Source organism: Phragmites australis, chromosome 4 (genome assembly GCF_958298935.1).
Source record: "Phragmites australis chromosome 4, lpPhrAust1.1, whole genome shotgun sequence".
NCBI classification, from domain to species: Eukaryota; Viridiplantae; Streptophyta; class Magnoliopsida; order Poales; family Poaceae; genus Phragmites; species Phragmites australis.
The window spans coordinates 39647353-39719441 of record NC_084924.1 but is presented as its reverse complement, the minus strand read 5'-3'; the positions used below and the strand labels follow the sequence as shown (position 1 = coordinate 39719441).

Genomic DNA, 72089 nt, shown 5'->3' with positions numbered 1-72089 from the left:
AGCTTAGTGGACAACTTGTGTGCTTTATATTTACGGTTCATGCCCAAGTGGTGAACCAGATGAAGATGATAAAAAGAGAGAAATCTTCTATACTTGCTGCATGGGAAGCAATCAAGTAAATTTAATCAAACTTTCGAAAGACCAAGTGAAGATCAAAATGGAAGTGAGTATGATCATCGTTATCAAGGGAAGAGGAGTTAATGACGAGCCTTAAAGAGCTATGAGAAACATCAGGGTTTGGATGATGTATTCATTAAGTTCGACAGGTTGCTCAAGGCAAAGATATAACTAGAATATATTTTTCTAGTTTTACCGGTCTCAAGGAGTTTGGTAGAAGACCGGGTTATAGGGTCGATAGCCGTCCTATCAAGAGGGACTACTGAAAGCGTCATTTGATCGTTGTGTCGAGTGCTCAAACCATGTGCTTAGTGCGGGATGGATTTGTATTGAGAGTTCGCTTTAGGAGTTCAGGGTCTCTAAAAGGTGTTTTAGATTAAACCATTTGTACTGTTGGCTCTAGTGGCGAAAATTGGTTGTAGCTAAGTCTTAGTGGTGTTTGACATGTTCCATGTGGTTTCTAGTTTAATCTTGAGGGATTAAGCTTTGGAAAATTGGAGGAAGTGTTTGAATTGGTCTTTGAGTGTTCCTAGCTTTGATACAATGTGTTTGAGATCATAAATTTAGTAGGGTTGTATAGTCCTCTGAATAAACTTTCCTTAGAGTCCAAAATCTCTGAAATCGAACTTCGGGATCAAAAGTTATTGTTGTTTTCGGAGTGTCAACTCTGCTGAGATCGAAAGTTCCGATGTGTAAAATCGAAAATTCCGATGTCAGTCAGAAATTATGATGTTTTAGAAATCTGGTGCTCTCGGATTTGGAGTTAACTTTTAATCGAAAGTTCCAATTTGGGGGATCGGAAGTTTCAATGTGTGCTGAAAATTGGCTGTAATCGCTAGTTTTCACCTGTTGGGATTCATGGGATCGGAAGTTCCGATTTGTGTAGTCTAAGTCCAATGGCTAGTTTTTCAGAGTAGGATATTTATACCCCTTAGCCTCATTTCTTGGGGTGGTTGTTTGATTGACTTTGTGATGCATGTGTGAGGTGTTTTTAACTTGATGTTCCACCTTTGAGTGGTCCCCTTCCCTATCTATCAAGATTTGGTGAGAATCAACTATTTATGGCTTAGTGAATAGAGGGAGAGAGGTGTGAAGGGTGTGGTGCTTTGGTGGCCTACGATTATCGCATTAGTTGTGTGTGTTGAGTACTCGACGTTGATCGTGCACGAGTTTGGGAGTTTGTTACTTTTGAAAATCACCGTCTCCTAGACAGCTTGGTGGTGGATTGCAGGCAATCTCGTTAAGTAAAAATCATGAGGAGGCCAAAAAGTGGTTGTGGAACTCACCATCTCCGGAGAGTAGGAAGAGTTGGATATAGTGGAGGCAAGGAATGCATGTGTGCAACCTCATGAAGAAAAAAGTTGAAAAAGACCCTACTCAAGTGTGATCGAGCTTTCTCTACGAAGACGTAGGATATCGGTGGATATTCGAATTTCAGTAACAAATTATTTATCTCCGTGCTTACTTACTCTTGTCCATTAATTTGATATTCATGCTTGTATGCTTATTTATGTGTGTATAGAGTTAATTTCATGATTCTAAAATCTGTTGTTTTGAACTGAACGGGACTTTCAGGTTTTTTAATCGGAACGTCTGATAAACAGTAAAATCAAAACTTTCGATGACCAGTAAGTTTATATTAGAGTTATCTTGCTAGATTTGGATAATCTTTGTCACACCTTAGGATTGTAAGATTCACATTTCTTTAGGTGATTGTGCACTAATTAAGTCTAGCATATTTAAGTTTTTTACTTGCGAAAAATTTATTAATTTATTTCCGCTGTAAGTTTAGGTCAAACAGTAAAAGAAGCGAATTTTTGTTAAAGCACATATTCACCCCTCTAGACGACATCATTATCATTTCAGGCTGGCCATCATGATAGTCACTAGGTGCATATAGCACCATTTGATACCAACAAGGCTTGTCGCACAGATGTCAAGCATGAATTAAATAAATATTCCGACCACTGGGTGACAATGGCTTGGCGCACGGTGGTGGGCCTCATCACCCGAACGGCGGGTGAGACTTAGATAAATCTCTCGCTTGTTAGGTAACAGGAATTGTGCATATATAAGGCCAAAAAACGGTCGTAAATGTCATTTTAATTCAAAAAAAAAGAAGCAAAGGGAGGAGATGGAAGAGGGTTCTGACGCATCATTTTTACGGTAAGTTTTTTAAATTATGTTAGTTTTTATTAAACCTGATAGGTTAGATATATGATCTAGGATTAGATTAGATATAGATTTGGGGTAGAGATGTAGTCATAGTAGTAATATGTAAATTAACACATTGGTAAGATAGCCATCTGACCTAGGATTAGATGAGTAGCATGGTGTTTAGTGTAGATCTAAAATAGAATTAGTTACATATTATGGTAGTTTTGTTGCCATAGTGTTGATGTGAAAATTAGATCTAAATTGGTAGATTTTTAAATTATCCAATGTTCTTGTGTCAATATAGATGAATATTTTTGTGGACAAACATAATGGTAGATGCTATATCTTTTTTTTGGGCAAGTATGCAAGACAAGTTAGTGTTTCAAATTTTCTATGGAGAAGGGGAGATTGTAGTGTTCAGAACAGGTTGATTTGTGTGGGTTCCAGTTAGTGTAAGGTTTTATGGGAGTTGATTTTGCTTAACACGACATTGACTTGAAGGAGGTATATGGAATTTTCAGCTGAAAGAGGGTGGCCTCTTATATTGCTCGCTCAAGCATACAATAGGGAGCTGGTTGATGTTGTGCAAGATGAAGTTGGCCCTAGCATTGTGTGTGTGAACGAAGAAAGAGTGATAGATGGGGGAGATGAAGAGTTGGGTGGGCAGAACCCAACACCGATGAAACCGATGAGTATGGTGGAGGAATAGGAGCAGTTTGAATACATAGTAAAATAGATGGAGAGTGAGGACAATTGGGTCATGCGTGGTTTCTAGGGATTGTTGCTTGTTGCAATTATTGAAGGGATTTTGCATGGTACATGCATTGATTGCCAAAAGGCGGTATCTGTGACTATGACTGACAATAAGTTGCTATATTCAACATTGTTGATAAAATACATGGCTGCCCAAATAAAGAGGGCACAGATGCACCATGCACAACCGATGGGCACAACATAGCACTGTTTCAAAATTCTATGTAAAGACAAAGGCCATCAAGATGGCAACCGTGAGAGGACAATGCATGAGTGTATGAAGCTAAAGCTCCTTCACAAGTTGTGCTCCCATATTATAGTTGCTTATTCACTGAATGTTTTAGTACCTTGTCAATACGTGCCACAGTATTTCATGAAGGAAGTCATTATGAGCATATGGAATGCCAAGCTTTATGGGTTTGCTTTAATTGGCACATTCACAAATGAACTTGGTCCTGACTATCATTGGGGTTCAGATATGGAGAAATTGAAGGAGAAGCATGGACGCCACAAGACTCGATGGATTCAAAATGACATGAATAAGTCAGAAGCTAGACGTCAAGAGAAAAGGTGCACCAAGCATGATGGTACCGGGCACACTTACAAGTATTGCCAACAAAATCAAGGCAACGATGTTGCTGAGGTAGAGCCTTCATGTGATGCAATAGATGGACGACATCCTAGTGCTCATCATGCAGCGCAGGTTAGTGTTGCTCATTGAATACTTCTGTCGTATTTTGAGGCCTAATCTTTAGCTGTACGTTAGCAACAATATGTTTTCATTACTTATTTTGTCAATATGTTTTAGCATTAATTAACCATTGTAATAGAATGACCTAGCCCAACAAATCTTCGTCGAGTTGGGATGCCCCTTGCAGCACATTAGGCAGGGCATTCAGTTCAAAACGACTAAGGTTAGGCTCACAATGAAAATGATCTACGACATAGTCATAGAGATCATGAATGTCACCTCCTGCTGCACAGGTACTGACATGGTCCCTCCCAGTCCACACAGTGGACTAAGTGGGCTTCTGTAAACCATTACACCTCCGGTGGTCCAGCTACAACTTTTCACATTCTACAGCAGCTTCTCCACGCCCTTCATATACGAGTGGTAATGATATCTGAATACTTTTTTACACTCAATATCTAACAATTGTTGCTAACAACTTTAACTCTTCATAATAGGCACACAAATAGGCGCATGGACATGTTAGACAAATATTGTTTGATCATCGGCATTGATGCCACAAATGGCTGCAAGTAAGTTTGCAACAATGAATTAGTTCAATATTGATGCAAGCAACATGTGGCTCATAAAACTTGATCTATATTAATGCAACTCTTGTGGTGACGAACATCGACGACGACTAGGAGGTTGCATTTGCGCACCCTGGTCGGTTCGGATAACACGAGCCTACCTTTGATGTGAACGCCTTCTAGTCACAACACCAGACATGCTCGATGTGTTCCAATTAGGCAGCACACCTCCAATACCGATGTAATAGTCTCAGGAGGCGTACACAACCCCTGCTCCTCCATCCCAGCTTAGCCGGAATGTTAGTGCTAGGAGCAGTAGGCAGGGTTGCCCCAAAATGAGAGAGGCATTAGGCTAGATTTTCCGTCAATTTGGTCTTTGATGTGTATATATAACTATCACATTGTGTTACTACTTCTATAATATTTTTCTTACCTGCGTAGTAACCATCATCACCATGCACCACCTTTCTTTCCTTTGTCGTATAGGATAGACTTGCATCAGGCATATATAGGATGTACTAAAACTCAGGGTGTAGCCTTTTCAGATCGATATTACAACTCATGGTTAGAGACTTATTCTATTATGATATATCCTTTGTAGTTAATGAGACAACCTAATGTGAGATATCTAAGCTTCATTTGAATCTTTTAAAAAAGAAACATGCAGAGAGATGGTCTCGCCTGGTGGTGGGCCTAGCCTTTGGGCGATAGGTTCAAGTTGCCCAAATGTGGCGTAGCTTTTTCCACATTGGCTCCATCTTGGTTGAATGCATGCCACTTAGCATATCTAGGACCTTATCGTCCAACAATTAGCCAACATGTAAAAATTGATCGTGGTTGGATGATAGACAGCAGTCTTGTAAATTTTCAAATGAGTGTCTATTTTTTTTGTCTTTTTAATAAAAAAAATATTTTAAAAAATCTGCACAATGGTGGATCGTACGAATGAGCATACCGTGCCAACTGATTGTTCGTAGGCTTCACAACCAACATCTGAAATCTTTTGTGATCTTCCTAAATAGCCTATTACTGAATCTTTACAATAGTAATAACAATAGCAGTATCAATCACCGATCATGTGAAGAACGGATTTTTCAACCGTCATGCTACCTAATACCAACATCCAGTAAGAATAGAATGCTAGGCTGCTAGTAATGACTCAATAGATAGGCATGATTTATTTCCATGCCCGCCGAACAATACGGCCCATGCCTCTATCTTTGCTTCAAACAGGATTTTATTCCATTACTTCCTGCACCGATCAATTGAGCAGATCATATTGGCTACTACCATTTCGGTGACATTTACCGACAGAATCTGATACGCAAACCAAAGATGCACTCAACCCTCTTGTGAAAACCCATTGCTATATGGATGGTGGCACAAAGTGAAAAATAGATAAAGATAATATAAAATAAGTGACGGGTCATGATATGACTAATCACTGGTAATAATAGTTATATGTTATAGTTGTGATCCATCACTAATGATAAATTATTAGGAACGGATCACTAATGATTAATTTATCAATGACGGATCACCATAACCAGTCATTAGTAACGGTTTAAATTATGATTTATCACTAATGAATAACTCATTAATAACAGGTCGTCCTAGACAGTTATTAGTGATGAGTCAAATTATAATACGTAATTAATAACGGTATTCACAAATACTTGACTCGGTATATAATGCTATATGATATTATAATTAAACATATACACATATACATATTCCCGAGGTTATATATACACACAATATTTATGGTTATTTTTTTAGATATACATGATCGTTATGTAATTCTATGTGGTGTAAAAGTGCACGTACTTCTGGTTTATGTCATATGTGTATATATAAATAGTGGTACAAACATATACTTATATATAAGTATATGTATATATATATATAATACAGACTTGAGAATATATATATGATACTATTTTTTTAATTTTATTTTTTCTCATATCAACAACACTAGAATAGAAATCATTATACATTTCTTCTCAAGTTCGATGTAAGGGTGACATATATGGACATGAACGCGTATTCCAAAAATAATACAAAAATTTCAGAGGATAAGAACTCAATCTTCCAAACCGTTTTTGATCTCGAAAAATTTGCCAAACTCGATAAAGTTAGGAAAAACGGATGTAATTTTTTCTGTAGATGTAAGTAAAGAAAAAAAGGTCAAAAATAGAAATCCATATGTAAACGTTATACCTATTTTATTAAAGGTTATTCCGAATCATCTATTAAATTATAATTCAACCCAAAAAACAGTTATAAATAACATATCATAAATATAACCCATCACTGATAACCTTCAACAAAAATATTAAAAAGATAAAATATCCAATTTTCTTCAAAAAGTACACAAAAGTGAGATGATAAAAGGTAATATACACGAGCGAGGTCATGGATTTGATTTATATAAAACGCAGAGTTAAAAAACAGTGTGAAACATGACATATAACACATGACATATAACAGTGTAAAATATTTTTTTAGCTTTTTTAATTAAAAAACATTCATTAATCATAAATAATATATCATAACTATGATCCATCACTTATAAAATTACAAATGATAAATTATAATTATAACCCATCATTTATAACCTTCATTAGTGATCCACTGACATTATTGATGATAAACTTTTATCCATCATTTATAACTAATCATTCATAACGTATTTAGGATGACGGATCCTGATACAGGATACGTAACCTATAATGATTATTATCCGTCACTTGTGAGTGACTTTCTTTTCATGTAGTGTGGAGCATTATAATGATGACGGAGGTGTTTGACTAGTACATTGCACAACACATAGTCTGCATGCTTAGTACATAACGAGTCTATTTCCTTGAGAACTGAATTTGAAATGTCAGAACTGGAAATCCACAGTGACAGTTCAGAAGCAGGCGAGAACTCAAAGGTGGAGCTTATCCTCTCAGCCATGTGTTCCTGTAGGACGAGTTATCACGCAGCGAAGCATCATGTGGTTTGTATTCCATCAAATAGCTGTGTGGTAGCTTGAGATGCCTCTTAATTGAATCCCTCAATGTCATCACAGCCTGCACGGCACAAGAACACGAGTGAGTGACAAGGTCTGAACACGGTATATATTGAATCCATGGAGCATCAATTGCTGTCACAAACTTGATGGTCCGATGCGTTCCGATTCCAAACACTTAGAATGTCTTCGTTGAAACGGACACTGAGCACCACACCACAAACATCATCGCTATACTCGAGTTGGTCTCCCACTAGCACCAGCACCTGGAAATACAAATACAATAGGTTAACATAATTAAAATTCAATAGTCATACAATTGTGCGACCAGTTCAATCCAGAACGCACATTTTGGACAATCAGGCATCATCCTACAAGTGTTGGAAAGAATCCAAAAGACTACAACTGGATGATGGTGACTGCAAAGACTGAATGGAAAAAACATCTCTCCCTCAATACTGTACAAGGACACATTTGTTGTAATTTGTACATGGCAATGCTGGTGGTGTGCATGAATACACATTATGCATCATTGCAACCTTGAAAGAATGATCCTTTTAACAGAGTGAAATCTCACTAATGGTGACTTTTGCGAGGTAGTAAAGAAAAGTAAATTTGAACAATACAAACAGATAGAGACAGGAAACAATCCACTGAAGATAAATGGCCTTATTGGTTAAAAGTTATCATGTTTGGATAAACCTAAAAAACAGTTCTGTGTGTTCCCTAATGGGAATGTGCACAACAATGGCATTAAAAGGTGGATCACTGGACAAAACAGTGGACAAACAACATGGGAAATGCAATGCGAACGAACAAAGACAAGCAGAGCACTGCACAAATGAGAACCAACGACGAAGTACCAAAAAATTGATTCCATGTTCTAGTCTTGCACAATGAGATTATTGTAGCTTGGGTATAATATATCACTATTTTACTTTTCGCCTCATATGTTTCTGATGTCTCTGGTATGCACCTTTATGTGAAGCTTTGAACACTGATTTCATGGCTTCAAGGTGGAGAATTGTAGCCAAACAGCCTATCACACTAATCGAGAACAAATCTACTTATCTTCTTAATTGTACCGTTTCTTAGAAATATGCAATAGCTTCCAGATTGTGGTGTGTTTCGTTGAGGTTTTTCTTTTGTGCATTTATGCTCGTTGGATTTGAATTTAACAGTAGCAAGAGAATGAGCTGATGTGATGCTCTCTTGTACCTTGTTTTGCACTCGACTTTAATGTAGAGATAAGATATGGTTGCCTTGTATCAGCTGCATGTCCACTCTTGATGCAAATATGCCATGCCTGTTGTCATTATACATGCTACTCTTATTTTTCTATGCTGACTAGATTTGTGGACATCAAATGGTTTCCATGTTGTGGCCTTCTGGGACAGACTGAGGTCATTTGTTTTAGATAGGAAGATGTGTCACTTCTGCTATTACTATTACAAATGTTAAATGAAACAAAAAGGCTATAGCTAGATTTCTTGTATTTTTCTTCCTTATCCACTGATCCGTGCCTACTGTATTTCAAATACTCCTGTTCTCGTCTCCAATCCACCTTTAACTGATTTCTTCCACTGCTCTGTTGCAACCAGGTAGCTCTAATGTTAATTTTTTGGTACTTCGTCATTGGTTCTCATTTGTGCAGTGCTCTGCTTTTCTTTGTTCGTTCGCATTGCATTTCCCATGTTGTTTGTCCACTGTTCTGTCCAGTGATCCACCTTTTAATGCCATTGTCGTGCACATTCCCATTAGGGAACACACAGAACTGTTTTTTAGGTTTATCCAAACATGATAACTTTTAACCAATAAGGCCATTTATCTTCAGTGGCTTGTTTCCTGTCTCTATCTATTTGTATTGTTCAAATTATTTTTCTTTTACTACCACACAAAAGTCATGCAATCAACTTGGTTATCCAGCAAGTTCCTTATGTTTCTCTTAAGATTTTTTTTTCCAATAAAATTGGCACAATAGAAACACAGAAAACATCTGCACAACAGAATTATGAGAAACAAACATGTGAATAACTACGGATAGCATAGCTACTAATCTTATTCCTTCCACATTTTCATTTTCTACACACCTTCCATCCATTTTGTACAAGCAATGCATAAAATTTACTTGTGATATGCATGCCAGATGTCACTTGCAATATTTACTTTCACAAAAAATGGTAGAAAAATTATTTGCAATGCTAAATAACAATATACCCCAAATAGAAGTTCGGTGGTAGCTTCACTCAAAGTGGATATGTAATACCAATTAAATGAAAAGAGCATGAACAATAACAAGCATAATCAAGAAATTGGCTCGGTAGAACTATAATATAAACTACAGCATATGTCTTGCATGCTGCAAGCATACGGCCCACCCATTATGTATAGAAAAGCAGACAACTGAAACTGCATAACATTTTCAAAGGCTACTGACTCATTTCAGGATTAGTATCAAATCTGTTATATGCTGAAACGCTAGTTTCATAGCATGAAAGCATATCATAAACATGACAAATATTACCATCGGGCTTGCGTTGGTAATTACCAGAAATATGCTCTCTATTTAGAGCATGTTTGGTTTGAAGACTGTCCACCATGAGGTCAATTGTTCACACCATGATTAAAACATGATCCTATCAACCCTATATATCATTTTCTATTGGCATCGCATTCATGAAGGATGGGATGGACCAATGCATTTCATTATACAAACCAGAGAGGAGGGGAAGTTTTAGGGTTAGGACTGGATGATATGTTGGATGATGAGATAATCAAACCACCCAATCCTAACTCCGAAAAACTTTTCGTCTTGTTTGTCTTAGGGGATAGAATAGGTTGTGCATTCCATCACCGAAATTCCATTCGGCCGCATGCCAAATGAAGATTGGTCATGCCATAAAATATCATTGGATGGTACTATGAATCTATGATGGATGGACCCTCAATAAATGAGGTCGTTCCACAGATCAAATAGACCTATGTGACTATGTACATGATATATCCCTTCATGGGGGCTCAGGCAATTGACACCCTATTTAGGGGGTTAACCAACACATTATCAAACCTAGAATTGCATGATCTCCTGAAAATACAAATACATAAACGGTACAGGTTTACTCACCAGATCCTCCCAGAAACGGCCAGAAACAGCCTTCTTGAAACGTATTATCCACTTGCCACCATTCTGATTAGCAGGATCCTGCCCAATCAAAAATCATTAACCAATAGAAACACAGACAGACATAACACTACTCTAAACACACGGATGACAAACTAAACCACGTTAAGAGGAATACCTCCCAAAGGGGCCGGATGCCCTCCCTGAAGAGATGCAGGTCAGTGGGGCTCGGCAGGGAGGACGGGCGCGCAAGGTGGCAGTAGCAAACCCAGAACGACTCCACCTGCAAGCATCCGAACGGCAGCAGCAATCAGCTTCACTGAAATAAGGTATTCCCTACAAAAACTAGACCATCGGAGAGACATACAGTGCTGAAATCAACGATCTTCTTGATGTTGTCCTCGTAAGACTGCGACCTCGCCCCAGGCGTCCGGCGCGTGAACCAGAGCACGAGCTTGCGCTGCAGACACATAGCAAAAAAAAAAAAAAAAAATCACAAGTCGCATCCACTTCTACGATCCCAACTACCAATCTGACTACCACGCGCATCGGGGGTGCAAAGCCTGCACCAAAACCCCCTTTTATTCGAATGGGGAGCTGGGGATGAACGATAGGGGTGCAAACGGGATGGCTTGACTGAGGCGCGCGCTAGATCTAGCGGCGGCGGGTCTTACCCTGAGGGGGTGGAGTCCGGCCTTTAGCTCGCGGTTACGGCGCTCGCTCTCCTCCGAATCCGCCTCGTCCTCCACGGTGGCGGCGGCGGTGGGCGCGTCGTCCTTCCGCACGTGCGGTAGCTGCTGCTCCTCCTGCTCTGCCTCCTTCCTATCCGCCGCCGGTTCCATGGCGCGCCCTACTACGGCGATTTGGTCGGCTGGGCGTAGTGCTTGTCAGAACTCAGAACTCGAAGCAGGAAGGGTCGAGACTCGAGAGAAAGAGAGACGCGGAATGAAAAAGGAGTTTGTGGGTTTTCGCCTTTCGGCCTTTTGGGCCTTCCGGATGAGCCGTGTGAGAAGGGCGCTTGCGCTCCCTGTGACCACTAAAAGGCCTTTTTGCGTGGCCATTTAAAAGGTCTTTTTTTATAGGCATTTAACAGGTCTTGATTCTTGAACAAGTAGCAAAATATTATATCGATAAATGGTATACAATATTTTCTGACCTATGACGTTGAAACATCAGCCAATAATTTCTTTTTGAAGAATATAAGCTAGGAGAGTTAGGTAAGTTTCTAACAATTGAGGCTCCCTGCATGCGGGTTCTTTCCCAAGAAACCTAAGCCCTATCCCTATACAACCCAAAGCTCTGATTAAATGAATGGAAACTTTTAGCTCAACTTTGAACTCGAATATACTCCCTCTCATTATAAATATACTTCCTCTGTTTACAAATACTTGTCACTGAGCTTTACTATATTAATTTTGATCATGCGCTTTTTTCTAAAAAAAAGATTTGTAGATACTTAAAACTTTATATTATTAGATTTATCATAAAATAAACTTTATTAGTATTATATATTTTTTTAAGTATCTATAATTTAAAAAACGCACGATCAAACTTGCTACAGTAAAACAGTGACAAGTATATGTAAATGGAGGAAATAAGTTGTTTAGGACATTGATATGGTTTTCAATATGATATTTTGACTATTGATTTCTAACAAAATATGCTATTTAAAAAAAACAAATTATGTATTATGAAATTACTTTTAATCTATATAATTTCTTATATATATTAATGATCAAAATTTAAAAACTTTGACCAACATAGATTCTAAAATGAACTATATTTGCAATCAGAGTGAGTATAAGAAAATTCAACTCGGAATTGCAAATCTCAACTCAAAAAACTTATGTATATCCGGGATTCCTGAGCTATAAACTAAAACCCAAACTTTGAAACAATAAATTCAACTTTAAACTCACACGTACGAGAATCATGGACTTCATTTCACGGTCATCTGAGTATCTCCAACCATTTCATGACAATGTTGCCACATCGAACATTAAATGGGCGATAGGGTGAGGGAGAATTGAGATAACTATGGCAGGGGTGGTGATCGTTGAGATGGAGGAAGAAGGTGTGCTAGTCAGTTGCGAGATAGGGGGGGAGAAAGAAATGTCGAATTTTGTGATGCTTTGCTTGGTATGCGAATTTGCACACAACGAAAGCTTCGACAACTTAACTAAACCTACCCAATGATTTTGGTTGCCAACAATACAATTCGACTATATTTATAATTAATGTAGCTATTCGGTTTACGACAAGCCGTACTCTTTTATCAACACAGAGGATACAAAAATGTAATTTTCTAACAAACACAAGCCTTTGTGCCCCAAATTGCTATGGCTGTGATGTTTCGAAGTGTCATTCCTGTATAAGTTGACTACAATGAATTTACTGTGCGGTGCCTTGAAACTTCAAGCAACCTGGGCAGTGACGGAGCAGCAGAGCCACAATTTTCGGGAGAGCCCAAACTTCTCTTCTCTTTTTTTTCTCCTTTTCTAAAATTATAAGAGGGTTTATGAGACTCTCAAATATTTTTGAGGTTAGAGGGGCTCCTAGCGCCCGTTGAATCCACCCCTGAATATGAGAACCGACTTTTAATCGGATACGGAGTAAGACTATACCCATCATGATTTAAATCATGTATATTTACATGTACACGAATAATTTCATTGGTAGATATGTGATAGGGAATACACTTGTATGTGTGAGTTTGGTATGCACACCCGTGAATGTAATTGAAAAAAAAAATTAGCGACATATTTCAGCTCATCACTTATTATTCTCTAGAGAAACTCTACACGACTAGTGCGAGGATAAGTAGGCAAAGATTTATTGTTGCACCAAAAAGTTGGATGCTGTCGGAGTGTGAACTCCTCTAGCGGGGATCCGGAGGGACCCCTTTGAGATTCGGGTGGGGGATGATTCTGAATCCATTTTGCGGGTGAAATAAATAGGCGTAAATGCGATGCAGGTGGAATGGAATGATCGGATGCAGGAAGTAGTAAATGTTCAGGAGGTTTTTAGACAAGTTCGGGCCGCACTGAGCGTAACACCCTACTCCTATGTGTATGCTATAAATGCTCCGAGAATATCTCTCAGAGGTTCTGCTGGGTTACAAGAATGTTTGTCTAATCTAGAGCTTCGTGCTCCTTGTTCTTCGGCTGGTTTAAGCTTCTGTGCTTGTCGAGAGTTCGAGCTGGTCCGAACCGGTCCTCTTCTCCAGGGAGCCCGCCCCACCTTAAATACCCACCGGGGCGGTAGCGTGCCCAAAAAGGGATGGCGCGAGTTCCAAGACGTCATGGAAAGCAACCATCATGGGCTGTTGCGCAAGGTGACGAGGAGGGTTGAAAACGCGCCCCGTCCGGTCTTGTTCGTCATCATGCCGTTCTTCAACGGGCACCGCGGGGAGGGCCCACCGGCAGCCACCGAGCAGCCCGGTGTGCCTGCCCGGTCAGAGCAGGCTTGACACAGCAGGGCGGCAGGCGGGGCGCCTTGGCTTCGCGATGTTATCCCGAGACGCGCTGGATGTCCCGCGATGGGATCCGTGCATTAAATATCCCCACGCCTCCCTGCCAGACCGTGGCAGGGACTGGCAGTGAGCGTGGGGGGAGCAGTTGGAAGTGACAGGCCACGCACCATCTTAAATGCAGTATCGGGCCTCTCACTAGCTGACACCTCACTGCTGGACCTCTGTGGGGGCCACCGACGAAGGACTTCTTAGACCCTCGGGGAACCGAGTGCTCAGGGGGCCACAGTTCGTTGCCCCGAGCACTCTCTCCCGGATATGCCCTTTCTTGATCCTCGAGGAACCAAGTGCTCGGGGGGCCACTGTTCATGGCCCCGAGCACTCTCTCCCGGAACTGACTATTCGGGTTCTCGGGGAACTAAGTCCTCAGGGGTCACTGTTCACAGCCTCGAGCACTCTCTCCTGGAACTGACTTCCCTTGGGTCCTCGGGGGACTCGGGTGCTTTGGGGCCACTGTTCGCAGCCCTGAGCACCCTCTTCCCGGTACTTGGCTTTTCATGTTGTTGGGGGACTTGAGTGCTCGGGGGCCACTGTTCGCAGCCTCGAGCACTCTCTTCCCGGTACTTGGTCTTCTCGGGTCATCGGGGAACTCGGGCACTCGAGGACCACTGTTCGTGGCTCCGAGCACCCTCTCTTGGGACTTAGTCTTCTCGCACCTCAAGAAGATAACCCCCGCGGGAGGACGCCACATGGCAACCTGCCGATCTGACCTCGGGACTCGGGGACTCTTGGTCCTGTGTCACCGACAGATGCCTTAGGATGTATTTAGTTGGATGAGAGATGGATATTTATATATTTTTTAATATATGGTTGAGAGACAGATGGACGGATCATCCAATTTTGAGGAATATTCTTCAGAGATATTGAATAAATTGAGCAATATTTTTTATTTGATGAGGTCATCCACCTTATCTAACTATGGTCATTAGTAAAATAATAATTAGTGATAATTAGCATGTTGTATTGCTAATTAGTTTATTATTATGAGATTATAGTTGATAAGTGTTAGTGTACTTATTAGTGTACTATTGGTATATCAATTAGAATATAATTAGTAATAACTAGCATATTTTATTATTAATTAGTAATTATTATGACAAGATGAGCATGATAAGTGTTAATACATGTTGGTTAGTGTATAGTTAACTATTATTATATAAATTTAAGATATATAATTTAGTTAATTATTATCATTATATTCACTCATCTCTCTAAATAAATATAAAAATAGATCATCCTATCCACTGACCAAACAGAAATAGATAGTCACATCCTAAAAACATAGATAGCCATAACCCCATAAACTAAACACGCCCTTAAATGTTTTAGTGGCTAGATAGCAAACCTTATACCCTTATTCAATTGGTTTAATTTTGTGCAGAAATTCCAGGGCAGAAAAACACTGGTTGATATTCTTCTTTCCCGCTCCAAATACCTCTCATTCCTGGAATTTGCGGAATTTTTACATTTTGACCCTTTAAAACATATTTTATAAATAGATCTCTTCACAAAAATTCTAAAAATAGATTCTTTTACACGGCACTATAACATTTCATGTCGTAGTTGAATAGCACGACACCGTGACAACTGGTATTGTGGTAGCAGCCACGTATGATCTTTTATATTGGATTTACAAGATTATATATGACAGCTAGCACAACACCAATTATCATAATGTCATGCTATTTAAGAATAGCGCTAATAGTCATGATGTTATAGAAAAGATTCATTTTTAGATATTGTTTCCATAGTTCCATAAATAGAAAAGTTTTTAAAAAGGATCCGAATCAAAAAAATTCCACACCAAATTCTCAGTTCCCAAGCCGATTGAAACGGTGTAGGAGGGAACAAGGAAAATAAAAGAAAAGAAAACTACAGTTCACTTCACGTATGTCCACCACCTCAACCACACTATAGGGTTGTTTGGTTAGCAACAAAGATAATCCAGCTAAATTTTGACCGTATCTAAAAATTTAACATCTATTTAATTTAAAGTTAAAATTTAGTTATATCCTAAAAAAATTAGGCGGATAAATTTTTTCTATAGTATTTGTAAGCAAATATCGAACAATCAAATTATCCGTTAAAATTTTTGACCGACTGTATTTTAGCTTAATCTCAAATCAAACATCATTTTAACTATCAAAATTTAACACTGCACACTAATTTTACCTCTAACCAAATTTTAATTTAGTTTGTTAGTACAAAAACCAAACTTGGCACCCGAAGCCCGCATTCACCTCGCCAAACTTTCCCCTCTTCCTCCGCTCTTCGCCCCCACCCCTCCACACCACCTTGCCGCAAATGCCCCAGTAGGCTCCAAACAAAGTTCGGCACCCGAACCTCTAGCAAGCTCTGCTCTCCTATTTCCCCCACTTCTAGCAAGCTCGGCTGCCGGCCAAACTTTCCCCTCTTCCTCCGCTCTTCGCCCCACCCCTCCACACCAACCTTGCCGCAAATGCCCCAGTAGGCTCCAAAAATCCAAAACCATCCGTCCTCTCACCCACCCATCCAGCCCAGGGCGGTGGCCATGACGACCCGATCCAACGGCGACAACCACGGCAACGGCCACCACAACGCGGGGTCCTGGTACCCACAGCGCCGCCCGCACTACGGGTACGGTGGCGGGTCCGCCTCCTTCCGCGGCTGCTGCTGCTGCCTCTTCCTGCTGCTCACTTTCCTGGCGCTCCTCGCCCTGGCGGTCGCCCTCGTCGTCGTGCTTGTGGTGAAGCCCCGCAAGCCCCAGTTCGACCTCAACCAGGTGTCCGTGCAGTACCTCCTCGTCGCCCCGCCGACGTCCCCCTCGGCCTCCCCGGCAGGCGTGCCCCCCGCGGCCCCCGGCGCCGCCTACCTGTCGCTCAACATCACGCTGCTCTTCACCGCCGTGAACCCCAACAAGGTGGGCATCCGGTACGGCGCGACGGCGTTCGACGTCATGTACCACGGGGTGCCGCTCGGGGTGGCGGCAGTGCCCGGGTTCGAGCAGCCGGAGCACAGCACCCGGCTGCTCCAGACCCGCGTCATCGTCGACCGCTTCAACGTGCTCCAGGCCGACGCCCAGGACCTCGTGCGCGACGCTGCGATCTACGACCGCGTCGACCTCCGCATCACCGGCGACGTCGGCGCCAAGATCCTCGTGCTCGGCTTCTCCTCCCCCAAGGTCCAGGTACGTAATTGCCACGGCAACCCGCAACCGCCCGCTGAACCAACAACTCTTGCTCGCTTCCGCCGCAAGCGTTTGATTCGTGATGTGATGTGCGAACGACTTCAGGTGTCGGTGGATTGCGCGATCGCCATCAGTCCGAGGAGCCAGTCGCTCAAATACAAGCAGTGCGGCGTCGACGGGCTCAGCGTGTAGGTAAGTTACCAAGCCGCCGCCGCCGCCGCAGCAGCAGCAGCGGCAGCGGCGGCGGAAGCTGTAGCTGTAGCTGTAATCCAATGGAGGTAGATGAAGTGGATGGGATCTGTTCGTCGATTCTAATCTCGGGTCTTGATTTCCTTCCTGTACGTGGGGGGGGGGGGTAAATTTTGAGCCCTCACCTTACAGGAGGCCGCTGGTTTTTGTGAATTACCACTGGTTGCAATTAGTGGCATACTATTACCACGGTTGTCTGTATTCATCAATCACCATTGCTTAGGAGCTAAGGGAAGTGGATCGAAAAAGCTGGGAGCGAGCTGAACGAGCGAGAGGAAGCTGATCGCTTTTCTCTGCTCCCCTCCCTTGTCCGTGCCCTTGATTGTTTCGTGTTTCCATGGGTTTGGGAGTTGGTGGGAGTGCGCTGCCCGACGCACACAGCCATGCCCTTGTCTGTTTAATCTGGCTCACTTCAGCCAGCAGTGGAGTCGGGGCATAGGATGGGGAAGCAAATTTTTTAAGTTTATGTACGTGCCATTCACTCTTGATCTAAAGGAGTTAGGCCGTGGCCACTGGCCCGTGTGCGTGGGTGTTGGTTTCTCACTTCCATGGTGGTGGTGGGGTCAAACCGTCGAAGTTTTACACTTGCGTCGATGATGGGGGCGAAACGGAATTTGGCATTGTAAACGAGGACCCGGCGTGGAAGAACCTTTGGATTTCCAATGTAACGTGCGGCGTGACCCGTGTCGTCTACACATCTTCTGTGCACGTTGGATAGTTGGTGTATAGAAGTGAGCTACTGACTGCAAATCTCGGTTCGCACATGGCAATCTTTTTTTTTTGTTGAGTTTACAGGATACTTTCTGTCATCAGTGTCTTGGTTGATTCCCATGCTATGCCGCATAGTTGTACAAAATTTATTCTGGACTTGAATTCATTTTTTCCTTTTAAGCTTCTGGAGTTGAATTCGACTATGCACGGCTGTTAATTTGCCGAATTCAAATACGGTTAAAGATGTTCACTGGATCCGGGTATGAGTTTTCGATTTTTCATAGGTTTATAGTTTCTTCACCGGTAAAGTCTTCGTATCTTGAAGGAAATCTCGTCAGTCATTCCGATTCGGATAGAGCACTTGCTTCTACTACTTTTTTTCTTCACAACTTTAGCTTGCTAGTTAGTTGATGCGGACTTATCACCCACTTTGGCTTCAGAGACTAATACGTTTTACCATTAAATAGCTAGATTGAAGCTCACTTTGCTTGAGTAAACCAAGTCAAGTCGCTGAATTTCTAATCCGTTGATTGCGGCCAAGTGCGATCTTAAGCTGGTACAACGCACCAACCCGTCGTGATCATGGATGTATCCATTGGACCAGCTTTGCGTTCCTTGCGTTTGAGTTGCTTTGACGTTTACTTTCATTTTGGTGTATAGCGACCATCGTTCTTGAATCTTGACCAAACAAGGACTCACGTGTGGCTACTAGCCTCGCCGTTTCCTACGTCGCTGGACCGGACGCGCGTTTAATCGTTGCCTTGGTGTAGTGGATTTTTCTGATTCGTTTGTCACTGCAAAAATGTCCGTTCCTCATTTTTTTTAAGGGTACGATGAGGTCGCACACTATATATACCTCATACATATATACATATGTGCATGTCCATATATATGGTTTTTTAAAAATACAACGAGGACGCACACTACTAGGATGAGATTGAAAGGTACGAAAACTCTAGTGCGTCGAGCTTACAACGCATATGTAAATTACCAAAAAAACATGTATACCTATATAACCTAACCTAACCTAGATTAATTTTAAACCCTAGAACTAATAAAGAAATCCCCGTGAGCACCCACGTCGAACTTTGCTCGAACGCTGGCGCGGGTGCACTCCGGCGCCTTCGCCATCCGAGCTGTTGCTAATATGCGCAAAAACCTAATTTCAGATTTTATACAAAGGCATATTTCACGATCTAAAACATTTGACCATACTTCTAACCCTAGCAGCAAGCAAAAGTACCAAAAATCCATTAGTTTCATCAAGAACTCACAATCGGGTTGATGAAGGGATGAAGTTGATGATGTGTCGATTTGCTGCCGTGCAGATCGAAAATGAAGCAGTGCAGAGCGGTCGTGTAGGTGCGCTACCCAGAAACCTTATTGCCGTCCTTTGTGCGGGCTTCACGACGGCAGAGACTCGGAGATACCGCTCACCCTCCAACCTTGTGCACGGCAAGGAGAAGGGCCGGCGAGATCCGGCAGCACAGCACACAGGACAGTGATCTGGATCGGTGGAGAAGAAAATGTGGAGCAGAGAGATCTATTCCGAAAAACCTAGACGTCTCCAGGATTTAAAGGGAAATGGTTGCCCTCTTGGAGCCGTTTTCTCTCATAAAATTCCCACAATTGCAGCCTCCATAACTGACCAATAACCCTCAGAGTTAAGGCATTGATCGCGATTAAAACAGCTGATTATGGCATTGATCACAATTAAAAAAAAGAGAGAGCAGCAAAAGGGCTTGCAATTTTGTGCTGTCACGCCACGTAAGTCACAAGTCACGCGGATATTCACGCGAAAATACGCGAATACGCGCACGCGCGTGCGTGTGAATATAGCAAAGTATACTCTCTCTTTCTCATCTTCTCTATTTCAAAGAGGCCAAAGAATTCAAGTATTTAAGTTGATCTATATCCCTTTGCTTGATAATACAGGACTAAACCTTCTTGCTTTGCATTCTCATAAATGTGCTTTAAATGGACCACATTCCAACACGAGCTAGTAGCGCTCGGTCTCGTCCGTTCCGCACTTGGTACTCGGAACTTGGAAGTTGGAACTGGGGAATGAGGGCAAAGAAGAGCGGAGAATCACATACTGCAGTCGTACAGAGGTCGAGGCAAGCAGAGACATTTTTGGGGAATCGATTGGTGCAACTGCAAGAGATGGTACCGGTGGTTCACATGAAAACTTTTGTCGCCTGTTGTTTGTGCACAGAGATTTTATTGCTTCTCTTGCGTGCAGAGAATCCAATATCTTCTGGCATCCCTCTGCACATGAGACCGGAGGAGGACCGGAGGAGCATCGAAATACTTGGAAAAAGATACTGAAGTCTCCCGGTTTGATCCCCCGTAGGCTGTAAGCCATTTTTTAGCAGGAACCCATCCGGAATTTTGCACTGTTCGCTTCCACTCTCAGAGCACATGACATGCTGATTGCTGACTAGCTTGGCTTGTTTTCTCCGATGTTGCATAGCTGGGCAACTACTCACCACCGGTCACCACTCCCGACTCATTTCAGCGGGCTTCTACATTCCATCCTAAAACATTATCATGATCACCGCTTGATGTTTTCCCATTCTACATTGGCGCATCTATGTCACATCCATTTTTATTTTATTGTACAAAGTATGACAAAATTAGGTTTATAATTTTTGTGCATTTCAATATTTATCTATGAATTTATCAATGTTTAACATATTTAATTAATTATAGAGAAAACAGTAGTACTTTTGTGTATACATATAGTTTTAACTTGTAGATGAAAGTAATACTAACCTAAAACAATTCATATTTTTTTGAGTTTTAGATATTTTTCTTTGCATTTTAGATTTTTTTAATCAATTTATCAACATAACTAATATTCATTTCGATATTTTCCTAGAATTTCCTGAAAAATGAAAATTACATATATATATATATATACATATACATATGTACATATACACGTGTACATATACATATACATAAACATACATACGCATATACATATATGTATACATAACTAATACCATGGACTTACTACTACAGTACACTACAGTAGCAGAGGGCCTGAGAGTCCGATAGTATATTTACTTGATCCGTAGATTCAGCACAATTTAATTTAATTAATTAATTTAATTAAGTACGGATCGTTTTACGTCCATTCTTAAAAATAAGGCTAATCTGTGTCCATCGGGTATTTTGCTTAAAAAAAAATGAGCTACAGGGGACGAATCGAAACCTCGGACGACTTGTATTAGAGTTTGTGCGATTTTGCCTAATCCTCACGCGCACGTAGATGCATTCTGTGCCTTTTCTACCTGCTTTAGGCAGTTTCCGCTATTGGTCTTTGTATGACCGAGATAGCTGATTGATTAGGGGTGAATAGATATCTTATAATTTTTTTTAAATAAATTGTTTATTTTTTTATTCACTCAACACTAATAAAAACGTATAAACAGAAATATAAGTTTTTGAGAGATAAAATGAGAAAGAGAGAATATGAACTATATGCTCTATTCAGGAGAATTTTATGTATCTTTGTACATAAAAGCTTGAAACTTGAATGAACAATTAAGCAAAACGAACAGTCACCAAAGCAATTTTCTAAGTTGATATTTTAAAGGCAATAACATAAGACCATCTCAAATACATGAGTATATTAACGTTTATGCCTCTAGCGATAAGAAGAACAGTTTCCTAAGGTTGAAAAATTGCAGATCAAAAATAAAAATGAAAATCAACAAAAAAATCACAACCGAAAAAAGAAAAACTTGCAAATTTGCAAAGTAACCAATAGAAATAGCCTAGAAGGAGAAGAATTCAAGCAATGTAAAAACATAAACTTCATTACTCAAAGAGGTCAGTCCTGTTTTAAGAAGATTATAAAGATTTTTCTCTCAAAACTCTTATATATTACATAGGCTAAGGACTCATCTTTCTCTCCTCTAAAATTCTAACACTAGGCTCTCAAATGGGTAACACAAGAGGCTCAAGTGACTGGTTTAAACTCTCACATAGTTTTATCCCTATATTTATAGATATAGAAAACTCGACCCCTAAGTTTTCTAGTTTGTTACCAAAATACTTCTCTCTTGTAGTATACTCCTACCTCTCACCGATGGCATTTTGGTCCATTTCTTGCTCCGTCCACTGAACGATTGCGATACCTTTATGATTTAGCTTCGCCTCGATGCAAGCTTCGCAATGGTGCCACATACTCCTCCAATCCTCCCATTGTTTTGAGGTTCAACCGTGAAACCGTATCCACGCTTCTCAAAACTTGACTCGTCACTTGCTTACATCTTAAGCAAACACTCTGATATCGACACGTGTACGTAGTCTTATGATCCTGATTACCAGCAAGTTTCTCCCGCTCCTGACCCCTTGGGCCGTCTTATCACTTGCACCGGTATCCCTTTCGCTTAATTTTGCCAACACGCTGTTTTCATCTTCTGTTTTATGCTTTGCTTGACCCCACATGTACATCAAGGATCACCTTTGACTTCTCTCGGCCTCTTTGATCCTCTAGCACTAAGTACCCGCTTAGCCCCGATCACCCGCCGTTAACCGCCAAGTTGCATTCGTCACCTAGACACTATGAGACAATATTTTTCCAACTCTAACTCTAGTTAGTCCATAATCAAAATGCTCAAACCAAGCTCAAGCAATCCAAAACTCGATAAACAAATTGACAACCTTGTTAATCACTGATCATATATCAATCAAGACACATTTTAACTTGTTTCCCAATCTCTCCCTTAATGAGTGCATTAAAAACACCTTAAAGCACAAAAATTTTGGTTTGAAGAAGATAGACTCATCCAAGTGACAAAAACTTAATAAAGAGCAAAAATATGTCACTTTGAATAAGAAAAGTTGCATAAGTCTTAAGAGAGGCAAAGACAATCCAAAAACCTTAAAAAAGCAATAACAACTCATAAACATAAAATCAAATGTTCCCTCTTGATGAATGCACATTTTTCATTTATGTAAGATATTTCTTTGATTTGGTGCAAAATGTTAATTTCTCCCCTTTTTTCATTCATTTCTCCCCCTTTGGCAATGCAAACATCAAGGGCAAAACATTATGCAATATATAAATATACAATCCTAATGAGTTTTCACAAGTATAACATAAAGTATTTACAAAAGGTAAAAACATCAAAGGGCTATAGACAGTAGAAGATGAAGCTCACAAATGCACAAAGGCTAAAAAAAAAATAGTGACACAACAACATAAAATTGTATAAGCTAAATCCGAAAAATTAGTTGTCACATTTAATTTTACATAGCCGAATCATGTTTAAGGCGACCACCATATAAACATTCACTCGTATAACACAAGCATTAAGAACTAGCCAACTTTAATATAAAACTAAGCAAACAAGCATTCATGATGGTAGGCTTTGTAAACGCTCACATATGAAATCTAGACTTAGTTAGATCAAGTAATTTAAAACAAAATTCAGTAATTATGCATATTTCTTTTATTTTTATTGTCAAGTTGTCTCTTATCAAAGCAAAGTGTCATACAACTAGGTATGGCAAATACCTTGGGGTTTCTAAACAACCGTATTAGATCACATTTTATCATAAGATACTTGATCTTACAAGATTATTCACATTTTCACAAAAAATCAAGTTTTTACATGATCAAGTCAAGTAGTGTTTTTACGATACAAGAAACATATGTTCCCCTAAGGTTCTATCATGAGTTAAACATTTGACAAAGACAAAACATATTGCAATGTTCCCCAATTCACCGACTTGAACCAACAAGCCTAGAGCAAGATATTCATAAAACTAGCCTTAACACAAGTATTGACTAAGTCAAAGAAATTGCGAATATGGTGATCAAGAATGTAGCATTTCATAGTCTATATGATTCATAAAATTATCAAATTTCATCCAAAAAAAGCTAGCTTGCTTAAAATATTTCATGTCGAAGTATCAAGAGAAGCCTAAGATTAAAAGCTTGCTCTGTACAACTACTCAACTTAGTCCAAATTCAAGTCTAGCAATCGAAAATGCTAAAGACATACAAGTCAAAGTTCAACTATTATGATTATCTTACATGATGTGATGCAATGCAAATGCAACACAAGTAAAATATAGTATATACAAAGGCAATTCTCTTTCACACAATGCTATAGAGATAGTACACACCAAGCTCTTCCCTCAAATAAGCAAATCTAGTAGCATCTAGAGGCTTGGTGAAGTTGTCGGCTAGTTGATGTTGGTATCAATGTATTTCAAGTCTATATCCCCTTCTCATTGTGGTCTTTCGTAAAGGGAATCTCACATCTATGTGTTTAGTTCTGGAGTGCTGGACTGGATTATTGGTTAAGCTTACGGCACTGGTGTTGTCACACAAAAGTGGCACACTCCTAAAATATAACCAGAAGTCCCTCAAGGTAGCAACTGTTCATAAAATCTTTGAGCAACAGCTAACAACAGCAACATATCTAGCTTCAGCAGTAGACTGCACAATGCTAGACTGCTTGCAAAAAGACCCACACATAAGAGAAGTATCTAAGAAATACATGTGACGGAAATACTATTCTTATCAATTCTATACCCAACAAATTCTGCATCGAAAAAACCTCGAAGAGAAAGTGAAGAGGAAGCAAACAACTAGAGTCCATAGTCGAGAGTGTGCTTGAGGTACCTCAAAATGCGTTTCACTGCTTGGCGGTGAGACATCCTCGGTGAACCTTGGAAGCACGCGCAGAGGTAGATGGAGAAGTAGATGTCCGATCTTTTTACCATCAGGTACAGAAGGGAGCCAATCATGCTCATGAACTCTCCGTAGTCCATCGCTTCATCACCTTCATTCGAATCAAGTACAATCGAGGTAGCCATCAGTATTGCTAAGGACTTCGCGTTGCTCATGTCAAACTTCTTGAGCAACTCCTTAGTGTACTTCATCTAGTAGACGGATGTACCCTACTTGCATTGCTTGATTTGAAGTTCAAGGAAGAAGTTGAGTTCACACATCATCGTCATCTCAAACTCCTTGCTTATAGTTTCTGCAAACTTGGCAATAAGTGTATGAGAAGAGCCACAAAAAATGATATTATCCATGTAAATCTGAACAAGTAGGAAATCTTTGCCATGTCTAAGAGTGAATAAAATTTTATCAGTTGATCCTATGACATACTCATGCTCCAATAAGAAAAGCCTAAGCTTATCATACCGATCCCTAGGTGCTTGCTTAAGCCTATACAATTTTTTTTTTCTGAAGCTTGGATACTGTATGTAAGTATTTTGTGTGTTCAAAGTCTAGGGGTTGCTTGACATAGACATCTTCCTGTACGAAACCATTTAGAAATGTACTCTTGACATCTATTTGCTACAACTTGAAACCCTGGGATGACGCAAAAGAAAGAAGGGTCCTAATAGTTTCTAGCCTAGCTACCGGTGTAAAGCTCTCTCCAAAGTATATCCCCTCTATTTGAGTGAAACCCTGAATCCTCTGCACACTTCTCAAAGTTTGACTCGCCACTTGCTTACACCTTAAGAAAGCGCTCTGATGTCAACATGTGTACTCTGTCTTACGATCCTAACCGCCGGTAAGTCTCTCCGCTCCCGCTCCCGCTCCTGATCCCTCAGACCTTCTTGTCACTTACACTGACATTTCTTTCGCTTGACTTTATCAACACACCATCTACATCATTTGTTTCATGCTTTGCTTGACCTCCATGTGTACAACTAAGATCACCATTGACTCCACCCGGCATCCTTGATCATCCGGCACTAATCACGGAGTGAAAAACTGCTATTGACTAGTAGGAATACGACTTGTATAGGCAAGCAAAGTAGAACCCATTTAGCCCCAATTAACTGTTGCCGACCGCCAAGTTGTATATGTCACTTATACACCATAAGACAAGTAGATGTGATGAATCGTCTAAATAATATTCTAATTAATCACTAGAAGGATCATTATTCATAATCACAACCTTGATGATTAACCAGAATATCATCCCGGTAGTCCCGGCACGTGTTTTGTGCTCAAGATTGAAACACATGTCTTTCCAACATATACATCATAACAAAGCTTAAAAAAGAGTGAGTAATTAATATTATATTACAAGTCTTTAGCCATGCAATCATTTACCCCAATTTACAACAAAAGACAACAACATCTACGCATCGGAAATATAAACCTATACAACAAAAGAGAGTGGAGTCACATGCCCTTCGGCTCCATCCCAAAAGCAGAACCTCCGAGAGTAGGATGAACTACTCTTGCCCATCACCCTGAACGGCAGACACCAAGTAGCCAAACACCGGCTCTTCCTCACCAGCAACACCTTAAAATGCTGGCATGAGTACGAAGATATTCGCAAGACTTAAACCATAAAGAGCACATATACATAGCTCGACTCTAAGGATTATACATTGAGCCATTAACAAGGAAAAGCCATATGGTTAAGTTAAACATAAGCGGTAAGCAACCTAGACACATAGATGTGAACAATTAACTTAACTAACAACAATATAACTCTACCATATCATAACCAACTGAATATAAATAACTAGAACCATTATGAACATACATGTAACAAAGAACAACTCAACTATCTCCCACATATCCAACCATCAACCACAAGCGAAAACTCTACGATCGATGCAGATGGACAGAAGCATGCTCATGACCAAGAGCGCGGTATTTCGAAATATTTTTATACCCTGCAAGGGATACTCCTGGACCCACACGACTTGAGGATCATACGACTTGTATAACCACACAGATCCATACAAGGGAGTACTCATGTCAATATTTCCTAATAAGCTCCAACCATTTAGATCATGCATCGCTCGGCGCTGAGGTACTAGAACTACTCCTGAAGCAAACTAGCACCTCTTACAAGCCCACCCGCTCATACTGTCGATATTCACTCCCAAATGATCACAGCTACAGAGGTATTCGGCTCGCCTTACCATTAGATCGGCATTTGGTGAGTAAAGTAAGTGCTAAAGCCGATTACACCGACAATCGGTGCTTAAACGACGAAAGCGATCTACGATGTTCGGGTTCTTCTCCCGGCCTGCCCCCAGTACTTTCCTCCGTAGCAGATAACATCCCTAGCATTGTCCACATCTCGTCTCATACTCACCACTCATCCAACCATCATCAACACATATCCAACATCATGATCATTACGAAAGTAAATAACACATATGTTCGCGAACGATAAAATAATTTACCGCTCGACTTCTACCGAATGACCTATGCATTGCTAAGCATTTCGATTTAACTTGTAATCTAGATACTAACAACATACTCTAGACGACATACTCAAGACGACAAGGAAAGGATGAACAACAATTCAAGGTATAAGTAATGCATTCAACATAGGATCTACCCACTTGTACTCGATTTTGACTTGACACAAGCAAACATACATAAGCATAGCTCATCAATTTTAGACTTCATTCAATTGAACAAATGTGCAATATGCTTAGTTGCTTGCCTTGCTGCTCTTGGGTTTGCCTGACACTCCCCGCACAGAATTCGCAGAAATGCAGGAGCTCGCTGCCGCCTTCACTCACACCCGCATCGCGCTTCAGTTCTTCGTTCACTAAAGAAGAACGCATGCAATGATGAATATGAATGAAGTGCAAATATGTATGCCACAAAAATACATATGATGAAATGCCATAAAATTATGCCTTATAATGTATGAATTTTTTTTTATAGATAGAACAAGTCATAAGAAGACTAGCAAAATTGGTTTCACCCATTTTGGGCTTGCAATGAATTAACAGTGAATTAATAAAGCTTTAACCTAATTAATAAATCTAAGAAATTTAATTAATTATTTAATGGCTGAGGACATTTTCAATAGGTAGGTTTTATGAAACCAACAAAATTGGTTTTATAATTTTTGGAGCTATAGAGAATTTATTATGAATTTTACAAGTTTCAGCCAATAATAAACTGTGCTGAAAACGGTTCTGCTGAGTTAGCCGCGGTCAGACCGCCGGGAGTGACGGTCAGATTGCCGGAAATCGCGATTAGACCACCGACATGCATAGAGATTTGGGTTCTGACGGTCAGATCGGCCCAAGGGGCTATCGGATCCCTGGAACAACGGTCAGATAGCTGGAAAGCGCGGTCAGACCGCTGGGAGCGGCCGTGGGCACTAGGTGAGTTCACCGGCGACGATTCCGGTGGCTTATGGGGTGTGGATTTGGATCTAGAGCACCCTCTTGATCTCCTTTATTGCATAGGACCACACGTATAAGCCGAAATCGATCAAAACTCGGCTATTGCCTTCAATGCTAAGAACACTAGAACTTTACAACCTTATCTCCAAATTCGAAATCTATCCAACAAAAATACGGATTCTTGACATATAAGCCTAGGGGACTCACCCAAGGGTCTTTGCCGAGATTGTTGAGCACCCGGTGAAGGAGGAAACGGAGGGAAATCGCTCGGGAGGAGGATGAACGTTGGTGTTCCTCGTGTTTCAACCCTAAACACCAAAAGACATCAAATCCGGTCCAAATCCTTCGAGAAAACGAAAAGGAATTGGACGGGTGCGCAGCTTAGGAGCTCATGATCGCGATGGTACCACATACTCATCTCGAATATTGGCTGCACGTGAGAGAGAGGGGTGTGGGTCTCACATGATAGAGAAAAAGTCCGTTTTATGTGTGAATTTTTATTCTTTTTTCTACCAGATTTTTTTCTCTCATCTGAATTATTTTAAACTAATTGCTCTAGAGTTACAAAACGAAATTACACCAAATTAAATATAATGCTTAATTATGTAATTACGGATTTTAGGACGTGACAGTAGACATATTTCTTCAACTTCAACTCTAACTCCAGTTAATTTATAATCAAAATACTCAAATCAAACTCAAGCAATCCAAATCTCACAAACCAAATCAACAATCTTATCAATCGCTCATCGCATATAAATTAAGACATATTTTAATTTAATTTCTCAATCTTTCAAAGCAACTGAAGCTCACACATTGCCATTAGAAGATTGCGTATACACTATTTGTAACAAAGTTTAGCAATGTACAATTCATAAGGGCCATGCTCGGGCCGGTTAACTTTAAGAAAGCATTCTTTTCTAGAGTTTCTTCATGCCCATTTCTTCTCTCTTTCCTCTTCTATGCATCAACGTATTGCAATTTAACTTTACGAAAGTACTCTTTTCTAGTGTTTCTTCTTGCCGCCGCGATACTTTTTTGCGGTCCGCGCAGTCTGCCCATTTCTCCTCACTTTCCTCTTCTTTGCAACAGCGTATTGCAATGTGCAAAGCAAAAGTGTGGTGTATAAAGATGGTCCCATCGCCGTTTCAGTTTAATCAAGTAATATTGTTCCTCTGCCCATGAAAGCTCCTTTTTTTAAACTTCGGCAATGAGGGTGGGGGAGATGAAGAGTAGTACTGTAGAATTTTGAATTTTTTTCATTATTTTTTATTATGAATTTTAGCTATTGATTAATTGTATTTTGCATGGACTATTTATTTAGGTATTTGATTTTTTCTTAGACTATATTTGATATGGATCCTTCTTTTTTTTTTTTCTATTCTAACCCTAATTTTAATTATTATTTATTTTATTTTATTTGGATTGTTTATTTAGATATTTTGCTTCTCAAACCGTATGGAATCAAACTGTTAATTTTCATAAATTTTAATTTTGAATTTAGCTATTTATTAATCGTATTTATATAAATTTTTTGGTTTAATCTAATCATTAGGTGTTCATAACAATAAGTGATCTAGATTATTTTTCTTTTTTCTGATTAACGTGATAATTTTGTGATCTTAAGAACAAATATGATAGTTTCTTCTAACACTTAAATAATAATATAAATAGTAAGATGGCCCACTAATAATGTGACTAGGCTCGCTACAATAATTTATCATAATAAGTTTTGATTTAAACTTAATCTCTTTTTTATGTGGCCGAATGCGTCGAATTGGACGACCAAATTGGCTCCTTGGACAGGTTTCCTGTTAGGAGGAGGACCAGGTTGACGTCCTGGGCTGGTTAGCTCCGCGGACGACGGGTCGGCAATCGGAGAGCCCCTGTCCAATGTCCGTCACCTAGATGGCGGTTTGCACCAGGATCTGCTTGTACCATATGCCGATGTAGTAGTAAGACTGTAAGAGTTGCCCGGCGGGGCGAAGAAGCCCAACTCGAACTTGCCGCCCGCCGAAACCAGCATGGTGGCGCCAAGCGCACATGCCCAGATCGTCTAGAGAAGGACAAGGGCACAAGGCAGTACAGTACCGTTGGCAACGTTACGGCTGACGAGCCTGAGGTACGCCATTCGGCCTGTCCTTACATGGGCACACGGGACAACTGAACAAGTTACTGGAACGTATCGCATGGACACGATCATGTAATCAGTGCTGTACTGCTTGTCTTTGTTGATTTGTTATAGATCTGGTATACGGTCGGAGGTTGGCAGTGCTCGGCCAGGGAGCGAGCTAGGGCCGAAAATAAAGTTCAAGCTCGTGAACTAGCTCTTAAAAAGGCTTGATCCGGCTCGTCTTAGTGGCGTAACGAGCTAAATCCAAACCATCTCTCTAACTCGGTGCTCTAGCGAGCTGAGCCTGAGCTAACTCACGAGTGCCTCTTTAACTTGGTCGCTAGCCCATCCTAGGCAATAGAGCTGGGAGCTTAGGCCACCTCAGCCTTCAGCAGCCCAGCAGCCCACGCTAGCATTTCTATTTACTCCTCATCTTTAACACCGTGTGTGTTACTAAGTAGAACCTCTCTTCTAAGATAATTTGATGTGGCCTTAATTATCTCTGGCTCCATGTAGAACCCAGACCTACATCAACTCTCATATCCCTTAAGAATTTCCTTCATCATTTTAGCACCAGTATACTGTGAAGTATATACTAACATTTTTTCATCATTAAGATTTGAAAGTATGGCAGGAACAATAAAAAAACAGTTCATCATCCTCTTCTTCTTCCATCCGCATGAATTTTCTAATTCTCTCCTTCCTATATTCCATAATCTCATTCTGTCGGTGTATCAAGTAAAAGGGTACTGTCGGTGAATCAGTAACCAAGGGTCCCCGAATCCCGAGGCCAGGCCAGCAATCCACCACGTGGCGCCATTCCGCGGAGTCTCCTCCGCGAGGTAAAGAAGATTAAGTCCCGGTAGAGGGCGCTCGGGGCCACAGTCAGTGGTCCCTGAGTAACCAAGTTTCCCGATGATCTGCGAAGTCTAAGTGCTCGGGGAGGTATACGGTGGCCCCCGAGCACCCGAGTCCCCCGACGATCAGGAAAGCTAAGTACCGGGAGAAGTGTGCCCGGGGCCGCGAGCGGTGGTCCCTTGGGCGCCCAAGTATCCCGAGGACCGACTGAAGGAAGTTCCGGGAGAGAGTGCTCGGGGCTGCGTGCGGCGGCCCCTGAGCACTCGGTCCCCCGAGGATCCGTACAAATGTGCCCGGGGGAGAGTGCTCGAGGAAGTGAACAGTGGCCCCCGAGTACTTGGTTCCCCGAGGACATAGAAGGGCATTCTCGGGAGAGAGTGCTCGGGGAGGTGAACAGTACCCCTGAGCACTCGGTTCCCCGATGACTCAAAAAGTCCCCTGACAGTGGCCCCGACAGGGGTCCGCTGATGAGGTGTCGATCAGTCAGAGGTCTGTGGCCGCATTTAAAAGCGCGTGTGGCCTGTCACCTCTAACTGCTCCCGTCACGCTTGGTGTCAGTTCCTGCCACATTCTAGCAGAAGGGCGTGGGGTCATTAAATGCATGGGTCCCATCCCGTGCTATCCGGCCCGTCTCGGGATAACGTCGTGAGGGCCGAGGAGTTCCGTCTGCCGCGCTGCTGTGACAGGAGAACAAGATAGGGCGGGCACGCTGGGCCGCTCTACGGCTGCCCAGTGGGCCCCCTTCACGGCGCCCGTTGCCAGTGCATTTAAGGTGACGGACGACCGGGCGTGGGGCACATTTTTCGCCCCCGATCACTTCGCACAGAGGCTATGATGACGCCCTTTCCATTTATGATACCTTGGAACTCGTGCCCTCCCGTTCAGGGCACGCTGCTGCCAGCAGGTATTTAGAGCAGCCGGCAGCACGGACGAAGGCAAGTTGGAAAAAAGTTCTTTCAGGCTTTGAAATCTCTGAGAAAGCTCTCCGGCGCTCAAGAATACCAAAATAGGCTTTAAGCAGAGAAGAGAAGAGAAGATCGAGAGCACCAAAAGCCAACAGATATACACATACCGAAGAACAAGGAGCCTCAGGCTCTAGGATAGACAAACATTCTTGTAACCAGCAACATCCTTGAGGGACATTTTCAGGGCATTTATAGTATCCATACAGGAGTAGAGTGTTACGCCCCTGTGCGGCCCGAACCTATCTAAACGCCAGCGCATTTACTCCATTCCGCACTAGATCATTCCACCCCCGCTGGCCATCGCATTCATAACCATTTATTTCTCCGGCGAACATATTCAGGATCATCCCCCCGGTCGAATCTCTAAAAAGGGGTCCCCCAGGATCCCTGCGACAGGAGTTAACCCTCCGACAGGTACCCCGACTAACAGGCTCCACGAAGGGTGCAAATAGCCAGGGGAACATCTCCTAAAAACTCTAATCGGTCGATGAGCTACCCCGACCAGTGCAAGACTTCCAGCGACCAATCTCGCTACGCCTTCACACAAACCCACGACCAGCCCCCCTGGTCGCTTGAACATTTCTCTTCACCAGGCACCGGACTCGACGGATAAGGTTGTGGGCGGTGCAGGGGGGTTGTCCCATCCTGTAGCATTAAAGGCTACATAGTGAGACTCTACAGGCCGGCGCAGCGCCGCACGACAGATGGGATATTGTCAGTCATCCGGCAGGGCAAGTGGATGGAGATGGCGCAGAGAGGCAAGTGGACGAGGACGGTGCAGAAGGTAAGTGGACGGGAATGGCGCAGAGGCAAGTGGACGGGAACGGCGCAGAGGCAAGTGGACGGGGATGACGCAGAGAGGCAAGCGGACGGGGACGGTGCAGAAGGGCACCGTTCCGTCCCGTCGTATTAAATGTAGCAAGATAAGGTTCTACGGGCTAAGCAAAGACAGCGCGCAGCAGCACGATATACAATGTTGTCAGAGCAAGTTGCATGCCTGGTACTCCGTAATGATGATTTGAGTTAGATATTAGAATAAACAGATGCCATCTGTGTAGAGCTCGCATATAAGTTCTCCCTCTCCCTACTATATAAAGGGATGAGGACCCCGTCTGTAACCAAGATAGATCAATTCTGGCAAACTGCTAGAACACCGTTGTAACCAAGTGAGATCTACTATAACACAAAACACATGAGTAGGGTTGTTATCCTCCAGAAGACCCGAACCTGTATAACCCCTGGTGTCCCCGAATCCTTCATCTACACACAGACATACTCAGTCCCTGAAACACCGTTCACGCACCCACTGTCCGATATACCCCAAAATCACTGTTAGGGATTTACCCTCGACATTTGGCATGCCAGGTTGGGGGACGCGCTTTTGTCGTTTCAGCAAGTTTGAAAAAACTTGATCAGACTACCCATGGCCGAATCCACGGCAACCGTTGAGTCCCGTTCCGAGGACCCCGATCACCGCGACGTATTCATCATAGGGTACCATCTGGACGAATTAGGTGTACTCCAGGCATGGGACATCGAGCCGGAATCAGGGAGCTCCGAGACCTAATGTGAAGTCTGCATGGCGGCCCATTCCGCAGAGGGCGTTGGAGGGCCCCACGCCTCAAACACTGGCGGTGAACCCTCGGCTTTTCGCTTAGAGGGAAACCAGCTTGGCGCCGGATAGGCAGTAGCTTCAAGACAGCCCCAGCATTCCCAGTACCGTCCCGAGGAGCCACTGCACAGGGCATTTTCTACGGTGTCATCTTCACCTAGGCCATCACACCGCCCCAACCCTGGGGGCTCCCCACCTCACGACCTATCACCGCTCCACGCCCAGCGTCTCGACTATGAGACCATGACGCTAGCATAGAACCTCCAGACCCTACGGGTTCTCCTCAGCCACCTGCCAGTGCCTGTACCGAAAGGCTCGCCGGTGGCACCTTGGCTATGTGATCTCACCCTCCTGGCAGAAACCGCCCAGCGCCAGACCACGTCGGCATGCACCGCGCCTGTCACGAGGTTCGGTGAGGGTCGTGGTCGCCATGGGTCACAGCCGGGCCAGCGACGGAATAGGTCCCGTGCTCCCCCAACCACGGGGAGTACCCGTGGGCCACCACTAAGTCGGGGTGGCCAACCCTCCGACCTACACCCTCCCTACGCCAGCGTGACCTTCGTGGCGTAATCAAGAGCCAGGTGGCCACTAGAGAGGAGGAGAACAGGGCCCGACGGGTGTTAGAAAAGGGCAAATAGCCATATCGTATGCCTTCCCCCTGTAGGGAGGCATCGGACGGCTCCACCCCGTCACCAGGGCCCAGAGACCATCGTCTCTCCCCCAGGACACACGCCGCCGCCTAGCAACAAGCAGCGTCCCGTTACGAGACGAGGTGTAATGCCCTGTCCGAAAAAATTCCGGTCGGTCCTAGTCGAAAAGTATGATGGCTCGACCAACCCGAAAGAGTTCCTACAGATCTACATCACCATGGTGCAGGCCACCAGCAGATACGTGAAGGTTATGACCAACTACTTCCCTACTGCCCTGATCGGTTCCGCCCGGTCTTGGTTGATGAATCTCCCTCACGGGTCGGTTCACTCCTGCAAAGACCTATGCGACCAGTTCGTCGCCAACTTCTAGGGAACCTACGCCCGACCAGGGGTCGAGGATGACCTGTATCAGGTTCGACAGTGATAAGGCGAGTCGCTACGAGACTACATCCGACGCTTCACTACGCGCCGGGACACCATTCTAAGGATCACAGGAGAATCCGTGGTCATAGCATTCAAGAGGGGGTCAAGGACCAGAAAATGGTCGAGAAGCTGGCCACCCGGGTGATTTGGAACACCACCGAGCTCTTCGAGCTCGCGAACAAATGCACACAAACCGTCGAGGCTCGAGAGCGGCAGATCGACTCTAGGTCACGCCCGGTGACCGACCGGCCCGCCTCATCCAAAGGAGCCAATAGGAAATACAAGAAGAGCAAGCGAAAGGCCGAACCCCCCGAGGTCTTGGCAGTCGAACAAGCCGGCCTTACACACCGGCACTTCGAAAAAAGAAGGATGGGAAAAAAGGTCGGGGCTACTGCCCGATCCACCGCACGGGCGCCCATGACCTAACCGAATGCAAGGTCGTACGAGGCATCATCGACGAGAAGCTCGGAGAGTGCAAGCACAAATGCGGCGACAACGATGAAGACCAGGCTACCCCTGACCAGTTGGCACTGGAGTACCAGCAGGTTGACCACATGGTCCATCACATCTTCGGAGGGGCCGCAACATATTCCTCTAATAGGGAATACAATTCGGTGGTCCGAGAAGTGTGGGAAATCGCATCAGACTTGAGCTCGCGCCTCAAGTGGTCAGAGGTCCCATTCACCTTCAACCAGACTGACCATCAGGCATGCGTCAGACGCCCTAGTCGCTACCCCATCGTGGTTGAACCCATGGTACAGAACATCCGGCTAGGCCGCATGCTCATCAACGGTGGGAGCTCGATCAACCTTCTCTTCACTGATGCACTGGACACCCTGTAAATTCTGAGAAGCTCATTAAAGCCATCCCCACCTTTCTTCTGAATCACCCCGGGCTCCTCGACCAAACCACTAGGACGAATTGAGCTACCGACCACCTTTGGCTCGCCGGACAACTTTAGGACTGAAATAATCCTCTTTGATGTGGCCAACTTCGGGACTGCGTATAACACGCTCCTCGGGCGACCGGTAATGGCCCAGTTCATGGCCATCGGTCACTACGCGTACCAGGCAATGAAGATCCCTAGGCCAACAGGGGCCATCACCATTGCCGGCCGCCAAGACGGCCCTTTACTGCGACAAGATGAGCCTCGACATGGTCGAGCTAACTCCCGGGTCGCAGCCCGAGACCGCCGAACCCAGCGGAAGGCCAGTAAAAGTCCAGGTCGTCGCCAGCCCAGACGATCGACTCAAAGCAGTAAGCGTGGATGACACCAACCCGACTAAGACAGTCCAGATTGGGGCTTCACTGGACCCCAAATAGGAACTTGCGCTCATCACCTTCCTCCAGGCGAACGTGGACATCTTTTCATGGGGTCTGTCTGATATGCCCGGAGTCCCCAGGGATGTGATCGAGCACATGCTAGGATGCACGACCCGTCAGGAAGAAGGCGCGTCGATTCATGGCCGACCAGAGGGAAGCACATCAACAGGAGATCGACAAGCTCCTAGACGCAGGCTTCATCCGGGAGGTACAGTACCCAGAATGGCTGGCTAACCCAGTCATGGTCCGGAAGCACAATGGTAAGTGGAGGATGTGCGTCGACTTCACCGACCTGAACAAGGCATGCCCGAAAGATCTTTTTCCCCTTCCCCTAATCGACCAGCTGGTTGACTCAACTGCTGGCAGCGACCTGTTATGCTTCTTAGATGCCCGGTTGGGGTACCATCAGATTAGCATGTGTAGAGGGGATGAAGAAAAAATGGATTTTGTTATGTAAAAATGCCTTTTGGCCTGAAAAGCATCGGCGCCACTTACTAACGGTGCATTCAACTCATTCTCCGACCACAGGTCGGGAGAAACATCGAGGCATACGTGGGCGATGTGGTCATCAAGAGTCGGATCAAGACGGACATGGTCGCCGATCTCCAAGAAACATTTGATAATCTCCAGAAGTACCGCATGAAGCTGAACCCGGAGAAGTGTACGTTCGGGGTTTCATCCGGAAAGCTACAGGGCTTCCTCGTATCTCATCGGGGGATTGAGGCAAACCCCGACAAGATCAGAGCCATTGACTAGATGCGGCCGTCGACCAGGTTAAAGGAAGTTTAGAAACTAATGGGATGCATTGCTGCTCTAAGCAGATTCATCTCAAAGTACGGGAAAAATGACCACTTCATGTGGACACGAGAGGCGGAAACAGTATTCCAAGAACTCAAAAGGTATCTCTCCACCCCTCCTGTACTAACCGCACCTCGACCCAATGACAAGCTCTTGCGCTATGTTGCCGCGACACCACAGGTAACAAGCGCGGTCCTAATCGCCGAGCGAGAGGGCCTCCAGCGACCAGTATACTACATCAGTGAGATCTTACACGATGCCAAGGCTCGGTACCCACATGCTCAGAAACTGCTATACGCCATCATGATAGCCTCTCGCAAGCTCAGACACTACTTCCAGGCTCATAAGATCAAGGTGATCTCCTCATTCCTAATTAGGGAAATTCTACATAATAGAGATGCAACAGGGAGAACAGCAAAGTGGGCAGTAGAGCTCGAGGGATTTGATCTTCAGGTCGTCCCCCGAACTTCTATCAAGTCTCAGGCGCTGGCCGATTTCGTAGTTGAGTGATTGTCCTTTGAGCACGAGCAGGTGCAGCGACTGGAGGCGGATAAGCATTGGACCATGCATTTCAACAGGTCGTTCGCGCTAAAGGGAGCCAGAGCTAGGGTAGTTCTGACCTCACCCACTGGTGACATCCTCAGGTACGTCGTTCAATTATATTTTCCAGTCATTAATAACATTGTTGAATATGAGGGTCTCTTGTCCGGAATGCGAGTAGCCTCCACACTTGGGATTAAACGATTATTAGCGATATTGGACTCACTACTAGTTGTAAACCAGGTGCAAAAGGAGTTTCAGTGCTATGACCCGACAATGGCGGCATACCTCGCTGAAGTGAGAAAACTAGAGCGACGCTTCATCGGCTTTGAGGTCAAGCACGTCCCTCACAAGGCTAACTTCTTAGCCGATGAGCTGGCCCGTCTAGCTTCTTCTCGAGAATCTGTCTCGGTTGGAGTCTTTGAAGAAAGACTCTCACGATCATCCACCGTGGTCTCGGGCCAAGGTAAAGGGGATGCTCTGCTCGACCATCATGTGGTCGCCCTGCTCGGTTCGGGTACGACCTGGATGTATCAGATCATGGACTACCTTCAGAACCGAGCAGTCCCTGACGATGATGCATCTGCAGAAAAGGTCTCGCAGCAAGCCCGTAGATACTCCCTGATAGAGGGACACCTCTACCGTCGATGGAGCAGCGGCCTCTTACTAAAATGCATCACTCAGGAAGAGGGGAGCACAATGCTCTCTGATATCCATGGAGGCATATGTGGTAGTCACGCTTCATACCGCACTTTGGTCGGAAAAGCATTCCGGTAAGGATTTTATTGGCCCCACTGCCCTCCAGGATGCTTGCGAGCTGGTGAAACGGTGCGAGTTGTGTCAGTACCACGGCCGAAATACCAACCTACTAGCCCAGACACGGCAAACCATACCACTCTCTTGGCCTTTCACTATCTGAGGGCTCGATATCGTGGAACCATTCCCTAAAGCCCCATGCGGTTTTGAGTTCCTGTTCATGGCAATCGACAAGTTCACTAAGTGGATTGAGGCTGAGCCCGTTAGGAAGATCACCACCGCAGCAGCGATTAAGTTTATACGAGGACTGGTAATACGGTTTGGCAGTCCAAACCGCATAATCATGGATAACGAAACTCAATTCGCCAGTAGTGCTTTCCAACACTATTACGAGGAAATCGGGACCATTGTTTGCTATGCATCTGTGGCTCACCCCCAAAGCAACGGACAAGTTGAGAGGGCACATGGGATGATACTGCAAGGGATCAAAACCCGGGTCTTTGATCGGCTTAAAAGCTATTCACGACATTGGGTGGATGAACTCCCCACAGTACTCTGGTCGCTACAGACGACCCCCAGCCGGGCCATAGCCGAAACTCCTTTCTTCTTGGTCTTTGGCGCGGAAACCATGCTCGCCTCCAAAATTGCCCTCCAGTCACCCTGAGTCGGCAACTACTCGGACAACAACCAAGTGGCGCGACGAGAGGACGACATAAAACTGATCGAAGAGTTCCACGATCGTGCATTGATTCGAGCCGCCCGGAATCAGCAGAGCCTCAGACGCTACCACAACCAAAGGGTACGACAACAAGCACTGGTCGTAGGCGACCTCGTCCTTAGGCAAATTCAGAATAAGGCCGGTAAGAATAAACTCTTCCCCAAATGGGAGGGACCCTACAAGGTGGTCGATGTCACCCGACCTGGTGCGGTCAAGTTAGCCATGGAGGACAGCCGTTAATTACACAACTCCTGGAACATTGCCCTGTTGCGCAAGTTCTATGTGTAGGGTCGCTCGAAAACGGGCATGTTTTCTCTATTTTGTAGGACCTTCTGAACGACCGTGGAATATGACCTGTAAGTTCTCAAATTAAAAAACCGGACTCCCTATTTTGCAGGACCTCCCGACTAAAAACGGACTCCCCGCAAATTGGTCCTCCGACCACAGCGCCCGACCATAGGTCTCGACCACGCTTGACAACCACTACCAAATCTGGTGAGCAGGGAGACAAACAACAAAGTGGCCACAGACTCCCAAACAGGGTGAAGCCCCATCTCGTATACTCACGTGACGACTGGGCCACGAGTCCTCACTCGGGTCGAGCGCTGGTCGCCACCGATGGACTTATCGAGCTATGGTCGTTCTACCTACCAAAAGCCCCACTAGCGAGCAGGATGGGACAAGCTGAGCTAATTCTCTGCATTGACAACGGGAAAGTTTTTCCAAAAAACTCCAAGTAGTGGTCCAGACCAATCCATCCGAGAAACCGCGGAACTCTGTTTTTTATCCTCTGACCATCGACAAGGGTCAGGGAGGGGGCCGGAACGAAGACAGACACTGTATGACCCTGGCGAATTCCATTCATGAGGAGGATAGGTTACAAGCCGACTAGTTACACCCGCTTGGGCTAGCTATCCCAATAATTACCTGCCCTATCCTCTCTAATTCTAGTGACCAGCGCGAGGTTGGCATATAAAGCACGCCGGACACTCGCCTCTATCTGCCCTTGAACGAGTCATGGAACCTCTTATACTCCTCCATGGGACGGTAACTCACCACTCCGGGGATCGGACGGTGACCAGCGTAAGGGCCAGGATGTGCGGCCGACGCAAAGGCCCTGCTGGAGCTGTTGACCGTCTCCAGCGCGCCCCGAAGACCTTCCTTCCACTTCTCCAACTCTTCCTCTTCATCGATCTCCTTCTCCAGAAGGCTCCAATCAATCCCCTTCTCGTCATCAGAATATCGATGACATCAGCTAGGGGATCCGCCCAGGTAGGAGAGCAGGACGGCCCTGCAGAGGACGGCTTTCTGTAGAACGGCGTAAGCTTGCTGGTCGCAGGCGCCATTTGGGCAGGTATCAGCTTCGATCTTGTGATCACAACCGCGACAGAAGCCTCATCCGGAAGCACCGCGGTAGGCGGATCCTGGGTGGGAAGTAAATCCCCCTCCGCCGGTTCATCCAAAATCGTCAACCTCTCCGGTGAGAAGGGAGGGGAGCGCACCATGACCTCCGGGTATGTCTACACTACGGAGCCGAGTGCGAGACGGGACAAAGAAACTGGACTCTGGGCACAAAAGAGCTTGAAGGAAAGAAAGAATGCAAAAGGAGGACTCGAAAGACCCTCAAACACCCGTCCTTTAAAAAAAAGACTTCAGTGGCATCCCAACCAACACGGAATTCAAACCGCTCGAAACCCGAGGGGGCATGCAAAAAGGGCTAAGAGTCCTTCAGGTCCAACAACGATAAATGTGCCTCCCCCTTTCTTCTCTCCCAGGGCACTTGAAACCACACCCATGATGCGGAACTCAAAAGTTGAACTTTGAGACCGGATGGCGTCAATAACCACTCCTGGGGTGAACTACGTTTGGCCTGGGACCCAAGTGGTAGGATCAGGCCGAACCGCGATCACGAGGGAGCTTGGGAGCTACTGTCGGTGTATCAAGTAAAGGGATACCCTGGCTAACAGGCCCCACGAAGGGTGCAAACATCCAGTGGAACATCTCCTAAAAACTCTAATCGGCCGATGAGCTACCTCGACCAGTGCAAGGCCTCCAGCGACCAATCTTGCTACGCCTTCACACAAACCCACAACCAGCCCCCTGGTCGCAGGACTGGATTGGACACTCGCATGAACGCTTCTCTTCACCAGGCACCGCCCCCGACGGATAAGGTCATGGGCGATATAGGTGGCGTTGTCTCATCCTGTAACATTAAAGGCTACGGAGTGAGAATCTATAGGCTGGCGCAGCGCCGCATGACAGATGGGATGTTGTAAGCCATCTGGCTGGGCAAGTGGATGGAGATGGCGCAGAGAGGTAAGTGGACGGGGACGGCGTACTAGGCAAGTGGACGGGAACGGCGCAGAGGTAAGTGGACGGGGACGGTGCAGAAGGGCACCGTTCCGTCCCATCGCATTAAATGCAGCAAGATAAGGCTCTACGGGCTAAGCAAAGACGGCGCGCAGCAGCACGATATACAATGCTGTCAGAGCAAGTTGCAAAGGGGAGATTGAGTCGAGCGAGCAGAGGGGCGATAGGGAGAGAAAGTCACGAGTCGGGAGAAGTATTTTTCTCTCCCCATGGATCGACGTGGATAGGGCTGGAATGGCTTGTGAAAATTTTGGTCACCTCGACATCCAAAAGGCCGCATGGGTTTGACAGGGGAGCAAAAGCACGGGATGGAGCGTTCCCATGGAATGGGCTGGGATCCTGATTGGGGTTGGGCTTTCCAAATAAACCCTAAACATCGATTCCCAACATCCCAACTCATCTCCCACGTGCAGAGAAGCTGACGCATCGTCACCGTCAGGTCTCACTCAGATGCTCATGGAGACGTAGACTCTCGTCGTGGCGCTGCCCTCTGCCTGTCCATGCCCTCATCCTGCACTTGGCACTCCCACCATGTCGTTGGCTCTCCGCCCACTGCTGCCGTCTTGCTACCCGCCTGTTGTCTCTCCGACCACGTCGGGGTTGAGAGAGAAGAAGAGAGAGGGGGTAGAGCGTGGTGGAGTTGGATCGGGTCATCTGGCCGTGCGGATCGCGGAAGATGAGAGCTCTCATCCTCGTATACCTGCTGCTGTGCTGCTGATTTTGCTGGTGCTGAAATATTTTTAGTTTTGGGGTGCATTTTGGAGATGGTCTTGATCGGCACGGGGGTGGAGGTGGGGATCTTTGTGTTGTTTCTGGTGGGGGTCTGGTGAGCATTGCAGACCCAGTCCAGCGGCCGTCGATGAGCGTTGTGTTGAAGATGCTGGAGGAGGAGATCCTGTTTCCCTGCATGAGCAAGCTGTGTTACGAGCAACACCTAGACCTCTGACTGAGTATGCTAGACTGACTAGTGGCATGTCATGATGAGAGTAAGAAGGAGAAGTTTTGTAGATCATGCATGATGACTGGAGATCATTTGAGTGCAGATGGGCTCATTCTGTGGATGGGTTCAATTGGGCGAGCTCAATTGACGAGTTAGTTGTAGATTTGTGTTTCTTTTAGCCCGTTCCATATGTGCAAACAATATGGTATGACATTATGACCAGCTCACCAGCATGTCAAACAAAGCCTGTAGAAGAGAATGGCAAAAGAAAATGCAGAACATAATCTAGCTTGCGAGCCAACCGAGCCGGCTCGTTTCCACTGCTCCCCGCTGGAAATGACCGAGGACCAGATATGTCTTCGTTGCAGCCCTAGTTGTAGGTACGGATCTGGACACCGAGATTGTTTTGGAGCTCCGCCTGCCGCCTGCCACTTTTAATCCCCTTTTATCGAAGACGACGAGCTAAGGACGGCCAGGTAAGGGCCTGTTTGTTTCAGCTAGAGATTCTGAAAAGCAGCTTATAGAAGCTGGATTGTGAAAAGCTGGATTGTAAAAAACTGGATTATGAAAAGCTTTTAGGTTGTAGATTCTAAAAAAAAATTATGAACAGTTTAGTAAAATGAACTTTCACAATCTATCAAAAGCTGAGAAAAACCAGCTTCTTAGATTCCCACAATCCAACTAGCAGATTTTAAAAAGCTATAACCAAAAGCTGTCTGTTTGTTTCAGCTTCGGATTGTAAAAGCTGAAAGCCATAATCCGAAGCTGAAATAAATAGGGCCTAAGTACAGCCAGGAATTCCTGACTTCATCTGAGCTTTTGTCTTGTCTGTTGCATATTGGAAAGGTAGCAGGTGGAACGATGATAATAGTAAAACCAAAGAGTCCATTTGTTGCAGTGAAAACAAGACGTAGAATGCAAAGCACGTGACAGTGACAACAGTGGAGGAGGGGGCCTAGGCGGTGGTAGCGTGCTATAACCAGGGTTCACACTATCACTGATTTTAGGACCTATTGACCACCTCGGTAAAAAGAGGTATAGATTATACTCATTTCAGTTATAAATACTTATCATTTTAATTAAGATTTAATCAAATTTTTAAAATTTTCACCATCAATAATTTTTAGAATATTTAATTTAAAAATATAAAAATCATATATGTAGATTTATCTTGAAAAATATCTTCATAATATTATATTTTTATTAGATATTATAACTAGATTTAAATATAAAATAATGGTTAAAATTGCACATCCAAAACTGTAAAAGGTAAAAAAAAATGACAAGTATTTATAAGCTGGAGGGAGTAACGGTTGAGATTACATTCGATATATGTACCAATAGAATTAAAATACACCTCTAACTTGTGGCAGTCAGTATCCAATAAGCTAGAAAGGGACTAGCAATTAGTAAATATTCTTCCATAATCAGATTAATCCCCATGTTGAAGAGAGAGGAGGGTGGAGATTGGCTAACCGGCTCTAGTACGCTTCAACACCACCCTCGATTGGTAGCATAGGCTAAGAGCGCAACACGACGCAGGAAGCAGCTAGCACTTAGCAAGTATCGGTGACAACTACGGTAATCGCGAAGGCAAGCGGCTAGCGTGCGTATGGAGACGGTCTCTGAGGCGGTCGGATTTGATGGGAGAAGGCGATGACGGTGTAGTCGGATGCCACGAGGAGGCTCCGTCCACACTCAAGCTGGAAAAACATATTCTTCCGCCACTTCATCCACTTCGATGGAACGTTGACACGGACATTGATTATGTGTTTAATTTCATATTACATATGTTAGTGCTAAATATATATATTCTCTTCCAGTCATACGTCCTGAAATATGCATGTGGTGAGAAATTTGCACTGCAAAATGTGTCAATACAATTTTTTTTTTTGCTAAGTTGGTTTTATTCCATGAGAATTTGGATCAAGGACCGCGCAGCTCAATGTCACGACGTTAGGCAGGTGCGAGGCAAGACCCAACCCATAGAGCTAGAGATGGTAGAGTGGCAATGTGTGGCAACGACAAGTGACATCGGCAAAGCCGTGGATTAACGTGGGAGCAAGGTTTGGCCATGCAGTTCGCGATCACGACTACAAGCTGGAGAGGGCAAAGTTCGAGTCCTGCATGACCAACTGAGGAAGCCTATACAAATATGTTTAATTGAATTTATTTTGCAAACCTCGATATGAAACAAGTGACACCGTCGTAGCCATAAATTACATTAGCAGCATTGTGGAGTCAAGTCAGGACCTTGCAACTCGATATTTTGATAGGTGTGAGGCAAGCATAACCCGTAGGGCCCAAGATAGACTGGCGATCTACAGAGCGACATGTGATATCAACGAAGCCATGAATCAGCAGGGCAGAATACTGGGCATGGGCGAGGACAAGGTTTGAATTTTTATATGATCAACTGAATAAACCTAGACTACTTTTGATTGAATTTGTAGGGAACAATGACAAGTGATGCTTGGACTGTGTAGTTTGTGATCGTGGTGGTAGTTGTTCGAGGGCAAGATTTGAGTCCTTGTACGACCAACTGAACAACCCTATACGACTATGTTTCACTGAATTTGTTAGAAAAATTCAGAAATCATACAACAATTAAGTATTCATCAATTTGTAGGTCAATTACTTTAGGATGAAAGGGATTATGATGCTAAAATAGATATTATAATAAGTCTAACTATGCTATTAGTGCGAATCATCTTGCTAGTTTGAATTTGATTTGAGAGATTTTAGATGAAAATTTCCCAATAACATCGAAAATCGGTCTTAGTAATAGCATGAACCCTGGCTACAACTAACACGTGCCCTAAAATTTCCACTAAAGATGGATACAAATATCTGACCCAATGCTCTATACCACTTTTTTCAATGACATTGCATTTTTTTCATCTGAAACAAGAACTTCTATGTGAAAAATCAAAAAAAGGAAGTTAAAAAACAGGGCTTTCATCAACCAGTCCAACACAAAAAGGCCACCGTTGCTCAGCCGGACCCGCCGTGACCCACCCCATCGGCGAGCCCGACTCCAGCAGAGAAAATCGCCGCGTCGTCGTTCCATCCACGGCGACCCTTGACTTCCCCCTCTCATCCCTCGACAGAACCAAGCCAATTCTGCGATCCGAGCCGCCGGTCCAGTGCCTCCCGATCCGGCGACGATGGAGGGCGGCGGCGACGCCTTCGGGTCCTCGACGGCGCCGCTGGCCTGGCACGACTTCCTCGAGCGCATGCGCCAGCCCTCCGCTGCCGATTTTGTGAAGTCCATCAAGGGGTCAGCTCTCCAACCCGTTCCGCTTCCCCCAAACCCCGTCGGTGAAACTGGGCGTATGCTCGATTCAGTTCGTGATGTTGAGATCTGCGGTGAAGCTTATTGTAATCGGCTGAGCTTGAGCGGCACGCATAGGCTGAGTTAGTGCTAGGTGGGGATTTCGCTAGTTTAGTGGAAATTTGGGGGCGCTTTGAGCACAGATCGAAGGGGTCCGTTGCTGTGCTCCTGGGAATGCCAGCTCACGGTGTTCGAAACCTTATAGGGCAATTGGTTTGTGTAGGTTCGAGCTGGAGCCAAATGACATTCTTTTTGTACCGCCTCAGGCAGTCAGGTGTACTGCACTTGGAATGAATGGATGCTCTGCTACCTGATACCAAGATGTTGGGCAATGTGGCTAAGTTATGAATGAGGGTTTGTCACCTGTAGGGCAAACTTGGTTGATCGGTGTATGCTTCAGAGTTTAATGTGCTTATTTAGAGACAGAGTATGGCTTGGAATTATCCATAGTGCCTACATTGGGCTCAGTGTACAGGGTTTAATATGCTTATTTAGAGACACTAATTGGTGATTTCATGATAAATGTTTGGTGCCTTGAGAATGGCTTGGATTTATCCATAGTGCCTGCTACAGGTACAAAACTTATGTTGATTCTTGAGCTGTGGTGTAGTCATCGTATTAGGCATATGTTAGTAATGACACTAGAAGCCAGATTCGTGAATAATGGCACCTGAACTATTGGGTATACTTGATTATTCTGAATATAGCTGTATGCAGTGGAGAACTGGAGATGCCTCCTTTTTCTTACTAGATTCAGTACATATTTTTTTCTTGAACTGGCAGGAAAGCTGCCCGTCATTATATTAAGAAGGAATAGGATTCAGTACATATGACCAATTAATACTTGACATTCATGTAGGTCTTTTTACTAAATGTTTGACATTAATTTAGTTATGTTTCTTGTATACAGCTTTATCGTGACATTCTCGAACAGAGCTCCTGATCCAGAGAAAGATAGTGCAGCTGTTCAAGAGTTCCTGGAAAATATGGAAGGTGCTTTCAGAGCCCACACTCCTTGGGCTGGCAGTTCAGAGGAAGAACTAGAGAGTGCTGGTGAGGTAATTTCCTTATTCTGTGCTGCATTTGTAGGTATAGGGAGATAGGGTTCAATATATTTGATCTTACATACACGTGACCCAGAAAAAAGATGAAAGATAAGCTAACCCATGTTCAGCTCTCAGTAACCACATCAAGCAGCCTGAGCCTCAAATATTAGCATCGGACCTGGCAAAAAGCACCCAGCTAAAGAGGTAGCATTCAACCAACTATTACAACTACCAAAGCTGAATAATGCTCACACAGCAGGGCAAGAACCAAACATGTTTTTAAAGAGTCCAGTGCTCTACATATGAACAATGCCATTATCTCAGCACTTCGAAACACATCAATCTTCAGTGTTCATGGGTTGTCTCCATCTGTCAGCAGCCAAGTCTGTACTGTCTTGCTTCAGTCGTGTCTTGCATAGGTTGCCGGGATGACGTTGAGGAGCTGTAGCTTGGTTCTTCTCGACACCAGCGCTGATGTCTTCCTTCATCTTCGATTCAGAAAGAAAAAAAAGTCTTCCTTCATATCATAGGAGTAGTGGCAGGAGGTGTGGCCGGTACCTCCTGGTAAATATTGGCTTACTGCTTACCCAGACCAAATACTTTCGAAACAAAACTGGATAGCAAGGAGCATCAAAACATAGGGCTATCATGGTCCAAACCGCCCTAGCAACTCAACACTGGGAAAACAGATGCAAAATAATTTCAGGTTCAGTGCAGAAGTATCCTTAGTTGGAAGTTGGAACAACATTGTTACTAAATACTATTCAACCAGAGAAATGTCTTGATTTTCTTAGATTTTTTTGCTTTCCACGAAAATCCTATTGCTAATTCCATGCAAGGATTTATTGAGCTATTTATAACAGACTTCACCCAAATTGCCTGTTAGATTCTCACATCTACTTAAGACTTACCTTTTCTTTAGATAGCAGAATACTGAACGCAAAGACCTGTAGTGTCTTGTTTGGATACAAGACCTTGACTTTCAAATATTCCCAAACAATGGTTGCTCATGTTAGTACTCTTAAGTAATTTTGTATATCTAGGCATATAGATGATGAAGTAGTTTCTCTGCATCGGCCTTGAAATTTAAATCTGATTACTCTGTGTGATCATTACTAGTTTATTGATTCTGAATAGAAAGGTATTTGATGTCAAAACTTCACTTGGACCAGGAAAGCTTACAATTAGTATTCTTTGATTAAGACTAGCAATGGTACATGCTACTGCCAAGTATTATTCTATTATATACTGTTCATGTTGTTCTATTCATAGAAGTAGCTGACACTATATGCGGTAATGCCTTTTGCATCTGACACTGTATTATTTTTAATTACTAATTATCGCTAGGACTTCACCTACTAATAGTTTTATCATTTTATTCTGTTGTACACTTGTATCTTCCTTGTATGGTTGTATGTGTTGTACTCAGTTTGTTATTTGTAGCATATAATAGCATTTGGCTTTGTTTGTTCTGTGCTTTTAGGGACTTGAGAAGTATGTTATGACAAAGCTGTTTAATCGGGTATTTGCTTCGGTCCCAGAAGATGTGAATAGTGATGAAGAACTTTTTGAGAAGATGTCCTTGATACAGCAGTTTATAAGGCCTGAAAATTTGGATATAAAACCAGAGTATCAGAATGAAACATCGTGGCTGGTATGAAAGTTAACTTCCTTCGATTTGGATTTTTATTTTGCTGGATGTATTGCAGCACTTCTAGGTAGCAAGTTGCGCACATGAAAATTTCAAACTGAAACTGAATTGCCATAGCATTGTACTACTTGTGTCTTGGGTTTGAGCTTGTTTAGCCTGTCTATGTGAAGTATGTCTAAAACTACTATTTGAATGCCACTCCATCCACTTATTGCACTGCCATTGCACATTTCTGTCAATTCAATTTCCTGCCGCTGCCAGCCACCCTCTTCAAGGAGCAGTGAAGGCCACTTCAGTTTTGAAACAAATGTGATCTGGCATGATTCATTGTCTGCAGATCTACCGATCTTCAAATTAGAGCCAACAAATGTATACTGCTGGCCACTAGTGAAGCCATTTGTTTAGATAAACCTTATGACAGCTGTTCATTCTTCATATAGGCATAATTCACTAATACTTGTTTTTTTGGGTACAGCTTGCACAAAAGGAGCTGCAGAAGATGAATATGTATAAGGCTCCAAGGGATAAGCTTGCTTGCATCCTGAACTGCTGTAAAGTCATCAATAACTTACTTCTGAATGCTTCTATTGTATCCAATGAAAACCCCCCTGGAGCTGACGAATTCCTTCCAGTCCTCATCTATGTCACCATAAAGGTATGGTTTACAGCTTTTACACATGGATTCATGGTTGGTGATGTTTCGTTAGTAAGGCTGTCTTCATAAAAGAAGTATCTGTTGCCAGAAGTATTATGTTATTTTCAGTGCTGTTAACATGCCATTGACAGTTTGGTATAATTGACTTGACTTTGATGTATGTTGGGAAAGTATCAGTGAAGTGTTGATGTTGGTCTGATGGTATCTGAGGTGCCCCTTTGTGTGCCAGTACTAGCTTTGCTACTCGTTCCGTTTTCCTTCTGGCACTGTATGGCTGTACCTATCTACTTTGGTACCTCTTTCGTATTTATAAACCCAGTAGTGAGCTAGTGTTATGGAGCAGTTGTTTGTTGAATGTGAGAGTAATAACTTCTAGTTAGGATCCACGTGAACTTTGCTTACAAGGATGATTATACTTCCAATGGCAAACCTACTATGTATTTGTAAGGAGCTTGAAAATATTTACTTTCATGAAAGGGAGCTGCTAGTTTTTTGCTGGAGTAACATTGTAGCAACCTAGGAATGAGAAACATCATGTCAAATTGACCAATGAGGACCTTGGGTTGGAGTAACTTGTCTAGGTGCCAGTATAGTTTTCGGTCCATCATGCTTAACCAATAAGCTTCCTTTAATAGTTTATTACATATGTGCTCTTCTGCAAAAGTTTCACTTGGCGCTAGAGAATTTACTGCGGTTATCTTAAAACAAACCAGTAATTGACAAATATGTCTTTGTGGCCTGAGTTTGTAGCTTTAACAATTTTCATTTCCTATCTGGACTACAAGGTTAAGATCCTTTTGTTGTGAGCTTCGAATTTTTTCTGTAAATCATTTTATGCCATTTATAGTACAGTCAGGATCATCATAATAATTAAGCACCTGTCGTTTTTAGTGCAGGCTAATCCTCCACAGCTGCATTCAAATCTGTTATACATACAGAGATATAGACGGCAAACACGATTGGTGTCAGAGGCTCAATATTTCTTTACAAACATACTGTCTGCGGAGTCTTTCATATGGAACATCGATGGGGAATCATTATCCATGAATGAAATAGATTTCCAAAGGAAGATGAATTGGGCAAGAGAGCGCTTGTTGGGATTATCAGCTGACTCAGAAAATCAAGATAATCAATCCAATCTTGATGTCCAAGAGCGTAGATCACAAAATCTTAAAGCTAATAGGAATTCTGATGTCAGCTTAGCTTTGAAAGATCACATCCAAGGCCCAGGACGGGACATGAGAAGGGACAGTGATGTGAGTGCTAAATCAGTAGAGCGGGTGCAATCTATTTCTGATTTAGAGAAGAAAGGAGCTACTGAGCTCGTCAATGATGACGACTTGAACAAAAAGTTCCAGGAGTACCCATTCATATTTGCCCGTGCTGGTGATCTGACTGTTGCTGATGTAGAAAACCTTTTGAATTCTTACAAGCAGCTAGTACTTAGGTATGCAGCACTTTTACAAGGTATGGGTGTCAGCCCTGAAACCACTCTTGCTCAGGGCACGCGAACGGTATCTGATCTATCTGTGGAGCCTGAGAATGCGAGTTTTGTGGTGAAGAACAATGAGAACAATGAAGGAATCAGTAAAACTTCTGATGACGCTACAATTGAAAACCTTCATTCGGAAGTAGTCATATTCAACACAGCAGGATCTGAACAAATGGACGAACAAACTGCAGTTGATTCCAGTGATGATCTGAAGGTACTGAAGGATGAAGCATCACATCAGCCTGAGAACGCATGACTTGTTGGTCAAGCCTAGTTGAATTGGCGATACATAAGGGAAATACTCTGAACTTTGGCCTTCTACCCAGAGAAGATCACAAAACAGAGTGCATATTTCCCCTGAGCAGATACGCTGCAGCTCAAGTGACAAATATACATGCTGAAAACTTGAATGCAGAGATTCAGCATTGAGGAGGGATCAGTTCGTACTGCTGAAGCTAGTCCTAGATCCAAATGTTTGTTCATTGCACCTTAGTTCTTGGCTCTGTTGTAAGTTTGATTTTGTAGTGAACACACCTTTTTTGTCCCGGTAAAACTTATACTTTTGTAACTAGAATTTCCATAAATGAAGCTAGTTCATACAAAAATTCATATTCAGAGGAAATGGCATGAAAATTCCATGAGCTTATGGAGGCATCTACCTGTGGCTTCATAATCGCGCTTGCGCATCAACTGCAGTTGTATCAGCTAAGGCTGACCTTCATTCTTTCGGAGGAAATTATTGTCTTCCTCTTAATGAAATAAAAACAGCCTGCTGTTTGATTCAGGTACACGACTGCTGTTGGGTGGACAAGAAACAAATACTACAACACGATACCTCAGTCTCCACTAGACACGGGTTGTAACGAGTATTCCACAAGACATGAGGTACTATCTTTGCTAGTTGCTGTTTCAGTTCTACAAATTTGAATAACACTATTCAGAGTGTCCTGCTGTAACTTTGAGGTGGTTGATAACACTGAACTACTACCTGTCAATAATTTCCCTGTTTTGTTGAGCTGCGCAGAACATGCATACTTCTGTCCAAGGTTCAAAAATGCGTCGAAAGCCGCTCGAATATTGCGAATATCGGTTGATTCGATCCGCACCGCATTTTGAATTTGACCGGTTTTCGAATTTGAATTCAAAAAATTTAAAAAACACAAAAAATTATAAAAATACTAGAGACAATTTTAATACCTTCTGTGATTTTTTTTTTCAAAAATAATGCCATTTACATCATATTTCATGGAGAGGAAGTTTGAAAAAAATGCTAAAATAAGTTGTATGAACAGGATGATTTGACCCATCACGTTAAGGAAAAGCGTAACATATAAGCACACATTTTTTTTTGTGTAGGACGTATTTTAAGATGATCTTTAAAATTGGTTTCACTTCATTTAGAGTTTTATTAATTTCTCCATGATTTTTACAAAGTTCACAAGCATAAAGTGAACATATTAATAAACAATATTGTAATTAACTTTTTCATATCTACTATTATATTTCCTACATAAAGCATAGTATAATTAAAGTAATAAAAGTGATTTCACTAATTTATCTAGTTGCAATACATTTACACAATCATGCATGTTACAGTAACTAATTCATGAGTTCATGTATTTTGAAAAGACATAGGATCATGTAAAAAGACTAACAAAATTAGTTCCATAATTTTTGGGTTAGCAAAGAATTAACTATACATTTAACTAGGTTTATCAAATACATTTTCTCACAGAAAATATTTATTTTTATGAGTATAAATATTTTTATCATGTAGATAATGTTACAGGAAAAAAAATTCGTTTCACTTGATTTGAAGCTAAAATGAATTAGTTATTAATTTTATAAAATTGAATTATTTTTTAGTTCTTTGGTTAAACTTTACTGGAAGTCAAGAAATACGCTCAGTAAATCGGGAAAACTGAACGGTTTTTAAAGAATTCGTTCGAAATGCGTTCCATATGGAAAATTCGGTTGGTTTTCAGTATAATTTGATTGGTTTTTAATTGAATTCGAGTGGTTACCGAATGTCGATTTGACCAGATTTTGCTTTTGATTTACCAATTTGATCGAGTGAGTTTGGCAAAATTCTTACCAAATTTTAAACAAAATTTCTGATATTAGTGAATTTCAAAAATTCAGTAGGAGCGATTTTTGACTATCAAACGAATTTGTAAACCGGATTCTGTCTACATCCCCTGTTTGCTGCGGATTCAATTCAATCACCATTCGATTCAAAGCTCTCGAACGGACACGTGTACCTTCTAGTTTGTTTGAACACTTGCCGACATGAACAATCCGATTTTTATTTATCTTAAAAAAGGACTTCTACAGTTTATTGTGCTAGGCAGCTATCGATGAAGTACCTTGTTTTATTTTCTTTTAGAAACATTCAGGCCATTTCTCCGGCCAAATTTTTTTTTTTTTTGAGATTGGATGATTGGATTGGTTAGGTGGTGAGGTTAAATTTTTTTTCTTCTAAAGTAACATCGGTTTTAGCTTAATAAAAAGTAGTCTGACTTAGCCGAACTTTTGACGAGTTATTCGAGCTCAAGACTCACGAGCTTATGATTAGACTTAAACTTGACTTGTTAGCCTGACCGAGCTTATGATTAGACTTAAACTTGACTTGTTAGCCTGTCCGGTCAAACTTAAATCCAACCTATAACAAATCGGAGTTTGAATAGCTCAAGATCATTGAGTTTTTTTTTTTAACAGCCCTACCTCTTCTTTTGGATCCGCCGCTGCCTAAATGGGAAAGGAAGGATGCCGACGGGTGCAATAGAATCTAAGCTAGCTAGATCGAAAGCGTATGCATTCACCTTTACAACACCAAAAACTATGATGGATCAGCAATACAGCTAGCGTGCAAACTGCTTACACACGAAGCCTCCTCAGGAGACACAAAGCGCGTCCTTCCGAGCACTTTCTGATTAAATTAAGTAATCGAGAAAATAATCTAGTAAAACAAAATGGGCAAATCCACAAGTATCCAATGCTCTCATCAATTCTTACACATCAATTTTAGTACAAGCAATTAAATTTATCTTGTGATGTTGTCAAGAAAAAAACGAAAGAATATTTGGAAGAAGGCGTGCATGCACCTAGCTTGCAATGCTGACAAGGGGAAGAAAGATTATTAAAGAATGCTTGCACATTGCACAGTGCTTGATCTCCTAGGCCTAGCAGAAGCTCCACAGCCTCATCATCTCGCCGTCGTCTTCGGGCTCCTCCCACGCCGACGAGAACGGTGCGGCGCCGGCGGCCATCAGATCCATGCACATGGGCGAGGCAAACGCGTCCAGATCCGTCCACAGCTCCTCCCCATCGGCTGGCGAGCCTGTGCTTGCCGCAGCAGACGACGACGACGTCGCGTGCTCCTGGCCGTGATCAGCGCTGACCAGCGACGACGGCGAGGTCGGCGTCCCGCCGGCGCTGGAAGAGCACCTGTCGTCGACGCTGGCCATGATGCCAGCGTCGAAGGCAGCGGCGGCCGCGGCCGCCGTGCGCTGGATGGACCTCGGTGACATGCCGCCGGCCGCCGGGTCAGAGTGGCGACTGTCAACGTTGTGAGAGGAGGAGGATGCGGCGGAGGGGAAGTTGAGGACGGCGTCAGAGCCCTTGAGGCAGAGTAGCGCGGCGTCGTAGGCGCGCGCGGCGGCCTCGGGCGTGGCGTAGGAGCCGAGCCAGATCCGGCGCTTCTGGTTCGGCACCCTGATCTCCGACACCCACGACCCCCAGCTCCGCATCCGCACCCCTTTGTACTGCCTCGCCGCGGCCTTTCCGCCTACGCCGATGACCCTCTCCGGCCTGGCCTTGTCGCCTGAAAAGGCGGTCGCGGTGGCAATGCCATTGGTGCCCGGGTTCTTGACCATCGCTAACGGTGGTCGCCGCGCGCGCCTAGATCTTTCTCTGTACGCGTGTGCTTCGACGGCGAGGGGAACGCGTGAGCAGCTGGGCTCGTATTTATAGTGGCATGGAGTCTCTCTAGCTCGAGTGGGGAAGGCCCGCGCAGCGTACACACGCGCAAGCAAGGGGCACTAGCTAGCTGTGGAGAAAGGGTTGGGTCTTAGCGATTTGGAAGACTCGCGCGCTTAGGTGTCATGCCACTACTCGCCAGCCAGCCTTTAACAAAGTGTACTTGTTCAGTGCTCCTTTTCTAATCTGGCTAGATCGTTCACATACGAACTTGGAGCCCGGGACAAATCTGTGGTACCAACTACTAGAAGAAGCTTTGATCTCTAATATCTATTATATTGATGAAAGATAGCTAAGTTGTTATTATTATTTTGAGACAAATATATTTACGTCTTTTGCAAATATTCAAACTTAAAATTCAGAAAGACTTTCAGACTCAATTGTTGACTTCTGCACATTTGCAGTTTGGCTTCCGCAGAGCCGGGGTTAATGGAGTCCCTTGTTTTTTTTAAAAAAATAAATAAATTCAGAAGATGTAAATGATCAAAGTTTGGTTTAAATAACTTGACTGCCGTGTCAAAACAGCCCATTTTCTACCGGAGGTAAGTGTTAGTTTACCCATGCCGACTTTTTGACTGGGCTTTCTTGAGAAGCTACGCATTGGAATGGGAGATTGGAGCTGCAGGCTGCAGCTGCCCAATGAAAAGTCTCGGGAATATTATTTGGCGTTGTAAAGAAAAGAAATGGAAACCATCACATGCATGCACTGCCAAGAGTTCCTGATGCTGTTGGAAACCAATAATAATAAAGCTATATTTAGAAAGCATAAAACTAGATCGATTAGCTACCACTGCCAGAAAACAAAATATAAAAGCCAGAATAAGCTTATTCATTTTCGATGGGTTAGTGTCTTTTATGAGTGTTGGATAATGCATCAAATTCTAGTCCTAGTCGAATGGCTTTAAAAGGAGCCTATATAAAAGCCACCCCATTGTATTTGTGATCTGATACCATCATCAATAAAGATTTATCTCTTGTGATTTTTTTTATCTCCGCTTTAGAGGATTTTTTCACGTAAAATCAATCCTTTGTCTCTTGTGTCCAATTCCCCAACAATGAGTATTTCAAGATCTGCAGTAGAACAACTAACTCGTCAGGTCAGGTAGGTGATTAGCCTGGGAATTACACGTACTCTCCAGCTATGCTTGACCAATCTAGCTCATAGTTTATGGTCATGGCCATGATTTCCGGGGAATCCATTCGTCTACTGCCCTCTAGCACACTTAAGTACATGTACTCCCAGCGCAGCTCACCAATCGTCATATCCAAGCAAGTTGAAACTCCAAAGCCCCATATGAGAAAAGTGGCCTGGGCCAAGAGATCGAAGGCTGAAACTGCGATGATCAAGCACCTATATCTATCTATCTAGCTAGGTGTAAAGATTGCATGCGCAAATAATTTGAGGAAAGTTTTGCTCCCCACGGCAAGTGATCAGGTGATAATGTGCTAGTATTCCCCATCGAGGAACCCTTCCACCATTCGTTTCATGATCATGTGCCATCACTGTTGATCCATGGTTGAATGGGGGTAATGATGCCAAAACCAGATGCTGCAAGACCACCACAGAAAATGTTTCTTGATCTCTCCGTGGGCGGGAATCGATTTGTTTCCAGCCATCCATCATTGCTTAGAGCAACAGAGAACGCATCAATACCTGTATTTATGCGCAACGGGAAAAAAAAAAGATTGAAGGAAGAGAGGTAGCGAGAGGACGCATGGAAATAGCTAGATAGCTAGCTGGGTACTTCACCTCACGTCTGCACATGGATGCGGTTCGGTCGAGCGCGTATATGCATGGGCATGGGCGCCATGGGGCATGGGCTCCTTCCATAGCTTGGCACGGAAGGAACCGCGGGCGCGGTTTGCTGTGCAGGATGGAGTCTGTGGGCTCATCTATTCCCCTTTCGCCTTTCTCCAAAGGGAGTCTGTTCGAGGAGAAAGCACTCGATCGGCCACTGCCAGTGTCATGACTGCAGTCGTCCACAGTCTACTACAAGCTCTGTTGCACCTAGCAAAGCTTCTTCCTTCATGGAGGGTTCGAGTCTGGCGGCAGCAGAGATAGCGATAGATGTTCTTTCGTGATCCTGACTCCTCCGTGAATCGACAGATCTATAAGGAACGGAATTACGGATACATGCAGGTGCCATGTGTTTGCGGCATCTAGCAGGCCAGGCCAGGCCAGGCCAGGCAGGCTCAGGGGCATCTTGAGCTGAAAAGCGAGCGTCCAGGTGCTGCGAGTCGCAGTTCGCGCTGGGCTAGCAGCAGAGATGGCGATTGAAGGCCTTTGTGAGGTGGCGTCGAGGCGTCCCGCGTCAGACGAGGAGAGAGCAGAGAGCCCCTGTTAGACAGCGAAGATTCAGACAAGTTCAGAAGTTCAGAGAAAGGGAGGCGGGAGCTGAAGAAGGCACAAAAATGATACCGGGCTAGCAGCAGAGATAGCGATTGAAGGCCTTTGTGAGGTGGCGTCGAGGCGTCCCGCGTCAGACGAGGAGAGAGCAGAGAGCCCCTGTCAGACAGCGAAGATTCAGACAAGTTCAGAAGTTCAGAGAAAGGGAGGCGGGAGCTGAAGAAGGCACAAAAATGATACCGGTTCGTTTATGTGCATCGGACGGTCTTCAGCGAGGTCCCAGAGGATCGGACGATGGAGACTAATTACTGTGGTGCTAAGCCGTTTGTCGTTACCGTTTTATCTGTCGTTTTGAGACTTTGTAACCGAGCTTTGTCTGTAAACCTGGATGCTAAAACTGGGAGTGGTAGAAATGGAAAAGTGAGTTGGAATCATATTATTCTTTTAGGTTGGTTAGCGTATTCAGCGTTCCTCCAGGTGTTCTTACCTGTTCTTGCCGATTCTCCAACTTCCCCAAAAATTCTCCACTGTCACGTGCACGAGTTCTTGTCAGATTTAGCTCAAGCATTGGCAAGATCTAACAAAGGGCATCAGAGCCTCCCAGATCCTCGATGAGGTTCAAGAATAAATGGCGGAAACTTCAACTAGGGTGAGGGTTGCTCGCCGTTGTTCGGGTATAAAATTCTAGGAGCCCGGGGTTGATTTTTCAACGGTGGCGTCAGAGGGAGGACATATTCAAGCTTGGGTTTCCAGACTTGTTCCAGTGTAAAATCCCTCAACTGATCTCTGTCCTTAAGTGACGGTAGATCGAGGTTCACCAGCATAAAGGGGAGGAACAAGTTGAACCGCCTGTGAACCACTGGTTGAGATGGGGTTGTCCAGGGAAGAAGCTTCGTGGACCGAAGTGAATGAGACCAAGAGAGAACTAGCGGAGCTTCGGCACTTGAGGGCAGATGTGGCCAAGATCAAGAGGTTACTTCTGGCGAGACTGAAGAAAGTAGCAGAAGACCCCATGGGTTGGGTGAACCAGTGGTAAGTATTCAAGAGGGTAATCTATCCAGTACCATGCATTCTACTGATCATGCCATGTATGTGCCTTTGTGCGAGTCTAGAGATTTAATATTAATGGAGAGCACTAGGTCTAACCTTGGATTAGCTCAGCTATCATGCCCACTTGTTTCTCCTGTATACAGTGTATCTATGCATCCAATAGTAATTCCTCCGAGAGAAAGTAGTTATCCATGTTTACCCTGGTATAATCCATATAGTTTAGGGAGTTCTGTAGTTGGGGGTGCTCAGAGGACATGCGGTCAAGGTTATCCTGGAGTTCAGCCAGTTGACCCTTAGAGAATTCAGGGAGAAATAGTTTCTAATCACAACCAAAATTATGCTGAAGCTATCAGTAAAGGTCCTAGGATGGAGATTCCTTTGTTCAGTGGTGAAAACCCAGTGGGTGTCTTAGGCAGTGTGAGCGTTACTTTGAGGTGACAGGTAGTCCATATGCTTAGTGGGTTAACCTTGCAACTGCCCATTTCGTTGATAAGGTAGAGAACTAGTTTGTAGGATTGGGAGTACCTTGGCCTTTGATCACTTGTGACCAATTAAGCATAATGTTGCAAGACAAATTCTCCACTCTTGTAATACATGAGGCAGTGATAAAGTTTCAGACTTTACAACAATATGGGTCAGTAGTGCAATATATAGACAAGTTTGAAAAATGCATGACCCTATTCAAGAAGGAACACCCCTACTTGCAAGAGTCCTTTTTCTTGAGATGTTTTATGCTAAAGAGTCATATTCAGCACCAGGTAACTTGTCATCAACCAAACAATCTACTTGAAGCATTCTGGTATGCCAAACATATTGAAATGTCCAGCAATTTCAAAAGGCCTCGGGTCACACCACTGGACCAAATCATGTGTCCATTGGAGTAACAAGAATTGTACCCCAAAAGGAGGAGCTCAAATTATGGAAAAGAACCATAGGGTGGACATAAATAGAAAAACTAGCTGGTAGTGTAAAGAGCCATGGAATCCTCAACACAATTGCAAGGTTACATTCAATATTATTGGAATTGTCCAGAGAGGAGCTTGAAGATAAAGGGGAAGAGACAAATTCACAACAAGTATTTGTAACTGCTCTAAGCAGTCCACCTGAAACCCTGAAAACCAGCTCATCCTCCCAAATTGAAGATCAGGAACACATGATATCCACACATGCAGTTAAAGGAACAGCTAGTCACATGACATTTTCACTGATCACAAATATCAATGGCAAGAGGGCAGTTACTATGGTTGATAGTGGCGGTACTGATACCTTCATGAGTTATGAATTTGTTGCGGATACAAACTGTCCATTGAGCTATGTCAAAGCAAAAAAAAAGGTCATAGTAGCAGCAGCAGGAGAATTAATAAAGGATGATGTAGTGAACAACATGGACTATAGTAGACAAGGCACACAATTCACAAATTCTTATTGTGAGCAGATTGAATTTTTGAGTATAGTCCAGTGGAGCTGAATTTACAAAAGAGGTTGTTCTCTGTAACTAAATGTGGAATGAGAATAGTCTTTACTGATCATACTATTCTAGGTAGCAAATGCATGTTGAAGGCTGCTAGGCTGGAGAAGATGATAAACAAGGGAGTGATGGGATGCGTAATTCAAGTGAACATAATACAAGAAGGGAATATAGCAAGGGAGAATATTGTGAGTAGTTCCTCAGATGTATTCAAGAATCCAAAAGAGATGCTTCCTAAGAGGGATTGTGATCATGCAGTACATATGAAGAATGGTGTAGAAACAGCAAACCTCAGTCCATACAAAGTACCACATTATAAGAGAGAGGCTATGGAAGGGTTGATAAAAAATCTCATGGAAACTTAGGTAATCAGACCTACCTTGAGCATTTTTTCTTCACCTGCTGTCATAGTTATAAAGAAAGATAGTTCTTAGAGACTATGTGTCGACTACAGAGAGTTAAACTTAGTGACAATGAGAGCAAATTCCCTATGCCTGTGATATAAGACCTATTGGATGCTTTGCATGGAGCCACTATATTTACTAAACTTGATTTGTGGTCTAGATACCGCCAAATCAGAATGTAGGAATTAGATATTCCCAAAACTGCTTTTAGAACTCATCTAGGTCATTATGAGTATACAATTATGCCTTTTGGTCTGACAATGCATGAGCTACCTTTCAATCCCTTATGAACACCATCTATGGCTCATATTTAGGTAAATTCATTCTAGTCTTCTTTGATGATATCCTAATTCATAGCAAGACTGAAAATGAACATAGGAATCATGTCCAGCTTGCCTTGGATGTTCTAAGGAAGAATTAGATGTTTGCTAAGATCAGTAAATGTGTCTTTTCTGTGAGACAAGTTGAGTACTTGGGGCATATTATCAGTGGTGAGGGGGTTTCAACCGACCTTGGCAAGATAGCAAATATAGTAAAATGGCCAAGACTAGAGAATGTAACTCGGCTGAGAAGTTTCTTGGGACTCACAGGATACTACAGAAGGTTTGTGAAGGGGTATAGTCAAATCTGTAGACCCTTGTTTGATATTTTAAGAAAGATGCATTTGTATGGGAAGAGACACGGATCACTTCTTTTGATCAGCTCAAGGAGGCTATGACTACTATCTTAAGATTGGCTCTTCCAAATTTCAAAGAGCCTTTCATTTTGGAGACTGATGCTTGCAGTTCTGGCCTTGGAGCTATACTGATGCAATCTGGGAGGCCCATTGCCTTCATGAGCAAAACCTTAGGGAGCAGATTAGCAGGCCAATCCATTTATGACAAAGAGGCCATGGCTATATTGGAGGCTCTTAAGAAATGGAGACATTATCTTATTGGAAGCAATATCATAATCAAGACGGACCAACAGAGTCTAAAATATATTATAACTCAAAGGCTAATTGATGGAATTCAGCTTAAGTTGTTGCTCAAGTTGCTTCAATTTGACTACTCAGTTAAATACAAGAAAACTTAGTAGCTGATGCTTTATTTAGAAGAGAAGTAGCTTGCCAAAATGTTACACTACGTAAACCATATTGGATTGAAGATGTTAAGCAAAGTTATACCACCGATCTTAAATGTCAAAACATCCCATAACTCATTAGTGTAAGTCCAAACGAGTCTAGTTACTACTCAATAGATGATGGAATTATCACATATAAAGGAAGAATATTGTCAGACCCCTCCTTCGGGTCACCTTGTGTAGCTTATACCAGTTTCTGGATCAGTAGCTGGTACGCACAATTTCTAACAGAAGTAGACATCACAGACATACATCGATTAAGTACGATAATAGGGTACAACACAGAGTTCATTACAATAAAAGCCCATAGGTATAAATCAACAAACCCTCACAGCACAACAGAAACAACGTAAAAGCAACACATGCCCTACAGGCAACTTGAGTGCAAACGAAACCAGCTTCTCTATTCTTCGTCTTCCCTTTCAACGAAGTCGGCCTCTAGATCATCTGAGTCCACAATTAGCAAGTGTGAGTACATAAGGTACTCAGCAAGTCCTACCTCAAAGAGGGAATATTAGATGTATATGGGTAGATCAAGGATAAGGCTGTAGAGTCTTTTAGGTTTTGCAGAAAACTAGTTTTTGGTGCAAGGTTCATTTTGCAAAGACAACCTCAAAAAGCATTTCTAAAGGGAACACGTAAGTTGAGCTTATAGGGGTTGATGGCCCTGGGGGAGATACTTTCATCCCGCTAGTTCTCACAAGTCTTTTGCCGGTGGACACACAGTCCAGGATGCTTAGGGCACAAAGCCAAACCCTTCTTTTCGAAAACACGGGCACACTGCCCACTCACACACCAATGAGATACTCACGCCAAAAAGCTAATCATTGTGACCAAACCATAGCATATCCTTGACCGAGGACACGACTATTCGGATAGGTTTGATACTCTGCAGAGGTTGTACACTTTACCTATAAGATATGCACAGGCTCCCACCTTAGCAACTGGTGGAGCTGTCATAACGAGACGCAACGACCTCACAACATAGTCACAATATCCTCTCATAGGGCATTAAGATACTAGGGGCCTTAGAAGATCCACGAGAAGGACCACTTAGCAATCCCAAGGTTTTGACATAGCCTTAACAATGTCATCAGCCGGACCTTAGGCTACGTACCATCCAAGTCTTCTCCTGGTCCCCATTGCCACTACCGGCCTCCGGGTAGGTACCGAACTAAGACGGAGGAGTTAGGTCAAGTTCTACCCATTCAGGCCATGTGGTTGTACGAGTGGATACTGGGTAAGATGTCACAGCGAACCGGTCCTTATACGATCGAGGCAAGTCTCCCAGTAAGAACGCCACAAAGGCGAACCTTGCCCCAAGGTAGTTCCCACCTTTGTTGGGTACTTTACTCACCCTCGTCAACACTACTCTAGAGTTTTCCCCAAGAACACAAGTTTTACACGCACACGAACCAAGCACACATCACTTCACATTTTCGAAGAACATGATTAACATATGCAAATAATCTAGTTCTTTCTTTTGAGCGAAGCAATCCTAAACATACTAGTAAACAAGCATTCATCCAAACAATCATTATAGATGATGTTGGGGACTTTCTAGGGTTTCAACGGAATAAAGGTAACAACATCAAGCTAGGTCAAAACTATTCTAGCATTTATTTAAAATCACAACTATTAACTTAATCATGCATATCCCTATTGTTTGATACAATGGCTCTACTGGTTGTATTTGAAAACATAGGATCAATATGATCAATAGTTTTAGGACTTGCCTTCGTTGAAGTCCTCGTCCACTCCTTCTTCAAACTCCGGATCCTCGGGGTCTTCCTCGAATGCTCCTTCCTCTAACAATCGCAACAATGACAAAGGCGCACACAATCAATCAAACAATTAAAACAATGACTAAAAAATTTACAAAAAATTATGAAATTGACATGATTGGGTAGATCTCGAATTTAGATGAATATCGGTGGAAGAATTGTTGAAAACGGAGTTAGGACGGAGGAGAAACGGGCTTCGAAAGTTTTGCCAGGAGAGAAAATCAGAAAAAAGAAAAGAGGGGAATATTCCTAGAATATTTCGTTTGAAATGGCTCGGGGCTCGGCTTGGTTTTATTAGTGGCTCGGCTTGGTTTTATGGCGGCTCGGCTCAGTTTTGATTGAGGCGGCTCGGTTCTGTGGCGGCGGCTCAGTTTTGTGGGGCCCGAATGTCAACCGAGAGAGAGAGAGAGAGAGAGAGAGAGAGAGAGAGAGAGAGAGAGAGAGAGAGGAAGGGGCGTGGTAGCGGTGGCGCGCCGGTGGAGGACCTCGTCAGCCGATGGACCGAGGCGGCGGCGGCCGGATCCGGCTGGCGGGGTGGAGCTGGCCGGTGATGGGGAAGCGGGCTTCGACCGGGGACGGAATGCCGTGACTAGCGACGGAAAGTGGCGGGAGACCCAGGTACGTCCCATAGGGGGGAGAGAGGGAGAGAGAGAAGAACGACGGGGGGGGGGGGGGAGCTCACCGGCGGTGGCGGTGTTCGGAGCGAGGCGGTGGAGGTGCTCGGAGGGAGAGGTGGATGTGCGAATGGGGACGAAACCGTGCACTGTGCACCCCTTAAATAGGGGCCGGCGAGGGCTGCACGATGCGGGGTGCGAGGCGGCGCGGGGCGCGAGGATCGCCCGTGACGTGCGGAGATGGGATAGCGCGGCGCGACGCTGGCAGGGCAGCGGGATCACGGGGAGGGGAAGGGAGAGGAGGAAGAGAGAGAAGGAGAGAGAAGAAGGGGGCAAAAAAATTCAGGGATCTGACAAGTATATGTGGGGAGAATACTGAATTGAGGAAGAATATCATTAAGAGTTTTCATGCTTCCTCTTTTGGTGGACATTCAGGGATGAGAGCCACTTATCACAGAGTTAAGAAGCTATTTGATTGGCCAAAGATGAAGTTGTAGATTGAGAAATATATTCCTGAGTGTCCAATTTGCCTGGTAACAAAGTCTGAAAATGTATCAAGCCCAGGCCTACTAGTACCTTTGGAGATTCCAGAAATGACTTGGACCCATCTCACTATGGATTTCACTTAAGGAACTCCTAAATCCAAAGGGAAGGACGTCATCTTGGTAATAGTGGATCGATTGACTAAATATGCTTATTTTTTTTGGCTCTCTCTCACCCATATTCGGTACACTAAGTGGCTGATCTCTTTTTAGACCAGGTGTTCAAACTACATGACAGGGATATGATATTTACTAGCAAGCTTTTCCAAGAAATATTGAAGGTTCTAAAGGTGAAGTTGAGGTTCAGCACAACACATCACCCTCAGTCAGATGGGCAGACTAAAAGAGTGAACCAGTGCTTGGAATATTACCTCAGAAGCATGGTGTTTTTGGAGCCCAAGGACTGGTTTACCTGGCTTCACATGGCAGAATGATGGTACAACACTTCTTATCACACTTCTCTAAAATTTACCCCCTTCCAAGCCTTGTATGGGTATCCTCCACCCCAATTAGGTGAGTTTTCCTTACCATGTAACATCTCTGATGAAGCAAGAGTCACTGTATTGCAGAAAGAGCAAATGTTGAAGGAACTCAAGAAAAACTTACATGAAGCACGAAAGAGGATGAAAAAATATGCAGATAAGGGAAGGAGTGAAAGAACCTTTGAAGTTGGTGATATGGTATACCTAAAGGTTCAGCCTTATATGCATATTGGACTGAGGGGCTCTTTGGAACTCAAATCCAAGTAGTATGGACCATACAAAATTCTGGAGAAAATTGGCCAGGTAGCTATAACTGCAACTACCTGAGGGGACATCGATTCACCTTGTCTTCCACGTTAGCCAATTGAAAAAGCATGTTGGTCAGGAAGCTGTTCCTATGCCGAGAGTGCCACTGGTGGGGGAGAATGTGAAGTCTAAAACTGAACCCATTGCTTTGTTGGATAGAAGGATTGTGTCGAGGAAAGGAGAACCTGTGGCGCAATGGCTAATTCATTGGCAAAATTTGTCGTAGGATGAAGCTACATGGGAGGACGTCTCATTTATCAGGAAGATGTTTCCCAGTTTCACATCCTGGCCTAGGTGGATGTCAAGGTGTTACGATCCCACTCAATCCAACACACCAATCAATCACTGGAACACCCCCAATTCACCACCCGTGCTCGGCAAACACCTCAATATCCGATCAACACAAGTATTCAAACTACAATTGAGAGAATAGAGGGTAGGAAGAGAGGATTTAGACTGGGATAGAGAAGGAGTCTAGAGGAGGTATTGAGAGAAGGGTCAATAGCAGGAATGAGAAGCTTGAGGAGGAAGATGAGGTTGAGAGGTAGGAAAAGCTTTTGTTCTCTTCGATGATGTGAGCCGTTTGGTGTTTGCTTCTGTAGCCCTCTCTCTCCGTTGGCTTGGCCCCACTTGACAGTACGTGACACAAGGATTCAGACAAGTTCAGAAGTTCAGAGAAAGGCGCAAAAAGGATGCCGGTTTGTTTATGTGCATCGGACGGTCTTCAGCCAGGTCCCAGAGGATCGGACGATGGAGACTAATTATTGTGGCGCTAGGCCGTTTGTCGTTACTATTTACTGTTCTATCTTGTCGTTTTGAGACTTTGTAACCGAGCTTTGTCTGTAAATCTTGGATGCTAAAACTAGAGTGGTTGGAATGGAAAAGTGAGTTGGAATCATATTTTAGGTTTGGTAGCGCATTCAGGTGTTCCTCTGGGCGTTCTTGCCTGTTCTTGCCGATTCTCTAATTTCCCCCAAAAATTCTCCACTATCGCGTGCGTGTGTTCTTGTCAGATTTAGCTCGAGCATTTGCAAGATCTGACAGCCTCTTTGCCCTGTCTTGCCGCTGCCGCGGCCGTGTTAGGCTACACGCATGGTGGGCTCCGGAAGGTGAAATGCTCCCGTCTTCGCGTTGGTTCGTTTCGGCCTTGGCCGGCGGTCGCTTTGAGTTGGGCCTCGAAGGAGTTCTAGCTTGGGAGAAGGTGGAGGCGGTGCCTGTTCTGACCTAGTTACTCTCATAAGCTGTATGGAACCACCGCCTCAAAACGAGCGATCAGCATCTTTCGAGATAGAGTTAGGTTATGCATGGATTCCTCCCACTCCGGCAATTGCTACGTTCAAGAATCAGACTAGCATCTTTCGAGATTTGACCTCATGTGTTATCTTCAGCGTTGGTTTATCTTGGCATGATCCGTTGATCGTTCTCCCTCGAGCAAGTTTTAGCGTTGGAGTTCACCAGCCCTCCACGTTTGAAATGTTTTTGCGTTTAACAATTTGACTAGATCGAGACCGTCGTCTTATTCCTCGAAAGATTGATGGTTGGCTTGTGAAGCATGCACAATTGTGTAGAGTAATGCCTGACATCCACAGTTCATAAATAACCGGTAATAACCGTCATAGTGATGGGTCCTGCACTCGTCATTCTAAATATGTTACTGATAACTAGTTATAAATGATAGATCATAATTTAACCGTTACTAATGAATGTTATAAGTGATGAGTCATAACTTGATCCGTCACATCTGACCGATAGATGTTTTTCATGTTTTTGGAAACGAAAAAAGTCAAAAAAACATTTTTTTTACCCGAGCTATCCTAATATAGAGGCCATCACTACTCGCTATGTGTCGCATGCTATTTTTCACATTATTTTTAAACTCTACGTTTCGTAGGAATCAAACTCACGATCTCCGCTCGCGTGCATTGCTCCTTACCACCTCACTCTTGTGTGCGTTCTGAAGGTAACCAAATATTGTATCCTTTTAACATTTTTTGCCGAAGATCATAATTTTGACTTTTTTTTGCCGAATTGTAATTTGATTGGTGATTCGGAGTGAACTTTGGTAAAATAGGTATAATTTTTACATACGGATTTCGATTTTGATGTTTTTTGACTCTACGTATATCTATAGAAAAAGTTACACTCATTTTCCCTTGACTTTGTTAGATTCGACAAATTTTTGAGGCCAAAAACAGCCTGAAAGATTGAGTTCTGACTCCCTAAAGTTTCTACACCATTTTGAAAACTCGCGTTTGTGTCCATAGCCACCACCCCTTACATCAAACTTGAGCATAGATATATAATGCTTTCTATTTTAGGCCTGCTAAGGTGAGAAAAAATAAAAGAAAAATTATAGCATCATGCTATGTACATATTTACTATATAAGGAAAAAAAAAGTAAGTTGCGATAGAAAACTGATTGATTAATACATCTAATAACCCACACAAAAAATTAAGTAAGTTGTGATAGTAAAAAAATAAAACTCCTTCGCTAGCTCTGTTTCATCAAAATAGTTATTAATGACGAGTTATAACTTAATCTGTCACTAATAACTTTTTAAGATGACTCGTCACTGATAAGTTAATATTATTATCATAAGCGATATGTCATACTATGATTTATTATTAATTTCTTTTCTTATTTATTTGTTTTGCACGTAAGTGCGTTTAAAAGGTTCATTTGATTCTAGCCACTTGATTAGAGATCGACCGTCCTCTAACTCCTCAAGAAAGCAATATAAGAGAGAGACCGTGTTCTGAAGTATATGCAGAGGAGTCCGTGAGTGATGTCTAGCATCCACGTTTAAATGGCTTCGGCGTGTAGCCATTTGATTAGAGACCGGCGTCTAATTCTCGGAACATAGACAGAGAGAGCCTGTTCTGGAGTACGTGCTGATACCTGGCATGCGAAGAAATAGGATCCCCGGCCGTTTCGGACTTTCGGTTGAAGAAAACAATCGGATGGCTGCCGCATGCTGACCTAGTTACGGTTTTCGTTCAAGGCTCGGAACTAGATAAGGAACACGTTCCGTGTGTATCCACATAAATCTAGAAAAACCTGACACATACTGCGCGAGCGCACGCTCTAACGCGGTTGGCTCGGGCGCTCGCTCCGTACTTGCGCCGTCGTTGCCAACCAAGCTAACGCCGGGATGCTACTCTCGTTAACTTTACGGAACCATAGCCTCAAAACGAGCGATCAGCTCGTCGCCTTCCTCTCTCGTATCAGGTCAGCCTAACCCTGACACACCTCCAAAATTTTCTTTTGCTTCACTATTCAGCACTCACAAACTGATGAACGCGTCTGACCTCAGCATCGAGCTGCCTGAGACGATGTGAACAGGGAGGTGCAGTTTGGCATCTCGACGAACTTTTAGTGATCACACAGGGTGATTTATTATTGCAAGTTGCAAATGGCACGCAACTGGGCAGTATTCAGAGGAAGAAACGCTCCATGTAGCAAGATGATAGTTGGAGGAAGAGCAAAAAGTTGTTGGCATGTCGTCGAGAGATCATAATACTACTACTACTTAAACGAGCCGATTTCGCATTAGGATATGTCTTGTCCCTTACCAAGTTACATGTAGCATCAGCAATGGTGGCTACAAGCTTCCAACTACCCAAACTCTAGGAGCCACCCAGGTTCAATGGCTTGTCGTCAGTTATAAACTACAAGATGTAGCAAAGAATGGCATATCAGGAAACATATTGCAGCAGCTATGTCAGCGAAATGTCCTACTTTAATTTTGCGTCATCTTGTGTAGTTCAGGATCTTTGATGCAAAGCGTTCAGAAAACGTTGAATTATTAGTAGTGCTGCGAATAATTTGCATCACCCGAGTTAGTGGTGTACTGAGAGGCATGGGATGGCATGAAACATGTTTAAGTTATTATATGATGGACTGGCATCTTATTTTGATTGGATGCAGGAAAAAAGATTATTTATCATGCTTAAACAGATCATAAATCATGTCTTCATAGTAACGAAGAAGAACCAGATGACCATTTTGCTGCATGTTCCGGTAAAGATGCAGTTTGTGCACGATTGGTAAATCATCAATCTTACAAACTTGTAGAAAAAGTAGAGTATGCTTCCAGCGTATGAATCACACAACACACGTAGAAGTTTATACAGGTTCAAACCTTCCTTAAGATAATAGTCCAACGTCATGTTGGTCTTATATTAATCTCTGGGACTATTTACAAGTGGATGTCTGGCTAGTCTAGATGGATCTAAACCTAGTCGGAGGGCTCCTTCGTGTGTAGTCGGTGAAAGATGCTAATACAGATCTACATTACAGAAGGCTCGAGAGTTCTGAGCTCCTACAGGCTTGAATGACTTCAATGGACGTGTAGGCTTTTGTATTCGCTTGTTCTCCGTAGGGTCCCTGGATCCATATATGTAGGGAGGTTGTCGTACGACTCCTAAAATATTCTTACCATTTTGGAGATAAACTTTCCTGTTTATTAGATATCTTGGGTATCTGCGGACAGTTTTCATACATCTAAGAATTTCTTTCCCGGGAATAGAGATATACCCCGAGAATGTAGGAAAATCCTAGGGTGTCCGAAAACGGTAGTTTTATACTACTCATCGTCAAGCCCCTCACCAATACGTAAAATAAGGCTTCGATGGATCAAATGCTTAGTCAACAAAGATAAATGTTTTGACCGACCGTGTCATCGAGTAGAACTCGAGACCCTGATTAGGATGGCACATCTAATCGGGTTCTTGTAGTCCACGGGTCATCTATTCGGGATTCCGAATACCTTCGAGTACTCAGGCAAGCCCTCGAGAAGGTATCCCCTTCGAGTAGGAATTCTGATTCATTCGAGAAATAGTGTCCTAATCTTTCAAAAGGATATGGAGAAAAGACTAGTCGTTGACCGGGTTTCAAATTTGAACCATCGCAGCGAATATTTTAGGTAGTGGTGAGAATATTTACTTGACAAGAGATCATGACGACATTGGAAAACTATACGCACATGGTGGAGTAGTGCGCCAGTTTCTTGGGTTAATGCTCCAACTGCCGCCGCATGTGTCGAGCATTAAATATGATGAGACGGTAAAGCAAGAAAACATGGCCCCGAGTCATACTCAGAACCATCACAATATTAGTTGAAGAGCCACCCTCACCCCTGTATAAATTGAGACGGGGAGCCCACACAGCGTTTACCTCCTCCGTCATCGTTTACCTCAAGCAATTTTCTCTTGTGTTGTTCGCTCACAACTGTCTCAAAAAATCCTAAACCCACCAACTGCTTCCTCTTGACGCCATGCACTGCAAGAAGATCGATAAGGTAGAGAGTTTTGTTGCTGGTGCCTCTACGACCGGGATCCCACCCTGGCCAGAATCTGACATTTTGAAAGAGGTTCTGCCCTAGGCGGAGCGGGTGAGGTCATCCCTTCACGCGCCTTGATCGCCTGCTCACTGGTGGCAGGCAAGACGATCCCCAATCCAAACACCACATGGACTCTAAGGGTTCAACCTTTACGACATCGAGCTTACCAATCTCAACCTCAACTCCATCTTCATGCTTAATGTAACATTCTGAGTTTGAACATGTTAATTAATTACAAAATTCACTCCACATTAAAACTTTTTGGGGTTAATTAAGCTAACTATGGGTTAAGAGAATAGGTAGGTGGATGTGTGTGTGTGTGTGTGTATATATATATATATATATAATCATATTTATAAGTTGAGCTGAGTTGCATAGGTAATTCAAAGTGCACTAGAATCAAATTCAAATAGTTTCTGCATTAAGTTGGTTCATATGCATTAGTTTGAGATTTTTTTGATTCTTTGTGTGGAGGTTTGAAATTGAATATCTCTCAATTTCAAATCTACTCTTAGATTATATTCAGCTCCAATCCAAATTGAGTTCGAATCCTTTGTTTCAAATCCTCCCCCAAAGATCTTTATCCAAATTCAAATCAAAGTTCAAATGTTCCAAATGGAGTTGATCTTAATCCCAAGTCAAAATTAAATTCAAAATATCCCATTTTTAAATTTTCCCCAAATCCCTCCCTCTCTTTTCTTTTTCTCTTTTTTCACTCGAGCTGAATCCCCCCCCCCCCCCTCTCTTTTGCAGCCCACCAGCCGACCTTTCTTTTTCCTCCTCCCGTGCACGCTGTGCCCAGCCTGCAGCAACGTTGAGCGGCCCAGCTCGCCGCACTGTGCCAGCCCACTCGCGCGCGCGCTCGTGCATCCTCGATGGATTGCTGGGCCACACGTCGCTCATCCAACCGCTTGCCTGCGTGCCTCTCTCCTTCTCCTCCCTCCAGCGCGGTGCGCTCGTCGCTGGCCGCCGATTTCTCTCTCCTGCTAGAAATATCCCGTGCCCCAACCGACCTCCGCTTCTCCGCTTTCTCCATCCCCTCTCCACCCATGCTCGCCTACCCATGCCATGCGACTTTCGCGTCCGCGCGCGTGGCCAGCGCAGAGCGCCCACACCGCGGGAAATATGGTGGGCACCGATCTGCCACCTCACCGCCGCCCTGCTCGCTGATGTCCGCCCAACGTTACGCGCTCAGGCGATGAAGCCCGTGGGAGACATCACCGCTTAGGCGACTAAGCTCGCTGAGGCCTACGGAGGCCTCTAGATGAAGGTGGCCGAACACGTCTCCAGCCAGGCCCGGTGAGGCACAAAATAGGCAGTCACCTAGGTGCTAGCTAAATGAAAGCGCACTACCAAAACATCAACACTGACGTCCTTCATGAGGACTTCTAGGGGAGATGGGCGAGGAGGCATTCCAAAAGGTGGAGGAGATGCTTGGGCTGGCCAAGGACTACGTGGATGAGATGTCATTTGGGTTTGAGTCATCACCTTGAGACTTTTTATTCCTGAACTATGTAATAAAAACTTGGTAGTTTGTTATACTTTAAGAATTTCATCTTAAATGTTTTGCATTTGATGGTATTGGATGCGTTTGACAACATATCATGGTAACCTTAGTCGCTTCTCCATTCGATTAGTTCAGGACACATTAGTTACTAGTCAGAGTGCTAATTGTGGTCGGCCTTAGGTCCGCTTAAGTGGAAGGTGTCATAACCACCGGACACTCATGGAACATGATAAGGAACCTTTTCGTAACCCCGAAGTCGCAACAAAACAATCCATCCCTTCTCGTTGGAATTTGATATTAGAATGTACATAGTATGTCACTTTCAGTTTCCAGTACTAAGTACTTGTTAAGCCCTCAACTATCTGCCGGAGAATGATTTCTGGCTAGGCAGTATAAATGAATAACGTAATAAAGTGAATAGAACTCATATGTCCTCTTGGTCATGAAAAAGCATTCCGTAACCTCGAGTGCGCGTATGGGCTGAGGAATCCATGTGGTGACTTACCCCTTTGTCAGGCATTAGAATGCATGAGAAGACAAATAAGGCAGAAAAGGTATTCAAGTAACTTTTCAGGTAATATAATTTTTATTATTACAAAAGTACTCTTAGTACTTACACATGGGACTTACTGAACTAATTGACATTCCACGAACTATTGTAG

The 72089-nt window shown here is 43.6% G+C and overlaps 4 protein-coding genes and 1 long non-coding RNA gene across 6 annotated transcripts; 2 read left to right on the top strand and 3 right to left on the bottom strand.

Moving 5' to 3' along the window:
- Nucleotides 1-6927: 6927 nt before the first annotated feature.
- Nucleotides 6928-11373, bottom strand: LOC133916475 (eukaryotic translation initiation factor NCBP). Its single transcript, XM_062360153.1, has 6 exons — nt 11099-11373; nt 10792-10884; nt 10603-10707; nt 10428-10505; nt 7450-7569; nt 6928-7364 (listed from the first exon to the last, which is right to left on the bottom strand). Exons 1-6 carry the CDS (start codon nt 11264-11266, stop codon nt 7233-7235), a joined length of 696 nt encoding a protein of 231 aa, XP_062216137.1. The 5' UTR covers nt 11267-11373; the 3' UTR covers nt 6928-7232.
- Nucleotides 11374-16187: 4814 nt separating this feature from the next.
- LOC133916474 (uncharacterized) lies at nt 16188-18259 on the top strand. Its single transcript, XM_062360152.1, has 2 exons — nt 16188-17119; nt 17225-18259. The coding sequence occupies exons 1-2, from the start codon at nt 16484-16486 to the stop codon at nt 17309-17311; spliced, it is 723 nt and encodes a 240-aa protein (XP_062216136.1). The 5' UTR covers nt 16188-16483; the 3' UTR covers nt 17312-18259.
- A 27015-nt stretch (nt 18260-45274) lies between these two features.
- On the top strand, nt 45275-51342 carry LOC133916473 (vacuolar protein sorting-associated protein 9A-like). The gene is made up of 5 exons (XM_062360150.1): nt 45275-45583; nt 46548-46695; nt 48167-48337; nt 48810-48989; nt 49886-51342. The coding sequence occupies exons 1-5, from the start codon at nt 45471-45473 to the stop codon at nt 50735-50737; spliced, it is 1464 nt and encodes a 487-aa protein (XP_062216134.1). The 5' UTR covers nt 45275-45470; the 3' UTR covers nt 50738-51342.
- Nucleotides 51343-53420: 2078 nt separating this feature from the next.
- On the bottom strand, nt 53421-54490 carry LOC133914393 (ethylene-responsive transcription factor ERF014-like). Its single transcript, XM_062357505.1, has one exon. The coding sequence runs from the start codon at nt 54354-54356 to the stop codon at nt 53664-53666; it is 693 nt and encodes a 230-aa protein (XP_062213489.1). The 5' UTR covers nt 54357-54490; the 3' UTR covers nt 53421-53663.
- Nucleotides 54491-56301: 1811 nt separating this feature from the next.
- LOC133916472 (uncharacterized) lies at nt 56302-65177 on the bottom strand. Of its 2 annotated transcripts, none has more exons than XR_009909500.1 (5): nt 64452-65177; nt 64162-64348; nt 57047-62658; nt 56879-56965; nt 56302-56797 (listed from the first exon to the last, which is right to left on the bottom strand). It is a non-coding gene; the product is annotated as an uncharacterized LOC133916472 (long non-coding RNA). The 2 variants fall into 2 exon arrangements; XR_009909501.1 differs by having other exon boundaries at nt 64477-65177.
- Nucleotides 65178-72089: the final 6912 nt, after the last annotated feature.

Bases quoted from the DNA above. Each gene is read 5' to 3' on its own strand.
- LOC133916475 (XM_062360153.1), bottom strand. From the start codon at position 11,266: ATGGAACCGGCGGCGGATAGGAAGGAGGCAGAGCAGGAGGAGCAGCAG. The intron at 10,708-10,791 runs GTATGTCTCTCC...GGATGCTTGCAG, and splicing joins AGATCGTTGATTTCAGCACT to GTGGAGTCGTTCTGGGTTTG. The intron at 10,506-10,602 runs GTATTCCTCTTA...TTGATTGGGCAG, and splicing joins GCATCCGGCCCCTTTGGGAG to GATCCTGCTAATCAGAATGG.
- LOC133916474 (XM_062360152.1), top strand. From the start codon at position 16,484: ATGACGACCCGATCCAACGGCGACAACCACGGCAACGGCCACCACAAC. The intron at 17,120-17,224 runs GTACGTAATTGC...GAACGACTTCAG, and splicing joins TCTCCTCCCCCAAGGTCCAG to GTGTCGGTGGATTGCGCGAT.
- LOC133916473 (XM_062360150.1), top strand. From the start codon at position 45,471: ATGGAGGGCGGCGGCGACGCCTTCGGGTCCTCGACGGCGCCGCTGGCC. The intron at 45,584-46,547 runs GTCAGCTCTCCA...TCTTGTATACAG, and splicing joins TTTGTGAAGTCCATCAAGGG to CTTTATCGTGACATTCTCGA. The intron at 48,990-49,885 runs GTATGGTTTACA...TTTTTAGTGCAG, and splicing joins TCATCTATGTCACCATAAAG to GCTAATCCTCCACAGCTGCA.
- LOC133914393 (XM_062357505.1), bottom strand. From the start codon at position 54,356: ATGGTCAAGAACCCGGGCACCAATGGCATTGCCACCGCGACCGCCTTT.